Source organism: Apium graveolens, chromosome 10 (genome assembly GCF_009905375.1).
Source record: "Apium graveolens cultivar Ventura chromosome 10, ASM990537v1, whole genome shotgun sequence".
Lineage (NCBI taxonomy): Eukaryota > Viridiplantae > Streptophyta > Magnoliopsida > Apiales > Apiaceae > Apium > Apium graveolens.
The window spans coordinates 207,106,838-207,178,926 of NC_133656.1; the positions used below are offsets into that span (position 1 = coordinate 207,106,838).

General features: G+C 38.7%; 3 protein-coding genes across 3 annotated transcripts; 1 reads left to right on the forward strand and 2 right to left on the reverse strand.

Annotated features, from left to right (window-relative positions):
* Window positions 1-15,673: 15,673 nt before the first annotated feature.
* LOC141691723 (uncharacterized) lies at window positions 15,674-17,453 on the reverse strand. Its single transcript, XM_074496480.1, has 3 exons — window positions 16,796-17,453; window positions 16,341-16,705; window positions 15,674-16,117 (listed from the first exon to the last, which is right to left on the reverse strand). The coding sequence occupies exons 1-3, from the start codon at window positions 17,451-17,453 to the stop codon at window positions 15,674-15,676; spliced, it is 1,467 nt and encodes a 488-aa protein (XP_074352581.1).
* A 28,145-nt stretch (window positions 17,454-45,598) lies between these two features.
* On the forward strand, window positions 45,599-50,565 carry LOC141690122 (uncharacterized). Its single transcript, XM_074494771.1, has 3 exons — window positions 45,599-45,801; window positions 48,146-48,211; window positions 49,240-50,565. Exons 2-3 carry the CDS (start codon window positions 48,187-48,189, stop codon window positions 50,391-50,393), a joined length of 1,179 nt encoding a protein of 392 aa, XP_074350872.1. The 5' UTR covers window positions 45,599-45,801; window positions 48,146-48,186; the 3' UTR covers window positions 50,394-50,565.
* A 1,087-nt stretch (window positions 50,566-51,652) lies between these two features.
* On the reverse strand, window positions 51,653-55,912 carry LOC141690120 (uncharacterized). The gene is made up of 9 exons (XM_074494770.1): window positions 55,769-55,912; window positions 54,072-55,087; window positions 53,628-53,712; window positions 53,237-53,485; window positions 53,052-53,159; window positions 52,674-52,793; window positions 52,346-52,471; window positions 52,066-52,149; window positions 51,653-51,974 (listed from the first exon to the last, which is right to left on the reverse strand). The coding sequence occupies exons 2-9, from the start codon at window positions 55,064-55,066 to the stop codon at window positions 51,849-51,851; spliced, it is 1,893 nt and encodes a 630-aa protein (XP_074350871.1). The 5' UTR covers window positions 55,067-55,087; window positions 55,769-55,912; the 3' UTR covers window positions 51,653-51,848.
* Between the last annotated feature and the right edge of the window lie 16,177 nt (window positions 55,913-72,089).

Sequence of the window (72,089 nt, forward strand, 5' to 3'; positions counted from 1 at the left end):
GATGTATAGGTTAAATCATAAAGCCACACAATATATTCATATATTTTGCTGTCTTTCAAAAATGGTTGTCTTTGTGTTCTTCCACGGCTTTCTTGAACTGCATCATCTCAGATTTTCCTGATTTAGATGCTGCAGTTCAATAAAGCTGTGGGAAGATACAGGCGATGATCAACAAAATGCCCGGATTATAATCATTTCTTCAATCTGATTATCTTTCTTAATCTTTTGCTGTTTGATTTGCAGATCTGGAATATTGCATGCCAGTTGGCCTTTGATACCAAGGTAAATTCATCCTTATACAGTTTTGTTACAAATATCCTGTTTTTAACTACGAGCGAGTTATCTTGTTTTTTTTTGTTGTACAAATATCCTTATACCAATATGTGGATACAATATACTTGACACATTTCCACTTTTGCTCTTTTAACCATTCAATCATTCATTTTTACTCAGTTTTCCATATCAATTTGTTCACATTTTTTTTTTCATTACTGAAGCCAAACAGTTTATATTTGCACATATTTTTTATATTATTAGCTAGAATAATTAACTCTGATTTTGAATTTTTATCAGTATGCACTTAGTATTCGATATCAGTTTCATATGTATAAATTTTGTTCGTGTTCTCAATTTATAATTTTATTAAAATATATGCAGTCAATTAGTATCTGAAATTGATTTCCAAATTCAGAGAAATATTTTTTCAAACATGATTTGCAAAAATGAAGCATATTTATCTGGTTACTGATTATGCAAATGTATATATACTTATGCATTAGTCTCTCTATCTCTCTCTCTCTTTGTTTAGATATGTACTCCTGGAGTCTGTATGCACATACGCACGGATATACAAAGTACATACAGTTTGTGGGATCGCAGTTATGTCACAATTTACTTGATTTGGTGATATATAGCTGAAGCCATCAGTTTCTGAATTCAGGGACACAGTACAGTAGTATTAAACTCAGACGAAGTTAAATTCCGAATGACTACTGTTTGAGCTTATATAAAAATTTTAAAGAACAATGAATGCTTTGTTTGGTAACTATTAGTATGCATCATTTATGTGATAGTTTATTAGAAAGATGGTGTATGAATCAGGAGAATAAGTAATTGTGATTTACAAAATATTTAAAATCTATGAATATAACCGGAAAGAAACACATTGATACATCAGTTCACATATCATTGATACTGTGCACGTTAAAACTGTTGGAACCTGTTGATTTTGCTAGACTTGACTGATAAATGTAACTCCTCTTGCTAGTGTAATCTACACTTTCGAATATTAGGGGTCCAAGTCATACAAGTTCACTTTGTTGCTTTGGAGGATGAATTAGAGATTTCAACTCTGAGCAGCAGCTGTGATATACCTACATTGTCATTTGAACATAACTTACATTTGATTTATCAATCCAAGAGGCTGAAAGAATGAAGTGCTGTTTCAATGAATTTGAACGGCAGATACATTACAAGAAAACCTGATTGCTATAAACGTAATTAGAATATCTTTAGGAAAACACATTTCAAATGACAGTTTCTTACTAGGCTGTCAATTTTATTTGAGTTATGTTGATACTAGATTTATAACTCTGCATTGGCCAAAATTTGGTTGCAGATACAAAAGATAATGGGGTTAAAGTAAAGAAGGCTAAATGAACTTTATTTCAATCCATAAATTACTCAATAAGCACAGTGTAAAATACTTGTGTTTGTTTTGTCGAATCACAACATTCACGATATATGAGACTGATAAGAAGATTCTACTAACAAAAATGTAACATCAAAATTATATCAGTTTCTAATTCTCCGTTACCCAAAACTTTTTTAAAGTGGTCCAAGTAAACTGTTATGTACCCAAAGATCTTTAATTGAGCTTAGTAGACTAGTATACGAAATTGATGATTAAAAGCTTAACCATGTAAATAGTTTCCTAAGCCTGTGCATGCTTACAGTTAACTAAGTTAGCACTGCTAGCTATCTGTAATTAGCCTGTTTCATAAAGCAAGTTACTAATTTCACTTGAACAATAGCTGGATCTGATTTGTCAAGTTCATGCACCGGGCCACTACGTACCATTTTAAGTTCATGTGAATTGTGATTTATTAGCTGTAAGATTCTCCACTTTAGTTATTATTAGTGATTGATAATTGAGTGTACGCAAATTATTAACAGAGTGGGCACTGGCTTCTTTTAGCTATTGTTATTAAAGGATGGGTGCAATTAGTTCTTTAATAATGTTGTTTTGCTTTAGGCGGTCAAGATCTTTATCTTTAGTGATCATGATAGTTTAAAGTTAAACATGAAGGTTTATGACATGATTAACTTAATCAATGAGATCAGTAATCACTCAAAAGAGCTGGCATATGCTTTTGTCCAGATCTGCAATTTGAATAACTTTTAATCTTCTGGATGTAAAAATGTCAATAAATATGAAGCTCAGACACACGATTTGTTTGTTTGCTTGTCTTTGGTCGTCATTCTATATTATCATTTGTTAATACACACTGCATCTACTGCTTTAACAAGAGATTGCTGAAAGTCCGAATTTAACAGAAAAAATGAAGTGAATGACGAAATAGCATTCACCTTTACAGGAGAAAGTAAAATCCAAAGGTTGGGCTACCGGCTACGAGAAATTTGTAATTGAGCTAGTATCTCAAAATTGCATAATTGGGCCTGAATCCTGATCCATGAACCATGATTAAAATAGTTCTTTCTAAGGCCTTCTTATGCGTACGAGTTAGGACACAGCCCAACAATCCTTGTTGGTTGTCATCACTAAGTTCTCCTATAAATCTGTTGGCGGCTCCATAAGAACATCTCTAGTGGTTGGCACATTGGAGTTACTCTAACACGTGATCTTTAGCATTTTTATTAAGTCAAATACTCACACATGCTAATATAATTTTGATTTTAAACATATTTTGCTGATCACAAAGTTCATGATCCTGCTGAACTAAACGATCCCTTAATAATAATGACTACGAGAAGAAGAAAATATTTATGGAAATCAGAAGCAGACGAGCAGTAATATTGTGTTGTAAGTGAACAGTTAAAAAATTATATATGTTAATGAAATAACAGCTCAGTTCTGTTTTTCCACAAATCTGATCTGAACAGCAGTAATTAAACGTGGCCATTTATTCTAAATGCAAGCATTTATTTCCTTTAGAACTGAAAAAACTGATTAGGAATCAGCAGGATACGCCCAAACACAAACATATGCAGTTGTCAACATTGACAGTTGGGATAAGCTATATAGCGTACTAGTACTAGCTTCAAACTTGAGTAATAGTAATATATATGGTACTCCAACCGGACATATACTATACAGTATACATCTCATCATCAAATTCAACCACCAGTACTGGATAGCTAGTGTTGTAACTATCTTAAGCTGCACGGCTTGTGATGTCAATCTCTTATCTGTTTGTGTATTGTGTCTGTGTAAGAGATGGATAGATGGTGAAAATTGGTCCTTTTTTCTCACTAAATGGACAAATCCTGGTTTTTTTCACATCAATGCATGAGATCATATACAAAGGAAAAAACAAAAGGTACAAGCTCAACTATCAACTATTTAAATTTGGTGAAGATCAATGCATCATCTATTATCTATGATCTATCTATCAAATCTGAGAGACTTATTATTCACACATCACATTGTATATTTGTATTAATAGATCATGGACCCGGTTTTCATTACTGTGCAGCAAGGCGGGCCCTGAATTTTTACGGGGCCTAAGTCGAAATCAAATTTTAGAGTCCTAAAACACTACATATTTAATAAATTTATAAACAAAAATTTTAAAATTTCGGGGTCTTTGAGTGTGGGGCCTAGACACAAATCTTATCCGCTTATAGCCAGGCCGTTTCAGGTAGAGCTGAGCATTGGGGAACCAGACCGAACCAAATAGACTGAAAAATCGAATTGTCACTTTTTTTTGGACCGAACCGGACCGAAGTTCTATTATGGACCGGACCGAACCGAACCGAAATAATCCGGTTCGATCCGGTTTTGAACAGAACGGACCGAATTTTTTTCCCAAAAAAAATATTGTTTTAAAAATTAAATCAAAAATTATAAAATCTAAAACTTAATTAGAGTAATGTGATATGTAGAATTCTAAAAGTGCATAAATATAATTACAAATTAAAAATATTATTATAATTTTAAGATTTATGTAAAATGTACATATATAAAATTTATTATAATTTATGATTTGGTGTATTCGGTTTATTCGGTTCGGACCAAAATTATATTTTTTTATTTCAGTCTATTCGATCCGGACCGCATAAACCGAATTTCTGAAAAAATGAGGACCGAACCGAACCGAATTAGCAAGGGTCGATTCGGTTTTTCGGTTACGATTCGGTTTTGTTCGGCCCTAGTTGCAGTTGTGCATTACTTTCGGAAGATTACTAGCTAGTTGTAATTTATTTATGAAATTAGAATATTTACATTTACATTAAATCAGAAAAGAAATAATGTGGATATATATATATATATTTATATATTGGCATAGTGGCTAGCTATTGCCCTCTATTATACACATTCTTTTTATCTTTTATTTACTTTTTGCTTCTGATATGATTTCTGACATTTTTTCTGCACTATGTCTATAGGCCATGGCCATGCATACCACCAAAGTACTGCAGCAAATCAACAGGAAAGATAAATTCGAGGAAAACCACATTTCTACAGCTCAGTTATAATTAATTAAAATAACATACAGCTTTCTTGATTGTACAGTTAAAATTATGGGAGTAGTACTTAAATTAGTTGGCTGATATTGAGCCAAATAGACGTGCATAGCTTATTGCATGATTATGCAATCATTACCAAACGTCAAACAATAATGCAAATCTATATATCAAAAAAGCCACAATTAACAATTCTGGTGAAACATATGATGAGTAGCTATAATGTAGAAACAGTTAATTTGGAGGATCACCTTGGGGGAGGAAGTAAAGAAAAATCTGCAGGCAAATGGAATCCTGAATTGCCATGTCTTCCCACAGTTTTCTTGAACTTCCACATCATGCATGGTCTGAATATATATATTGCAGAGAGAGCGAGAGAGAGGGAGAGAGAGAGAGAGAGAGAGAGAGAGAGAGAGAGGGAGAGAGAGAGAGAGAGAGAGAGAGAGAGATCAAACACACAGAAGTTCAAGAAAGCTGTGGAAAAGCATGGCAGGACTTCTAAATTAACTACAGCTTCACAGAGCATTTGTTTGTCCGTTCAGATCTTACCTGCAAACAGAGAAATTGTATGATGCTGAGAAGAGAAGGACAAGAATGGAGTGCAAATGTGCAATGAATTGAGGGATGAGAGAAGATAGTATTGCATAGCAAGCCCATACAAATTTTTCTCACACAAGGACCACAAACACAGTACCACACTATATACTACAAATCTTCAACTACAACAATATATATAAAATACTAGCTTTATAGATGAGAGGACGCCATGAGGGAAAATTAAGAGATGATGATGGTATTGGTAGCCTGTAGGGTTCACCTCACTCCCATGGAGCATTTTATCCACATATTACCCCCCCTGCTTTTCTTGTGAGTGCGCCAGTGGGTGTGTAACTCTCACTGCCACTTATAGATGATGTCCAACCGGTGGATATATTATTTACATTTTTTTTTCTTTTTAAGATGTCATCATTTAACTTCTTAGCAATCATAACTTCTAAAAAAAATTGTTTCAATAAATTTATAAAACATTTTTAATTGATTTGAATTTTAGAATATAATTAATATGCCTTAAATTATTCTCAATAATATATTTTATTATAAATAAGACTACTATATTAAATATTGTTAAAATACTAAAATATGTCTAATTGCTCTGATTTATCAATTATTTTTTAATCAACACTTAAATTATTTAATTCCAATTACCGATTTACACAATCATAAATTACAAATAATTTATCATTCTAAATTTAAAATATATCTGCAATCAGGTAAGGGGGCATGTGGTGATCATATTCCCCAAAATCACCCCTAAGAGCTTATATTCTTTCATTTTTATGTATATAATTTGATCATATGATTTATATTTTGATCAACTAATAATTAACAATAGGCTCCTACAATATATTCACAAATCTCTAATATTTTTTATTTTCAAATGTAAAATTCATAATATTATTCTTAAAAATCTAGAATGCAACATTTCATTTTCGCAAAAAAAAAAAAAAAAAGTTATCCTAAATTTTGTCCCCTGTTATCTTTTCTGGTTGCATCCTTGTCAGCAACAGGCTAGAGGATTCATATTTCATACCCATATATCAATGGTCATCCCATAAACAAGTTGAACATGCATGTGGATTATCATCCCGAGCGTCCTAAGCGCTAGGTAATCAACATTTCAGATGTCCAAAAATTCTACTTCTCAATCAACAGCATATGGTAATAGTAGAGTATTGTGATAAACCTACATGTTTATGTTCTACTGAGATTCTGATAATTAGATTGAAAAGACTACTTCCATAAGTAAAGAAGAAAATATTTATTATACAATAAACACTAATGGCGACTGTGTGTGTGATTAGGCGAGTGGTGATTTGAAGGAAGATTTGACAGCAATGGGCAAAGCCAGTGCGTGCCAAAAAAAGTGCACGTGTGTAGGTGCTTAAAGACTTGCTATATTTCCTACTATAATCCAAGGCAATGGACATACAAACGTGATTGATATGATAACATAAGCTGTACCATTATTATTTTCCATATCTTTAATTTTTAATCGAATTTTTGTTCTTTTTGGATTTTATAAGGCTTTACATTATTGCGATTTTTTAAAATTTGGCATGTTTCTAATTTCCGGATTTCTAGATCAAATTCCTGTTGTACTAGCACAACATTTAAATAAAGGAAAAGTTGTAAAAGATATTAATTATGTCTCCCAATTATAGACCTTGCTCATAAAACTACTCTTAATTGCAAAAATATTGCACTTCTGCTACAGTGTTATTAAAGCAACCACGTCTTGATGAAACGAAAGTGTTGAGGAACTTAAAAAAAAGTGTCCAGGAAGTGAAGGGACCATTTGGGGTTAGAACTGAGTAGTAATAAGATGTTATCAACAACTTGGAAATATGATAATAACATTTAGAAATAATAAATTAGAACTGAGTAGTAATTTTGTGATTTATTTGCACACACTGAAAATGATTAGGTTTCAGAGGCAGCTGGGATTACCTTGGTGCAATAAAAACAAAGATCTGTCAACAACAGCCAATAATTAGGGCAACAATTGCGAGGAATTGAAGATGATGGAGTGACATTGGATGAGTTTGGACTGGTTCTGCATTTCAAGTGGATGAGCTGTGCAGGGATGGATAATGCTACCATTTCAGTTGGGAAATTCTGTGTCCAACTTTCTAATGTTTGCTGTAGTATTGCCTGGCCAGCCTAGATTATAGTCATTAATTGTGCAGCTAAAGGGAAAAAACAAATAAGTAAATCATATGTGATTATGTGATAGTTTCGACCAATTTTCTGGGCAGTTATGGATTATATGTGTTGGGCTTGCTGAGCAGGCCTAACTCCACATTAGTATGATATTGTCCGCTTTGGGCCGAGCCCGCACGGGTTTGTTTTTGGGCATATCCCAAAAGGCCTCATTCTAATGGAGTTATCTGGCTGCTTATATACTAGCAAACTGCCCCTCCCACAAACGATGTGGGACAACTCCTAACAATCTCCCCATTCACACATCGGGCCCGACACTTGTCGATTCTGCCTCCTTCAGTGTGACCAGGCTCCCCCTCGACCTATACTGAAAGTCTATCTAGCTATCTGCTCCCCCTAGGCCCATACTGGAAGGCCCATCTGCCTTTTCCTTGAGCCCATTCTGGGGCAAGCCCATCTGCCTCTTCCTAGGTCCATTCTGGAGCCCACGTGAGATTGTTATGGACCGTCACAACCAGAAGCTCTGATACCACTTGTTGGACTTGCTAAGCAGGCCTAACTCCATATTAGTATGATATTGTCCGCTCTGGGCCGAGCCCACACGGATTTGTTTTTTGGACACCTCCCAAAAGGCCTCATACTAATTGGAGTTATCTGGCTGCTTATATTCTAGCAAACTGCCCCTCTCACAAATGATGTGGGACAACTCCTAACAATCCCCCCCTTCACATATCGGGCCCGACACCTGCCGACTCTGCCTCCTTCAGTGTGACCAGGCTCCCCTTCGACCCATACTAAAAGTCCATCTGGCTATCTGCTCCCCCTAGGCCCATACTGGAATGCTCGTCTGCCTTTTTCCTTGAGCCAATTCTGGGGCAAGCCCATCTGCCTCTTCCTAGATCACTTCTGGAGCCCATCTGAGATTGTTATGGACCGTTTCAACCATAGCTCTGATACCACTTGTTGAGCTTGCTGAGTAGGCCTCACTCCAAATTAGTATGATATTGTCCGCTTTGGGCCGAGCCCGCACGGGTTTGTTTTTGGGCACCTCCCAAAAGGCCTCATACTAATTGGAGTTATCTGGCTGCTTATATTCTAGCAAACTGCCCCTCCCACAAACGATGTGGGACAACTCCTAACAATCTCCCCCTTCACACATCGGGCCCGACACCTGCCGACTCTGCCTCCTTCAGTGTGACCAGGATCCCCTTCGACCATACTGAAAGTCCATCTGGCTATCTGCCCCCCCTAGACCCATACTGGAAGGCTCGTCTGCCTTTTTCCTTGAGCCCATTCTGGGGCAAGCCCATCTGCCTCTTCCTAGATCACTTCTGGAGCCCATCTGAGATTGTTATGGACCGTTTCAACCATAGCTCTGATACCACTTGTTGAGCTTGCTGAGCAGGCCTAACTCCACATTAGTATGATATTGTCCGCTTTGGGCCGAGCCCGCACGGGTTTGTTTTTGGGCACCTCCCAAAAGGCCTCATACTAATTGGAGTTATCTGGCTGCTTATATTCTAGCAAACTGCCCCTCCCACAAACGATGTGGGACAACTCCTAACAATCTCCCCCTTCACACATCGGGCCCGACACCTGTCGGTTATGCCTCCTGATTGTGTGATCTGGCTCCCCCTTGACCCATACTGGAAGTCCATCTGGCTATCTGCTCCCCCTAGGCCCAAATTGGAAGATCCACCTGCCTTTTACTTGAGCCCATTCTGGGGAAAACCCATCTGCCTCTTCCTAGGTCCATTCTGGAGCCCACGTGAGATTGTTATGGACCGTCTCAACCTGAAGCTCTGATACCACTTGTTGGGCTTGCTGAGCATGCCTAACTCCACATTAGTATGATATTGTCCGCTTTGGGCGGAGCCCGCACGGGTTTGTTTTTGGGCACCTCCCAAAAGGCCTCATTCTAATGGAGTTATCTAGCTGCTTGTATACTAGCAAACTGCCCCTCCCACAAACGATGTGGGACAACTCCTAACAATCTCCCCCTTCACACATCGGGCCCGACACCTGTCGATTCTGCCTCCTTCAGTGTGACCAGGCTCCCCCTCGACCTATACTGAAAGTCTATCTGGCTACTTATATTCTAGCAAACTGCCTCTCCCACAAACGATGTGGGACAACTCCCAACAATATGGAGAACATTTCCTGCTTGGTGCAAGTTCCCCACACAGCACTGCAGACTTTGGCTTGCTTGCACAGGAGGCAGCAGATCAAGAGGTGCGCTTTACAACTAGCAGATCGATTGACCTCACAATTTGCATGACTTTCGTGTTTCTCGTATATATATTTTTTAAATAAATATAATATTTAATGCCACATAGAAAAATGGATACAGAGATTAGGGGGCATATACCCCGCTTAAAAAGCAAAGTAGTACCAAAATAACCAAGAAGACGACTGCGACTAGCTTAACAGAAAAGGCATGTCTAAAACTAAAGCTAAAATATAATAACTCAAGTGTATCATGCATCCTTGCTAGCCTTCTTTGTAAACACAGGGCATGTTTGAGCAGCTTTGCCCCAACTCGCGCCTTGATTTCTCCAAGAAGTCTACTGGTCGAGGTATTAGGTCCTTTTTAAAAAAAAAGAAAATTAAAAAAAAATATTATAGAGTTATATTTTAACGCAGCATTGAAAATCCTACCAAAAAATAATGTATAGAAATCAATAGGACAGTAGGAGTATACATTACCAACAATAATAGTCCCTTCCAAGTCCCAAGAATTTAGTCCAGTTAGTAAGTAATCAGAGTGGACATGCTTCCAGAATAGTCTAAGTGAATGAACAAGTTCTTAATAAATGCTCGTGAGATTCCACTTGAACCATGGGCGGATCCTGAGATCTACTTTTCCGGTATTTAAGTGACTATGTGAGTCATGGGTCCAAATTCAATATTATTTTTCATTTTCACTAGACTTTTTAATATAATTTATATTTATATGTTAAAAATTAGTATTTCAACTACCTTTTTTTTGACAAAATCATACTTGCATTAAATCAAATCATACATAATTACATCTGATAATAAGTTAGGAACAACATCTTCCCAATCCTGTAAGTCTGATGATAACTATGTTTCTTCTCGGGTCTTCTCCTTTCTCACGTATGCTAGAGCCCAGTCCGCATGGCAGCCAGGGTGAGGTTAGCCTGCTAGGTAGGGAATCTGCAAAACAGAACAGGAGGGGGGTTGTTTCCCGCGGCAACTCCGATGTGAGAATAAGAAATGGGGTTTCTTGAAGAAGAAGAAGAAGAAGAGGGAAGAATGAGCTATTCAAAATATGTATAGTGGTGTGTGTATAGATGTGTGGCAGTCAATCATTTTTCAACCCCAAAACCCTCTTTTTGGGGCCTTTTATAGGTCCCAAGATTTTGGGGTTTTGGGGTTTGTACCTCTTCATCCTGGCCTTTGATCATTCTTGGTTGGTGATTGATTGGACGGTTTGGATGGACTGTGTGGTCAGGTATCCTTTCTCCATCAGTGTTGTCTTGGGATCTTTACATATGGACGACTGAGATGCAATTGTTCCATTTTGGGTAATATGAGATAGTTGACTATTTTGTCCTGTGCCACGTGGCACCGGGGACCGCCCCACCTTGGGCCTGGGGTGGTTTTTTTCTGGGCTTTTGCTTCTTTGTTTGGGCTTGATTTACTCATGGCCTATCATTTGCCTCTCACTCACTTATGTGGGTTTTTCGGATGGGGGAGTAGTTTTTTCTTTCGGGGCGTGTGTTATGAGCTGCATGATTCGGAAAAGATCTTGCGTTTTTCTTTGATTTGTGATCTCTAGTCCCGGGGTGTTGTTAGGTACGAGTCCCCGGGGTTGTGTATGAGTGGGTCCTCTGTCTTTTGTGACTTGAAATTTTTTTTCATTTTTTCTTTGATTTGTGGCCCCGAACCCCGGGGTGTTGTACCTAACAAGTCCCCGGGGTTGTGTTTGGTTAGGCCCTTTATCTTTCGTTGGATTTTTTTTTCATTTTTCCTTTGATTTGTGGCCCCAGGCCCCGGGGTTTTGTTAGGTACAAGTCTCTGGGGTTGTGTTTGGGTGGTCCCTCTATCTTTCGTTACTTGGGAAGATTTTTCATTTTTCCTTTGATTTGTGGCCCCTGACCCCGGGATTTTTTAGGTACAAGTCCCCGGGGTTGTGTTTGGGTAGGCCCTCTATCTTGTCACTTGGAAAAAAATTTCATTTTTCCTTTGATTTGTGGCCCCTAACCCCGGGGTGTTGTTAGGTACGAGTCCCCGGGGTTGTGTTTGGTTAGGCCTGGGTGCAGATGCGACAGGTGCGTAGTACTTTGGCACTTTTCCCGGAATGTCAGGCGGCGGTTGAGTTTCCTGTACGAATATATATATACATATATGTATATGTACGAAATGTTGCAGTTTCCCTCCTTTTTTCTCCTCAAAAGCCGTGCCTGTTAAATAATTACAGTGATGTAATCATTAACTGCGGTGGTTATTTTCTGGACGCTCAGGATTGTGCCACGTGTCTTCATCCGACGGACGCGATTGCGTGGCAGTTGAGTGGGTTACTACTCCGTTTGTGCCTATAAATACCCCACATTTGTCATTTCTTTTTTCTTTACGCAATTACAAACACCAAAAACCCTCCACTTTCTTTCTTCAAGGTGCACTTCGAGATTTCTGTTCTTGGAAAATTTTCAATTTCTCCTGCTTTCTTGTAAGTGCTTGAGCCCTTCTTTTCGGTTTTTTGCTTTTTTATGACTGTGTTTGATTTGATGAATATTCGTAGTTTGAATCTTTGAATGCATGTGTATGAAATATGTGAGTCGGTTTGGTTTTGTCGTGTCGAGTTTTGGCGATTTGAATGTAGAATTGATGTTGTTCCTTGTTTAGAGTTTAGGTTTGGGTTGCATAAAAAATAATTTATGTCACATAAAACTAGGTTTGTTATCTATTTTCTGTGTATGTACGAAAAGGGGTGTTGATTTATGCCAAAAATCGGGGTTCGTGTTTGCGTGTTGGTGGTTGTGTATATGCGTATGTATATGTTGTATGATGCATTTTGGTGTTTTGATTTTAAAGTTAACAGTTTCTGAGTAGTTTTTGTATTTCTTTTTATTTTCTTCCCGAAATGGCATAGACTCCGGGATTATATGGTTAGGAGGGGTAGAAGGAAACAATTGGCTAACCTTAAACGTAGACCTGACCGTCCCCATTTCGGGTTTCCCGAACAATCTTCAAGTGACTCTTCCCCGGAACCAGAGAATATGCCTCCTCGTCGCCAAGTTGTAGTGGAGGAGTTGCCTACTTTCCTTTTAAACCCCGGGCATAATTTGGGTAGAAGAGATGGGTCTTGGGTAGATATAGATCACTACTTTGTTCAGACCCGGGAGAATAGTCCCACCCCGTGACTACTATTTTAGGGACCTTTCTACTGCTTATAGGCCCGGGGGAATAGAGCCTTATGATGGGGCTCGCATGGATCAACTTTTTTATAACGCTCCCGAGATGGGTTATGTTCCAGCTCCCCGTCATCCCGACCTTTCGGAGTATACCTTTGAGCAAATAGATGACGTAATGAAAGTTATTTTCCACTTCGGGGATGAGATGGAGTGGAGGTGGCCCGAGCCTCATGAGAGGGTTTATCACCGTCATGTGGGTGGCCGGGTAGCTATTCCCTTAGAGCATCTTCGTAGCATGAGGCCCAGCCTTCACCAATTCACCAAGTCATTATGTCGTGATGTCTAGGGATACCTTTTACTCAGTTGGCCCCGAACTCTGTTAAGTGGGTGTCCTGGTTCCTTGCCTGTTGCCATGTGAAGAAGTATCTTCCTACCTTCAAGCTTTTTTACTATCTCTTTAAGATTAAGAAGTCCACCCTACCTCCCCTTTTTGAGTTTACGTTCAACATAGACGGCTGCGGGTTTCCTGCTGATGCCAAGAGTGCACCCGTCTTTATGTTAAACTCGCTCCAGGGCTGGCACCAAGAGTTCATCTTCGTCCGGGGTGGGGACCTGGAGTTTATGCCTGTGTATAAAACTGTTTTGAAAAATAACAGGTTCCCATCTGAGCGGCTCGGTGGAGATGCCTTGGTAAAGATGTACGATTTTGTGGTGGCTCTTGGTGCCCAGTGTACCCGGGACACCTTTTTAGAAAACCAAACGTTGTTTAATGTTGGTTGTAAGTGCTTTACTTTAGTAAAAAAAAATTTGTACTGTTTCTTGATGTTTATCTTTACCTTGGTGCTTCTTTTTAAAACCGTTGTTCCTTGTGCAGGTCTTCCGTTACTTAACACTTTCCATCACGCTATGTCGCAATAATTCAAGGATTTGGCCGGAAGGTTCAAGAAGATCGGTGGCGTTGTGCAGTTGGACTCGGGAAAAAAGAAAGCTGGTGTAGGTAGTGGCTCTCAGGCCCGGGATGCTGGTTCCTCGGGAAATAGTGTGAGTCAAAGTGCTCTGGTGGTTACTACGCCTATTGTCCCAGAGCCCGAGGAGGTTGAGGTGCTGGAGTTGGATGAAGAGGAGGTTGGAACTTTGAACCCTCACAAGAGGAAGGCTGTGGAGGAAGTTGATGGTGGTTCCGGAACCCTCCAATGTAGGAGGGTTTCTGCTTCGGGCCCTACCGAGGAGGAGAGCCAGAAGTTAGTGGAGGAGGATGCGTTGAAGAACCTCTTAGCCCGGATGACTTTGGATGATCATCGGAATGATCTGTTCGAAAACTATGCCACCCCTGATGACTTCGAGTGCTATGCCAAGGAGGATCTGGATACCTTCCTTGATCATCTTGTTCGGGATGTTTCGGAGGTAAGAGTGTTCCCTTATCATTTTTCTTCCTACCTTTGCATTAGCGCTGAGTTATTTATTTTCAGGCCAACACTCGGATCAGCGGCTGCTCTACCATTCTTCATAATTACCGCATAAGGGAGGCTAAGAATAAGGCCGCGGTGAAGGAGTTGTCTAAAGAGAAGGAAACCTTCACCAAGTATCGGGAGGTGAAGGAGAGAGAGTCCCGTGAGCATAAGAAGGTTATTGCTGAGGCGGTGAAGGCTCGGGAGGCTGCTGAGCAGGTGGTTGGATCCCTCCGGGTGGAGGTGGAGAATTTGAAGAAAGAGCTTGCTGTCAGGCCCCGAGCAGAGGAGGTGCTTGAATCTTTCCGGGGTACCCCAGCTTACTACGAGGAGCTCAACAAAAAGATCTTTGAGAAGGTCAACATCTGCTGGGATATTGCTTCTGCTTATCTGGCTGAGAATCCGGGTGGTGATATGGACGGGTTTATAGAGTTGTACCTCACAGAAGAGCTTCGTCATGAAGAAGCCAAAACCACTGAAGCGGGTACCTCCGGAACCCAGCCGCCTCCGCCTCCTGAAGAGGGTCGCGAGAAGACTCCTCCTCCTCCCGAGAACTGAAGAATGAAGTCCCAGGCTTCGTGCCTTGTAATTTATTTTTCGTAGCTTGCTGTAATTTCAGACTTAGCCCTTGTGGCTTTTAGACTTGTTATTTGGATTTTGTATGACTCTGGTTTGGATTTGTTCCGGGGCTTGGTTTGCCCCGGGAATGCATGTAAATATATTTCCCTTTTCGTATTTGGTTTTGCTTTCCTTCGTCGAAATTTTTCTAAGTACACGTGGTTCGTGTTATGGTCCCCGGGATGGGGTTTAAAATTTTAACTGAATAAAATTTTTGTAAGTACACATGGTTTGTATTATGGTCCTCGGGATGGGGTTTAAAATTTAAACTGAATAAAATTTTGTAAGTACACATGGTTTGTGTTATGGTCCCCGGGATGGGGTTTAAAATTTTAACTGAATAAATTTTTTGTAAGTACACCTGGTTTGTGTTATGGTCCCCGGGATGGGGTTTAAAATTTTAACTGAATAAAATTTTTGTAAGTACACATGGTTTGTGTTATGGTCCCCGGGATGGGGTTTAAAATTTTAACTGAATAAAATTTTGTAAGTACACATGGTTTGTGTTATGGTCCCCGGGATGGGGTTTTAAAATTTTAACTGAATAAAATTTTGTAAGTACACATGGTTTGTGTTATGGTCCCCGGGATGGGGTTTAAAATTTTAACTGAATAAAATTTTTGTAATATGGCGACAATAATCAAATGACAGTAAGGTTATCCTGAGCTATGGGGTGCTCGAAGCGAAGTTTTCATTTAAATCGTAATAAAGCAAAAAATACATTCCGGGGCAAACGATGAAAGTTATATCAAGCTGTTGTAGCCTAAAAGTAGAGGAGATCCCGGAATGTGCGCCCTACCTTTACTGGTAGAATTTTCTTAGGCGGGCTCCGTGCCAAGTATTTGGGACTTCGGTTCCACCGAGATAGCTTAGCTTGTAGGTTCCTGGGCGGAGCACTTCCTTAACCATATAGGAGCCTTCCCAGTTGGGTTGCAGCTTTCCTTGATTGGTTGGGTCCGAGGCCTCGGTGTGCCGGAGTACCAAGTCTCCCGCTTCATATTCTCTGATTTTTATCTTCTTCGTGAAGTAGAGCTTTGTCTTTTCTTTGTAGCTTTCCATCCTTTTTACTGCATTATCTCTTACTTCGTCTAGGAGCTCCAGGTTGGTCTTGAGTCCTTCGATGTTTGAGATCTCGTCAAAGTTGATGACCCTGTGGGAGGGGGACCCGGTTTCGATTGGTATGCGAGCTTCGGTGCCGTATGCAAGTTTGAAGGGGGTTTCATTGGTTCCCGTCCTGGGGTGGTTCTGCAGGACCACAGGACTTTCGGAAGCTCATCAGGCCAAGTTTTATTGGACTCTTCTCGACTTTTCTCCAAACCCCGGAGTATGGTCCTGTTAGTTACTTCGACCTGTCCATTTCCCTGAGGATGCGCAACCGATGCCCTTTTGTGCTTGATTCCGAGCTCTTTCAAATATGCTTCGAAGTCAGACCCGACGAACTGTGGCCCATTGTCGGAGACAAGTATACCGGGATCCCGAACCTCATGACGATTGTATCCATAAATTTGATACAATCTTGTTGATTGATCGTTCTCATGGCTTTAGCTTCTGCCCACTTTGTCATATAATCAATGGCTACCAGGACATAGCGGAGGTCGTCTTTTGCCCGAGGAAAGGGACCCATGATATCTATACCCCAAATGGCAAATGGGATTGGAGACAATACCAATGCTGGCAGGTTAGGGCTTTGTCTGGGAACATTGTTGAACTTCTGGCACTGAGGGCATTTCTTAACGTAGGCGATGGAATGGGCGTGGACTGTGGGCCAATAATATCCTTGCCTGATGACTTTGTAAGCCAAAGCTTTGGCTGCCAGGTGGTCTCCGCAGATGCCTTCATGAACTTTCCGGAGATAATAGTTCACCTCATCCGGATCCACACACTTCAGGGTGGGTGCTAAAAAGGTTCTTCTATATAACTAACCATTTTCCAGGAAGAAACGAGCAGCTTTGTGCTGTAGGTATCTGGCCTTGTTCTGGTCTTCCGGGAGCGTTCTGTCCCTTAAGTAAACTATGTAGGGGGTCATCCAGTTGTCCGGGCTGCCGATGCACAGGACCTCGGATTGCTCCATGCTGGGTGCCTCAAGTTCTTCGAAGTACACTGAACTAGCGATGTCTGAAGTATTCTGCACGAGCTTGGACAGCTCATCTGCCTTGGAGTTCTCCTCTCTATTGATTTGATGTATGGTGATGTCGGGGGTGGTTCCCAGGATGTTCCGCACCATTGCTTGATATTGTGCCAATGTGGGATCTTTCGCAATATATTCTCCATTGGTTTGCTTGACCACAATCTGAGAGTCACTGTAAACGACCATCTTCGAAATGCCAAGAGATTTTGCCAAATTGAGCCCGGAGATGAGTGCCTCATATTCAGCCTGATTGTTCGTTGCCTTGAAGGCAAAATTTATTGCTTGTTGAATGGTGAAGCCCTCCGGGCTGATTAGAATGAGTCCCGCTCTGGACCTTTCGGCTGTAGATGATCCGTCCACGTAGAGCTTCCAGCAATCTGTTCCTGGGTTGGCTTCTTCTTGGGTTAACTCGTGAGAAGCGGGTGGTTGTTGCTCCGTAAAGGTGCATTCCATGACGAATTCTGCTAAGGCCTGGGCCTTTATCGCTGTCCTTGGCACAAATTTGATGTTAATTTGGCTTAATTCGATGGCCTAGTTGACTAGCCTTCCGGAGGCGTCTTACTTGTTGATGATCTTCCTGAGCTGCTGGTCTGTGACCACTCTAATCTCTCGACCTTGGAAGTATTGCCTTAGCTTCCTGCTGGAGTGCACGAGGGCCAAGGCGAACTTTTCCAAGTTTGGGTACTGAGTCTCGGCGTCCTTGAGGATTTGGCTAACATAGTAGATTGGGCTCTGTATTCCTCCTTCCTCCCGGATTAGGGCCGAAGAGACAGCCTTGGGGCCGACGGTAATGTAGAGGGATAAAGGCTCACTGGGCTTGGCTTTTGATAGCACCGGGGGTTCATCAGGTGTCGTTTGACTTCTTAAAAGGTTGTGTGGCATGCTGGGGTCCAATCCACTAACCTCTTGTTCCGGGCACCTTTTAGTAACTCGAAGAAAGGGAGACATCTTTCCGCCAGCTTCGGGATGAACCTGCGCAGGGCCGCCAGGCATCCAGCCAACTTCTGGATATCCTTCTGAGTGTGAGGTATCTTCATTTCTATTATGGCGTTGATTTTCTCCGGGTTTGCTTATATTCCTCTTTCGCTGACCATGAAACCCAGGAATTAGCCTGAAGGTACTCCGAATACACATTTCTCTGGGTTCAACTTCATGTTGTATCTCCTCAGGTTGTCAAAACACTCCTTGAGGTCTTTTATATGATCTGGGATCGTGAGTGACTTAGAGATCATGTCGTCTACATAAGATTCCATATTCCTCCCCAGTTGGCTTTTGAAAATTGTGTTCATCATTTTCTGGTAGGTGGCTCCGGCGTTGATGAGCCCGAAGGGCATCATGATGAAGGCGTAGACTGCCCTATGAGTGATGAAGGCTGTTTTGGTGATATCTTTGGGATTCATGCGGACCTGGTTGTACCTTGAAAAGGTGTCCATAAAGTTGAGTATGGTATGGCCCGAAGTTGCGTCGATTAGTTGATCAATGTTGGGGAGGGGATAGGAATCTTTGGGGCACGCAGCGTTGAGGCTCGTGTAGTCGACACACATTCTCCACTTTCCATTCGGCTTCTTGACTAACACCACATTGGCGAGCCAGTCGGGGTATTTGATTTCGCAGATGATGCTGGCTTTGAGCAACTTCTCTATTTCTTCGTCTATTGCTTGTTGCCGCTCCGGGGCGAAATTTCTTCTTTTCTGTTTGATTGGCCTCTTCCGAGGGTCTACATCCAAACTGTGCATTTCCACGAACTGGTCGATTCCGGGCATATCTTCTGGTGCCCATGCGAACACGTTAGCATATTCTTTAAGCAGCAAGATGAGTTCTTTCTGGAAGGATATTCCCAGGCCTTTTCCAATTTTCAACTTTCGGGTGGGGTTCCCGGGCTCTAGCTCTACCTCTACAGTTTGTGCGACAGGTTCCACCTTGGTTCTTTCTTTTACTTCCATAAATTTCTGTATCCGGGCATCGGCATTGATCACGCCGTACCCCGAATCCTCTATCATGTTGACGTCCAACCTTGGTCTTTTGCTGAGATGTTCACGATGCTTCTTGCGGCTTTGGCCTTTGGGTAAGGCCATTGCCTTTTTTCTGTTCTCCGGGTCAGTTTCGGCCATGACCAGGGCTTGTCCATAGCATTTTCCAGATATGCCCCGGTCCCCTCTGAGTTCTCTGATGCCTCCCGGCGTTGGGAACTTTAGCTTCAAGTGGATTATAGACGGGATGGCCCGGAGTTTGGTGATTGTGGGCCATCCCAGAATCATGTTATAAGAGGATGCATCACTTATCACGTAGAAATTCATGACGTGAGATACCTGCCGGGGTGCGGCACCAAATACCATGGGGAGGTATATTACCCTGCGGATCGGGATCATATTATTGCCGAATCCGTAGAGGGGTCTTCAAGGCATGGATCCATATGAAGGTGTCCCAACTTCATCATGTTAAGTGTATGCTCAAAGACAATGTTAGCTAAAGAACCATTGTCAATCAAAATTCTTTGTACCTCATTGTCAGCAATGTCGAGGGTCACAACCAGGGCTTGGTTGTGCTCGGGATCCAGGCCTTCATAGTCGGTGTTAGAGAAATATATGGGTTCATCTTCAGCAGGCTGGATCATCATGATATCACTGTCCATGTCCGGGCTCCGGGGAGGGGAGCTGGTACCTCCGAAGATCACGTTGACCACGTGCTTGCCGCCGCTAGAGGGCTTATCTTTGTCATTGAGTCTTCTTTGTAGGTACTGGTTCATGTTGCCCTTCTTGATCTGGTCTTCAATGAATATTTTGAAAGAAAAGCAGTTCTCCGTGGTATGGCCGTGATCCTCGTGATATCCGCAATGTTAGTCCCGCGCCCTGTTCTCGGGGGGTGCTAGAAGCGGCTTTGGAGGGTAGTAAAAAGGTTTCCCCTTGATCTCCCTTAAGATGTCAGACCGGGGTCGGTTGAGTGGTGTCCATTCGGGCTCTGGCTTTGGCTCCCTTTTAGGCTTGGGATTTCTTTCAATCCTTTGAGGTCTGGAGTAGTCGTCCCGGGGTGGGGTTCCCCGAGACTGCTGTATATAATTGGTCTGCCTGTCTGCCTTGTGTCTCTTTTCTTTCCTGTAGGTGGAAGGGCGTTCCGGAGACTCATCATCATCCCAGATCCACCTGTTCATCCTCATCGAGGTGAGGAAGTCATTTTCCTTGATAAACTTTGAAGCCATTGCATAAGCCGAAGTAAGGCTTTGGGGCTCCCTATGGATCAGGTCCTTCACGTAGCCCTCACATGAAACCGGGTGGAGATTATGCCGGAAAATATTCACGGATTCCTTCTCCTCAAGGTTGGAGAGCTGGTTGACTGATTCTTGAAACCTTTTGATGAATTCTGGTAGAGTTTCTCTGCTTCTTTGTTGAATGGTTTCCAAATGGCATATCTGGAGCTCGTTCATGCGGTTCGCCCTGAACCTCTTGAGAAATATCTCCCGGAAGTCTTTCCAAGAGTCGATGCTCCTGGAGGAGATTCTGCTGAACCATTTTTATGCTCCTCCCTTTAGTGTTGAGCGAAGAAATGACATTTGGCGAGGTTATTGTAATAATATATGTTTGAGATCTGTTCAAAGTAGTTGAGATGTTCTTCAGGGTCGGCAAGCCCGTCAAAAGAGTTGAAGTTGAAGTGTTTGAGTGTTAGTTCCCTGGGGGTGGATTCTAGCTTTCTGGTGAAGGGCGTGGATACTGCTCTGACTTCCACGTCTCCTTCCACTTTTCTGTTGAGATCCCGGAGAACCCGGGCCATTTGTTCGTGCTTAGATTCCTTCTCCGGTTCTGAATCTGAAGAGACATGAATCCGGCGCGTTTTCTTCTTTAACTTTGCTTCCTCCTCTTGGACCCTCTTTTCAATGTTGGCCTTTGCCTTGGCCTCTTCTTCCTTCCGGATGCGGTCCCGGAGTGTGGCCCTCTTAATCTCGTCCCGGGCGTCCTCTGACGGCCTCTTAGTTCTGCCAATTTGGTCCAAGACTGAGCCTTGAGATTCTTCCGAGTGCTCTTTCCGATCCCCGGGACGGGTTTCAGGAGCCTTGTTCTTTTTCTTTCACGGGTCCATAGCCGCATGAATCTGCTCTGGGGTCATGTTTCCCCAAGGGTTTGTAGAGGTTTCAGCATATTTATGGGCTGCTTTCTCTATAGTTATCATTTGGTCTCCGGGCTGGATCTGAGATGAAGCACGAGTTATGGGGGGCTCTTCTTCTATATCTTCCATCTCGTCGTCCCTGGGCGGGACAACGGTGGGCTGAATAGTTCTGGAGACCGAAGTTTTGCTTTTCCTCGTGGTCATTAGTTTTAGAACAGATTAGGGGTGCACCATGGTGTGTGACTGTTCTGGAAGGAAAAATAAGAAAATTGAGCTGTGAAGAGAGTGAGGGTTTTGTTTTTACCAGAGAGAGGGTTTTCTTGGCTTTTGGAGTTGTGTAATGCAACTGCGGAGGGCACCACACCACCGGAGTTTCGGCCCCTCCTTCTAGCGCCAATGATAACTCTATTTCTTCCCGGGTCTTCTCCTTTCTCATGTATGCTAGAGCCCAGTCCGCGTGGCAGCCAGGGTGAGGTTAGCCTGCTAGGTAGAGGACTCTGCAAAACAGGATCGGAGGGGGGTTGTTTCCCGCGGTAACTCAGGTGTGAGAATAAGAAATTGGCTTTCTTTAAGAAGAAGAAGAAGAAGAAGAAGAAGAAGAAGAAGAAGAAGAAGAAGAAGAAGAAGAAGAAGAAGAAGAAGAAGAAGAAGAAGAAGAAGAAGAAGAAGAAGAAGAAGAAGAAGAAGAAGAAGAAGAAGAAGAAGAAGAAGAAGAAGAAGAAGAAGAAGAAGAAGAAGAAGAAGAAGAAGAAGAAGAAGAAGAAGAAGAAGAAGAAGAAGAAGAAGAAGAGGGAAGAAGGAACTATTCAAAATATGTATAGTGGTGTGTGTATAGATGTGTGGCAGTCAATCATTTTTTAACCCTCTAAAACCCTCTTTTTGGGGCCTTTTATAGGTCCCAAGATTTAGGATTTTTGGGGTTTGTACCTCTTCATCCTGGCCTTTGATCATTCTTGGTTGGTGATTGATTGGACGGTTTGGATGGACTGTGTGGTCAGGTGTCCTTTCTCCATCAGTGTTGTCTTTGGATCTTTACATATGGACGGCTGGGATGCAATTGTTCCATTTTGGGTAACATAAGATAGTTGACTCTTTTGTCATGTGCCACGTGGCACCGGGGACCGACCCACCTTGGGCCTGGGGTGATTTCTTTCTGGGCTTTTGCTTCTTTGTTTGGGCTTGATTTACTCGTGGCATATCACCTAACATAGAACGAGACACTCTTGCTAGCAAATGAGCGACTTCATTCACAGACCTATGCACAAAACGTACTAACATATTTTCAAAGTGCTTAACTAATTCAACACAATCTATGACAATATAGTAAAAATATGATCGTCCTGGAGTACCATTATGTTATGCCCAAAAATTGGTATAAATAATATTCAGGTTGAGATTGATGAAATAGTCAAAGTTGAGAAAGAAACGCCTAAAATTGAGGAAACAGGTAAGATTACCTTTCTATAAAAGGAAAGAAGGCGTGCTCTGTGAGATCAGGACGCGCCCTATGGTGAAAATGACTGATGGAAAGTTGCCGTTGTCTATGTATAAGAGGCGCACCCTCAAACATAATAAGGAGGCACACCCAATTACTGAAGAAGGGGTGAGGGATTCCTTGATTGAATTCTTTCCTATGGTGAGCTTTAGGGCGCGCCCTAAGTGAGAAAGAGCTTGGATGTGACTTTGACATTTTACTTGGACGAATTTTTTGGAAGATTCAAGGAAGATGGAGATTATTATTACTAACCTATTTGATACAGGTTCTCTATTGAAGAACTCCTTCATGTAGCACATCTACACGAAAGGCGGTGTTCGTGGTCAGAGACCTCCAAGGGTATGCCTGATGATTGAAAACCTCCTCCTATAGTCAATGGGTGTCCTCATTGGGGATGTGGGGTGAAATCTGGTGTGTGCTTTGGGAGCTCTGTCTCTGTAGTCAACGGGTGTCCTCGTTGGGAGACTTTGGAGTATCCTGCACTTTGCACCCAAAAGTTTGGGATCACTTGTCCTGCAATCTGGTAGGGGCTCCTTATCGGGGGACAAGGATGCGTCCAACATTTGGGGTGAACCACGGCTATACCTGCGTCCACGTACTAGAGTAACAGCTGGTAGCGGAGGGTTATCCTTGGCCAGGGAGATGCCTTATGCGTGAAGTCTCAAAGCCACGGACGAGCCTTGGGAATTTGTGGTTGGGCCTCATCGGCGGACATTCCTAAAGCTAGTAGAAGAAGGTTTCCAGTGGGTTTTCTACTAGGCCTCGGGATAAGAAATCTAAGCCCCTTAGGTTTCTTGTACCCCAAGAACTACGTGGGCTTGATTCCCTATAAATAGGGATATGTAGGCAAATTATAAGGGGTAAGAAGTGAGAGCGCAAAGGAGCCACCACTAACCCTAAGCAATCTCAGCCCCCAATAATCATTACCACAAAACACTGTTCATCTTTTCCGATGAATATTGTTCATCGGATCCATCGATTACTGTTCATGTTTCTGACGAAGAACCGCCATCATAAATCTTGTTTCCGGCTACGAACCTCAGACTTTATTGCTCCCAAATTCCTCTGTCAACAAATTGGCGCTAGAAGGAGAGGCTAATCAAGATCTGCATCTGAGAGGAAGCATGTCTCAATATCGTGATGGAATTTTTTATGATGGAAGCTCTGAGGAAGAATCTGATCATGACTATGATCATGAACCTTACGTTCCGCCGATGACTAATCGTCCCACTCCGGACGTTGGGGGACAGCCATCTGTGCTCATCAGCAACGCTGACTTGCTAGAACAGTTGTATCGCATGGGCGATGATTTGAACGGCTTCGACTCAAGGTTGAGCACCGTGGAGCGGCGCAAGACCAGAAGAGGCCTTCGTCGCAGCCGTGTTACTCATGCACCTGGAAAAGCACCTATGACTGATAAAGATGCCTCAGTCGGCCATGGCCACATTGGAGGAGGGCGTGTGCCGATAACCTCGCGATGCCTGGACTATTCCAATGATACATCCCCAATCATCGAGCTGGTGGAAGAAGATGCTGATGGTCGAGAAATCCTGCGGACGGATAACCGTGGGGTTGCTCATCCGCACCGGTCTGGACGTAATCTTGAGGAATGCCGACAAGCGGAATTCATGCCGGAGAATCGGCAATGAGGCTTCACAGCTTTAAAGGATCGCTTGGGGATCCGCTTAGGCGATGATGATTTAAGAATATTATTGCTTGAATGGCAAAAAGAAGCTGATCGCGGAGATGTGACGCCCCATGACACAACGCGTGTGCCCCTGAATTCCCATGGAAATCAGGAGCGGTACCGCGATCATGAGATAGCTCCTCCCCGCAGATCGCTGGACCGATATGGTCGAGGATATGGAAACGATCGTTGGAGAAGACCCCAATGGAGGGGAAGAGGCAGAAGCCGAGGTAGGTACTTAGATGGGTATCGTCGGGACAATTACCGTGGCCACATTGATACCCGCTGGTATAATCAAGCGAACAGCGATAACTATGCTGAATATGATGATCACAGAGATGTGGAAAATTATGATCGCGGGACGACTCGAGGCCACGGTCGGGGTCAAGGAGAAAATCAGGGGGGAGATCAAGGTCGGAACACCGAAGTGATTGTGATACCGGGAGATACCCAGAACACGAACCAGCAGCAAGCCCCTCCGGGTGGGAACCAAGTAGAGGTACCTCCACCGCAACCCCAAGGTCCGCAGCCTCAATTACAAACTATCCCAGGTGTGGGGACCTTCTATGTGGGAGATCTGAAAAGGCTACTTAACCATCTGGAAGGCAGAGTGACAGCCACAGCTGAAATCCCTTCCCCGTTCTTGGCGGCTGTAAGAGAGGCATAGTTGCCGGCCGGATATCGCAACACAACTGGCGATCTCCATTTCCACGGAAGCTCAGACCCCGTGGAATTTCTGGGACGATTCAATATAGAGATGGACGTATATCAAGTCTCAGACTTGGCTCGATGTCGGCTCCTGGCAGCGATTTTTAGAGAAAGTGCCCAACAATGGTTTCAAAAGCTTGGGCCGGGAGTAATCACTTCTTGGGATCAAATGAAGACTCTTTTCTTGACCAAGTTCCAAGAGGCTGTGAAATATGTTCCCTCTGTTATAACCCTCACTAACATCAAGCAAAGGGAGGATGAAAGCTTAACGTCGTACTTTAAGAGGTTTAATGCAGAATCTACCAGCGTAAGGGGGGCTTCAGACGAAGCCCTAAAGAGCTTTCTAATCGCAGGACTAAGGGTTGGTTCAGACTTCTGGAAACACTTGAAGGAAAAGACCCAGCTACTCTAGAGCACATCTTTGCTTTGGCAGAATCGTTCAAAGCCATAGAGCAATCTCTGGCGGAAGTACAACCAGTTGCGCACACAAGTCAAAGAAATAAAGCAAGGAAGAGAGACAGATCTCCAAGTCCAAGGTACAGAAGGAGTAGTCGAAGCCCGAATCCGGTGAATACCACGACCACGAGGAGGGAATGGAGTCCTTTCTCAAACTATGATTATAGAACGAGCCGGTATACGCCCTTGGCCGCGTCAATTGAACACATCTTTGAGGTTAACAAAAACAGAGGGTTGTTTAAAAAACCCGAGGCTCTATCATCCTGGAAAAGTAGAGATAAGAAAAAGTATTGCGAATACCATGAGTCGTCCGGGCATAAAACACATGAATGTCGCCAACTAAAGGATGAGATCGAAGCACTTATCAAAGAAGGATACCTTGGTGAATGGGTAGTTAAGGAAGTAAGGAAATACAAGGATGACAAAGTAAAGGAAGAAGAAAGGCGAGCCTCGCGGGGGTCGAACAATGAAACTCTGGAGGAAAATGAATTCGTCAGGGACGGCAGCATCCGAACAATCTACGGGGGAGATCCCAGGATGGAATGCAGCAACCGAGCCTTGGCGAAATATGCTAGGGAAGCCCGGTTCAGGCCTCTCACGGACATCCATAGGGTGGAAACTCGACCACCCAAAGTATTTAAGGGCGAGTCCATGGATTTTACCTTCAGAGAAGCGGATTCCCGATTGGTGCATCACCCCCACAATGATGCGCTGGTTATTTCCATCCAGATTGGAACCAAAAACATCCATAGGGCCTTCGTGGACAATGGAAGCTCGGCAAACATCCTCTACTACAGCACCTATAAGAAGATGGGGCTACCTGATCGGGATATGTCAGGGGAAAATTCGTGGATCTATGGCTTTTCTGGCGCGGGAGTTAGAGTTATGGGATTAATTCGGTTGCCATGTACTTTGGGGGAAAGCCCGTTGTCTGTAACAAAGATGCTCGAGTTTAAGGTCCTGAATCAGGAGTCGTCCCACAACGTGCTGTTGGGATGGCCTTTTTTTCGGGAGATGAGGGTTATTACTTCAATCCACCACCTTACCATCAAGTTTCCAATGCCAAATGGTGTGGGGAGCATAAAGGGCTCACAGTATGACTCTCGGGAGTGCTACAGGAAAGCTATGAGAGGCTTTAGAAAAGACTCCCACACCGAAGATGCATCAGATGATGATCGAGAAAAGAGCATTGAGCAACCGATCGAGGAAATCCGAGTCCATTATTATATCGAGCAAGAAGACGAGCGCCCCTCTGAACTGCCTCCAGCAATGTTATTCTTGGAAGACACACTCAGAATTAAAATGTTGGAAGAAGAGGAATCCTCAAACACCATCATCCAAGCAGATTTCAATTGGGAACGATTGGAAGGAAGATTTGACGTCTTGCAAAGTCTCGGACAGGATGAGCGTAAGGTAGATGCCCCTCTCTCGGAGGGAGCGCCCTTGCCCGTGAAAAATATTAAGGAAGTTGATGCCCCTGCAATGCAGGGTGCGCCTTCTAGAGAAGTTGATGCTTCTCCTAAAGGGGATGCGCCTTCTCTGCGGAACAATGAAAATCATGATTCGCCCGACCTAGATCCACATATACCAATGCCAACGGAGAAGATGGGGCCGGCAGAAGATACAATTAAAATCCCTGTCGATGAAAAAGATCCAAGTAAAGTATTGAGAATTGGATCTCAGTTGGTACCAAGGTTGAAAGAGGGTCTTTCGATATTTATCTTAGCAAACCTTGATGTATTTGCATGGGACCATTCTGACATGGTAGGAATCGACCCAGAGGTAATATGCCACCGCTTGAATATCGATTGGCTAGCAAATCCGGTGTTGGTAAGAAAACCTAATGGTTAATGGAGAACATGTGTGGATTTCACCGATATGAATAAAGTGTGCCCAAATGATAGATATCCCTTACCGAGAATTGATCGGTTGGTCGACGCCACGGCAGGGCATGCCTTGCTCAGCTTCATGGATGCATACTCCAGATATAATCAAATTCCCATTTATGGGCCTGACCAATAGCACACCTCATTTATCACCGATAGAAGACTCTATTGCTATATTGGAATGTCATTTGGCTTGATCAATGCAGGAGCTACCTATCAAAGATTGGTAAACAAAATATTCAAGAGGCAGATCGGAAAGACAATGGAAGTATACGTAGATGACATGCTTGTAAAGTCTAAGAATGCGGTATATCACATCGCAGACTTAGCAGAGATGTTCCATATTCTGAGAAAATATAGAATGAAGCTGAACCCTCAAAAGTGTGTATTCAGTGTCGAGTCGGGAAAATTTTTAGGATTCATGGTTAACCACCAAGGAATTGAGGCCAACCCGGCAAAAATCAGGGCTCTGTTGGACATGAAATCTTCCACCAGCGTCAAGCAAGTGCAGAGCCTAACATGAAGGGTTGCAGCCCTAAATCGATTTATCTCAAAATCATCGGATAGGTGCAAAGAATTCTTCAAGGCAATCAAAGGAATGGGGAAGGATTTTGTGTGGACCCCAGATTGTGAAGAGGCTTTTCTGAAAATCAAAGAGCGGTTGGGAAATCCTCCAATGTTGGCCAAGCCGGAAGACGGAGAGACATTAATTCTTTACTTGGCAGTATCTGAATACTCTATCAGCGCGGTGTTGGTGAAGGAGGAAGCAAGCCACCAGTGGCCCGTGTACTATGTGAGTAAAAGGTTGCTGGATGCAGAAACCAGATATACCAGCATGGAAAAACTGGTGTACGCTCTTATTCTTGCGACATGAAAGCTAAGACCATATTTTCAGGCTCACCGAATAGAAGTTTGCACTGCTTATCCGCTCGGGTATATTCTACACAAACCTGAATCGTCGGGAAGAATGTTAAAATGGGTGGTAGAGCTAGGACAATTCGATTTGAAATATTGTCCTCGCACGGCAATCAAGGGACAGGCATTGGCTGATTTCATACTTGAGTTTTATTCTAAAATAGATGACAAGTCCATAGTGTTGGCGGAACCTTCCTCGCGAGGAAATTCTCCTGGTGGTAAAAGGGAGGAACTCCCACACCCTTGGTGGATCTTACATGTCGATGGGGCCATAAATAACAGTGGATCAGGTTCCGGGATTCTCTTGGTCACTCCGGAGGGGCACCGTTTGATGAGTGCTATCCATTTCAAATTTTATGTCACTAACAATGACGCTGAGTATGAAGCTTTGATCAACGGTCTGAAATTAGCTCTGGAGGTGGGAGTTGTGAATCTGATAGTTCGGAGTGACTCTGAATTAGTTGTGAACCAAGTCAACGGAGGTTTCCAGGCCCGGGGACCACGTACGGAGTTATACATGAGATGTGCGCAACGCCTATTGGAAAGATTTGGAAATGTCAGGCTAGAAAGTGTTCTGCGAGAAGAAAATAGTAATGCGGATGCTTTGGCCAAGATGGGATCACAGATGGACAGCGTCCAACTTGGACAAATCCCTTTGGGAATCCAGGAAATCCCGAGTATTCCAGAGGTAGAGGTGTTCCAGACACAAGAAATTCCGTGAGAAAGCTGGATGACCCCCATTCATAACTATATTCAAACAGGATCTGTACCAGAAGACAAACTATAGGCTCGACGCCTTCGATACCAGGCTGCCAAGTATGTTGAATATGATGGGGTATTATATAAGAGAGGATTCAACCAACCATTATTACGCTGCGTGGACCTAGAAGAAGGAAACTACATCCACAGAGAAGTACATGAAGGGATTTGTGGCAATCACTCGGGGGGTGGCTCGTTGGCATTGAAAGTCCTCAAACAAGGATATTACTGGCCAACTATGAAAGAAGTCGCCTTAAAGTTTGTCCGGGCCTGCGATCGTTGCCAGCGATTCGCCAACTATTCCACTGCCCCGACATCTTCTGTTACCTCATTAGCAAGTCCCTGGCCTTTCGCCATGTGGGGAATTGATCTCATTGGAGAGTTGCCCAAAGCAAATGGGGGTGTAAAATACACCGTGGTGTCCGTAGACTACTTTACCAAATGGGTGGAGGCTATGCCACTGGCCATGATCACAACAAAGAAGATAAGGGACTTTGTTTTCAATTCTGTAGTATGCAGGTTCGGTATCCCATACAAACTCATCTCGGATAATGGGAAGCAGTTTGATAGTAAAGAGCTAAGGAAGCTTTGTGAGGACTTGAACATCAAAAAGGATTTTACCGCAGTTTATCACCCGCAAAGCAATGGTCAGATGAAAGCTATAAACCAAATCATAAAACATACTTTGAAGGCAAAGTTGGAAGAAAAGAAGGGAGATTGGCCAGAGGAGATGCCCATGGTCCTCTGGTCTTACAATACAACTCCTAGATCAACTATAGGAGAAACCCCATTTCTGTTGACTTATGGGTATGAGGCCATGGTTCCCGTGGAGGTAGGAGCCGGATCCCTCCGGAGAGACTTGTTTGTTAAGGAAGATGCGGAAGTTAACCAGAGGCTCCACTTGGATTTGTTAGATGAAGCCCGAACAAACTCTCAATTAAAGTTTGCTGCATATCAGCAGAGAATCGCAAGGTATTTTAATAAAAAGGTAAAATTCGTGTCATTCAAGGTTGGGGATCTTGTGTTGCGAAAGGTTATGCCTAACACCAAGATAGCTCAGCACGGGGTGCTTGGAGCTAATTGGGAGGGACCGTACAAGGTCAAAGCTATACTCTGGAAGGGAACCTATCACTTGGAAGATCTGGATGGCAAACCTATTCCTCGAGCATGGAATGCGGAGCATTTACGGAAGTATTATCAGTAGGGTGTGGCTTTGTCCCCCTCATTTCCATGATTAAATCCTATATAATAGACTAGTAGCAAATAAAATTCCTCCTAGCCTAGGGGGTAGTACATATGACTACGAACCTTGGAACTAGCAGAAGGAAGAAAATATTTAAATAATTTCCCCACAGAGCATAGTAGCCATGGGACTGGTGTAATTTGTACACTAGAGCGCATTATCAATAAAGGAAAGAAGTTACTTCAAATTGCTTTATCTGCTTGGCATGTAAAAATTTCATCTAGAAAAAATTTGAGGCGCGCCCTATGATAAGGCGCGCCCAATTAAGGAATTACTAATCCATAATCAGGGTACCATGGTACGCGTTCATAAAAGGGCACACATATATAAAAAATATATATGAAACATCAGATTAATAACGCAGAAGTAAAAGTGTACGACTGATCGAATAAATTAAGGAAAAGTCATTCAGATTAAGGCGCGACATTGGTTTGGCACTTAAATAAATTACTGCAAAAGAATCACTGATAAGAAAGGGGTACTTGACACTTGCATGTTAAAAAGAAACAGGGCGCACCCTCATTTCAAAATGCTCTGTTAAAAGAATTCTATAGATATAAGGACAATTTTAAATCTTGAAAAAAGGATAAACATTCTCTAAATACTAAAGGGCGTGCCCATAACAGTTTATCTTATATGATAAAGGCGCGCTATTATGGAAGGACGCCACTCATATTTCTGTATGACGCAAGTGTGTGATGGTTTGAAAGGGAATCAAAACAATATAAAATTAGGGCGCGCCCTATATGGTTGATGCACCTTAACAGATTTTTATATGCACGCAACAAAAGATGGAATCATGTAAACCCATACGATATGTCATAATGCAAAAATTAAAGAGTAGCAAAATATAAGTCGTACAACTTTGCACAGCATCAAAAGAAGGCTGGCTCCTTAGAAGTATTTGAAACTTAAGTACGAATACAGATTAAAACATAAATCAGGGCGCGCCCTGAGATTCGTCTGTTGGGGGAATGGTTTGAAGAGGAACAGTAGGATCAGCTACAGGCGCGTCCTTAGAGGTTTCCTCCCTTGGCGCGCCCTCATCATCTTCCTCTAACCCAAGCTCTATTCTCCTCGCCTTGATCTCTGCAGCATGCTCCCTTTTAAACTCCACCATCTCAGCAACAGTTTCTTCCCCAAACTTCACAAAAGTATAATCAGGGTCATTGGCCACAAAACCAATCCTGTAGAAGTGGAAACCGTTGGCAAATGCTTCATCAGTAATTTCCCTCTTCTCGTCTGGCCACCCCATCTTCAGCTGCTCCTCAAGGTACTCAATCCTCAAGTTGGCTCCTCCAAGCTCAGTGTGGAGAGAGGTAGCCTTTTTATTGGCAATCTCCAATTGGGAAGTCAGATTGGCCACCTCATCCTTGAGGAAGGAGATCTCAGAGTTTTTGGCTTTGATATCTTTGGCATGAAGAAAATCTTTATCCTTAAGGGTGTTCTTCAATATGTTATTATCACCCTGCAGTCTCTCAAGGCGCGCCTTCTCTTTAAGAAGTTTGTCCACCACTTGGGTGGAGTGAATGAATAGCTGGCAGGATGCCTTAATGGAAGCACGGGTGGCCTCTTCCAAGTTCATGGCTTCCCATTGTCCCACTTCTTCATCTGTAACATGAAGGGAACCCATGGGCCCAAGGGAATTCAAGGCAGCAGGTGAAACTGAAGGCGCGCCTTCTGTTCTGGGCCTCTTTGGCGTGCCCTGTTTCTCTGTGAGATCTATAACAGGCCTTTTCAGGACAGGAGTAGTTTGGAGAACAGGAGTAGGAGTAGGAATGGATGCCTGTGCTGTAGAAGCATCCCTCTTTGGTTTGGGCTTAGGTTGGTCACCAGAGCGCGCCCCGAATGACTTAGGAATTCTTGGAGGAGCCATTTCTGCATAAAACATAGAACATTAGTTAAACTTGACAATCAGGCGTGCTGAACAAAGCAGTAAATAAAGGCAATTGATAAAGATAGCATTGATAAAGATGTATAAAGTGCTAAGCCTCGAGTAAAAAGGCGCGCCCTAAGTAACAGAAAGTTTATCAAATAATATTAACAGGAATTTCTGTCAATAATCTAGTATGCCAATACAAAAGCTAACAGGAAGGAAGCTAGAACGCGCCAATTATGGAAGGCGCACCTTTAGACTTTGTAATGATTGAACCTGAAGGGGCTTGGCCTTGAAAAGAGCTGTCTTCTGCCTCATCTTCTTCTTCTCCAGCCTCTTCTTCACTATCTAGGTCAATGACATGAGAAACAAGGACACCTTTCCTAAATTTTACGAATTTACACTTTGTTCCTACTTGGTCAGAAAGGATTCCGACTCGCATCAAATTGGTCCTAGTAACTAAAGTCTTCAAGTTCCACCTTTCAGCAACCATTTTGAGAAGGGTTTCAGCTCACCTTTTAGGCTCGCCCTTAAGTGGTTTGGACACTGGTCTATCTGAAAAGAATAAGGTTGTGAAAAAAGAGAAGAGGAAAATAGAAATAATACAGGGAAAAGAGAATGAGAGGGCGCGCCCTTACTTGGTGACATGTTGAATCTTATTCTTAGTCTGGGAACATCATACAAGTAAAAGAAGTTTTCCTTCCAGCCTTTTTCATGGCTGAGCTTGCTAGAGGAGAAACCTTTCTTATTATGTTGCTTGTCTACAACCAAGTAGTAGTATATGTGGTCAGATTTTCTCAAGTTAAAAAAATAGCTAACTTCGGCCATCGAGGAAAACCCAGGTCCGTATAGAGAATGAACAGAGCCAAAATAAATTTGTAGCTGTTGGGAGAGAGTTGGAGTGGAGCCACATCATAAAGTTTTATCACTTCCCTAAGATAGGGATGTAAGGGCGCGCCTATACCCAAAGATACCAACTTAGGGCTGGTTACCATCCTAGGGATCCTGAAGTTTCTCCCGTAGTTGAAAATATGGGGGCGCGTCATGCTTAAAAGGCGCGCCCATATGCCTTCCATGTCATAAAATTCCATGAGCCATTCTAACTGCTCATCGGAACAAGCTGAGGGCAGGCCCACGCAGAAAAGCTTCCCATGTTCCTTCCTAAAGCGTTTCTTCACAGCTTCATTGCATGGTTCGAATTCATTCCAGTCAAAGTCTAATTCACTGTTAGAAACTTCCCAGTGCTGGAAGGGGATTGGAGAAGGTTCGGGAGAGGTGAAAAACTGAAAAGAGTCCTCATCAAAAAAATTCAATTCATCACGAAGGGGCGACATGTTCCCTTCAGGCGCGCCCTCATAAATGGGAGAAGTAGGCGCGTCCTGTGATTTTTGTGGAGATGGGCTTGGAGAAATAGCCCTATATGAGACTTTGGATGGCCCTGCATCTACATTGATGCCCATTTAAACACCTCTATATTTGTCAGCATTCAAGCTCTCGAACCAGTCATCATCATCTAATTATGTGCTAATAGGGGCTGGGGATCTTTCTTTTTGGATTAGCTTTTGCTTCCCATGTCTACGAGACAAAGGAACATTGTCCGTGGAAAAACTGTTTGAAGAATCTGCCATCAGGGTACCTTTTCTGGAATATTAAACAAGGCGCACCACCCGGTTCAAAAATTCAGGGGTATGATGGGTGTTTGGAGGCTAAGGGTCGAAATAGGTGCTTGGAGGCGAGTAGATTCCCAAATTGGTAAGGAAATCCTTGAACGGGTGAAAAGGAGAGGACGCGCCCTCGTTTTCCAGCTGTCAAGAAAATCAAGAAAGTTTGAAGGCACGTCCAGTTCAAAAATTAAGAAGAGGGAAAACTAAAGAGCAATGAAAGGCGTGTATTGAAAAGATATCATGCCCCAAATAAAGGGATGGCTTAAAATTATCCTATCATAACAAAAGACGGGCCTCATCATGAGAAGGCGCGCCACAAAGAAAATCCTAGTCTATTTAAAAGAATATGTCTTTAACTAAAATAAGGCGCACCCTGTTAAAGGACAAGGCGCATCCAAAGGTACATCTCTAACTAAAGCCTGACTCCATTTGTTGAGAGAAGTCTATGAAGGCGCGCCATAAGTTACTGGCGGACTCTAAAAATAGATATGGTTATGTACAGATTATAACTGATGATTTTCTAAGGCATAAAGATACTAACGATTGAAATTCTCAAAAATACAAATTTGAAATTGATTACCCTATGATTTTGGATCTGGAGGGGCTAACACAGATATATACACTTATACATACACAGATACATACAAAAACATGTATATTCAAGAAATGGAAGATGGACAGTTTTGTGACATGCATAGGGATTTAATAGATGAAACTCAGAAATATGAAGAGTCGGGTGTACCTTTTTGATTGGAGAGAGAGATGAATCGAAAAAAATAAAGAAACAGTGGAGGATTGAGGCCGATTCTGAGCAAAATATCTTCCCGCCGGTGTGGTAAGTTTTTGAAGAAGAGTAAAATAAGAGAGAATGAGTAAAGGTAAAAAGAAAATATGTGACTGATATTTATAGCTGAAAATGACAAATGTCAAATCAATCATGTCAATCACGATTCCCGAAGAATAAGGGAAACCGTTTTGAATCATTTCAAATTCTAGGACGCGCCCTCTTGAAGGCGCGCCTCATATGATTATCACAGTAACTAGAAATTCTGAATGTAAAATTTGGAACTTTAAAAAGGCATGCCCTGTTGAGGGCGCACCCAGTAAAAGTATTGGAAAGTTTGTTTATACATATTTTGATAAAGATGAGAAAAATTCCAATCCCATTTTCAATGACATATGGAATTTGGGGGTAGTTGTTATGCCCAAAAATTGGTATAAACAATATTCAGGTTGAGATTGATGAAATAGTCAAAGTTGAGAAAGAAACGCCTAAAATTGAGGAAACAGGTAAGATTACCTTTTTATAAAAGGAAAGAAGGCTCGCTCTCTGAGATCAGGACGTGCCCTATGGTGAATATGACTGATGGAAAGTTATCACTATCTATGTATAAGAGGCGCGCCCTCAAACATAATAAGGAGGCGCGCCCAATTACTGAAGAAGGGGTGAGGGATTCCTTGATTGAATTCTTTCTTATGGTGAGCTTTAGGGCGCGCCCTAAGTGAGAAAGTGCTTGGATGGGACTTTGACATGTTACTTGGACGAATTCTTTGGAAGATTCAAGGAAGATGGAGATTATTATTACTAACTTATTTGATGCAGGTACTCTATTGAAGAACTCCTTCTTGTAGCACATCTACAGGAAAGGCGGTGTCTGTGGTCAGAGACCTCCATGGGTATGCCTGATGATTGAAGACCTCCTCCTGTAGTCAATGGGTGTCCTCATTGGGGATGTGGGTAAAATATGGTGTGTGCTTTGGGAGCTCTGTCTCTGTAGTCAACGGGTGTCCTCGTTGGGAGACTTTGGAGTATCCTGCACTTTGCACCCAAAAGCTTGGGATCACTTGTCCTATAATTTGGTAGGGGCTCCTTATCGGGGGACAAAGATGCGTCCAACATTTGGAGTGAACCACGGCTATACCTGCATCCACGGACTAGAGAAACAGCTGATAGCGGAGGGTTATCCTTGGCCAGGGAGATGCCTTATCCGTAAAGTCTCGAAGCCGCGGATGAGCCTTGGGCCTTTGTGGTTGGGCCTCATCGGAGGACATTCCTAAATCTAGTAGAAGACGGTTTCCAGTGGGTTTTCTATTGGGCCTCGGGATAAGAAATCTAAGTCCGTTAGGTTTCTTGTTCCCCAGGAACTACGTGGCCTTGATTCCCTATAAATAGGGATACGTAGGCAAATTGTAAGGGGTAATAAGCGAGAGCACAAAGGAGCCACCACTAACCCTAAGCAATCTCAACCCCCAATAATCATCACCACAAAATGCTGTTCATCTTTTCTGACGAATACTGTTCATCGGATCAATCGATTACTGTTCACGTTTCTAATGAAGAACCGCCAAAACAGATCTTGTTTCCGCCTACGAACCTCAGACTTTGTTGCTCCCAAATTCCTCTGTCAACATATTACATGCCTCTGCCAATAGTTTGGAGTTCGTCTCAATAACGCAGCGTGCAAATCCGAATCTTTTCGCCCATGATAGTACTTCCTTGAGATTTAAAGCTTTCGTTTCCCCAGGACTCCATGAACCTATCATTTGCTTACTCATTGCCTTCAGAAAACTCCCATGCTCATCCCGGATTATCCCTCCAATACCAATGGTTTCTGTATCTCCAAATATTGCTACATCAATGTTGATTTTCACCCAACTTTGTTGTGGAGCCTGTCATCTTCTTGTACTTAAGTTTATTATTATTGTAGCTCTGGTGCACTCCAATTGAGCTGCCTTCCAGTCCGCCAATAAGTTTACTGTAGCACTCGTCATACCAAACACAGATGTCTCAATTCGATTTCATACCCAATTGTTACGTCGGCTCCAAATGCTCCAACAGAAAAGCGCCAGTGAAGCACATTATTTCTTCGTTCCAATTGTAAACTACCTTTTAAAATAATACAGAATGGACTCCCATTGTCTTGTTTGAATCCAGTTTGCCATACCTATTGATGCCCATACACTCTGTGCAAAGCTACACTCAAAGAGGACGTGCTTCGCATCTTCATTCTCCACCCGACACCAACAACATTTACTATGAATATCCACCCTTTTTTCAATCAACACCATAGCTGTAGGTAAACACTTTTTACAGGTCCTTCATAAGAAAAATCGAACCTTGTCCGGTAACTTTAAATTTCATAAAAAAAAATCAAAATGCTGCATGAGGTGTATTATATTCGCCAACTAGCTGTCTGTAACAACTTTTAACAGTGAACTCACCTTCTGCATCAAATAGCCACATTCATGTATCCCTCCTATCTGTTGATGCTAGAGGTATTTTTTGATCAACTGAATATCCCTTTCATTGAAGAGCTTATTTAGGATATTATCCTCCCAGATTTTTTCCAGAATATTCATTAAATCGCTCACCTTTATATTTGGAAAATTAGTAGGGATGCTTGTTGAAATGTAGCCATATTCAACACACGGTATCCAAGGGATTTTCTAAACGAACATCTCCATTCATGTGCCAATACTTCTTCTACAACCTTTTTTACCATATCTTGAGCTGCAACAATACTTCTTCACATAATGTGTACCAAATCGCTAGCTTTTTCGGACTAACCTGTGGTGGGTTGTTGGGTCCGGTACGCATTCAGTTGTGGGCTTGGGTGTTATAAATGGTATCAGAGCTCTGCCCGGCCGAAAGTGCAGAGGCACTACCCGGGTTCCGTATGTATGTTTATGAGATCGACGAGGGCGTCGATCCTATAAGAGAAGGTATTTATAACATCCCACATCGATAAGAATAAGAGTCTTTGTGTCCTTTATAGATACAAGTCAACAACTAATGTGTACCAAATCGCTAGCTTTTTCGGACTGATGTGTGGTGGGTTGTTAGGTCTGGCACGCATTCGGTCCAAAACACTCTAGTTACCGAATGTGTATTGTACCCAACAACCCACCACAGATTAGTCTGAAAAAGCTAGTGAGTTGGTACACATTTGTTATTTGCTTGTATCTATAAAGGTCCTAAACACTCTTATTCTTATCGATGTGGGATGTTACAAACACCCCCTCTTATTGGATCGACGTCCTCGTCGATCTCACAAACAAACGCATACGGAACCCGGGCAGTGACTATGCACTTCCGGCCGGGTAGAGCTCTGATACCATTTATAACACCCAAGCCCACAACCGAATGTGTATCGGACCCAACAACCCCCCATAGGTCAGTCCGAAAAAGCTAGTGATTTGGTACACATTAGTTATTGACTTGTATCTATAAAGGTCTCAAACACTCTTATTCTTATCGATGTGAGATGTTACATCATGCTACTTATTTTAAATATTTTATTCTAATTGTGATTTGTTTTTTCAATTATATTTTAAGGGTTTATATCCCTACATAAACAAATTATGATGGAACAATTTCCATCTTATTATTATTTTATCAAAAATTCTTAAAAGTTTTCTTAGAGTTATTGTGACGCCCTCAATCTCGGGGTTAGGAAATGAGGACCCACATACCATTAAACTAATACAATAACAGCATATATAATAAACCCCGATAATAATAACAAGATCTAAACAGGATTAAGTATGAGACAAGATTACAACTACCAACCAGAATAAATATATTACAACCCAAAATATACTTAAATTCAAATTTATTTGATTCCGACATGGAATCGACAGATAAACCAAAGTATCTAACCCATCTTATACAAGTCCTCCAACTAACACGCTTGCTCACACACACAGCAACTACATGCTCTGGCATCTAGAAACCTACAACCCGGTTGGGACCGCCAGGAACACTCTTGCGAGCGGTGCGCCTAAGTCTGGCCATTTTCTTGCTTAACTGTCATGGTTAGATCAAAACAAATAAATGAGCAAAGAATCTCAACAGGTAATTATATAGACAGTTCTATAATGCAATATTAATATCAATATCCGAGGCATTCTACAATCATTTTCTAGGTGGCAGTTTTACATTATTGGATAGGTAAAGGTTGTGAAAAGGTTTTGAGCTTTCAAGATTCAAGGCTCAAGATTGGGAGAAAGCCGACATTCATCACAAATCAATAGCAGGACTCTGAAAGAGTTTCTCAATTGAAAGAAGCAATTATTCAAGCTTCGAGATTCAATAACTAATTAAAGTGACAGGGTTCACAAGTTTCACATCATAAACGAAGATACAAATCATTTCATTTCATTTAAAAGAAGCAAACTGCTTTAATGATTATATTTATTTCTTCTTTTATAAAATATAAAGAAACACTTGACTTTAATATCCATCTATTAAATATAATACGGGTGATCAGCCCGTACCGACCTCCATCTGGTCGTTATGGTACCTATGGCATTATTTCAGCCTTATATTGGACTAGACCCCTAGCCTCTTATGTGAATGGACTAGTCTCACTAGTCTCTTACATCTTTATCCAATCCATTAGGAATTTGTTTAGAAAACCTTTGTGATGGAAGTAGGAAAAGTTGGCTAAATTCATTTTAACATTACCAGGAATGTTAAATCATTTGGACTCATTCAAGTCGAAAATCATTTTTAAGATCAATTCAAGATTTCAAGGAAAGTGAATGAATAGAAAGTAAATAGGGGTCAATACTAAGGATCTTGATCAAATGATAAACATGGTGCCCGTTTGGGAAATCTTAAAATAAGTAACTTATGACTTAAAATGATTAAGTGCGAAATAAGTTATAAGTTAATAAATAGTTATAAGTTCTATAAGTGTTTGGATAAATTTACTTATAAGTCAGAAGTTTTTTTACTTAAATGAATTAAAACAAATAATTATTAAATACAATTATCTTAGTTCATGAATCTTAAATTAGTAAATATTTAAAAATTTATATTTTAAAATCAAAACTTTAGAAAAAAGTGAAAAAATGAAAATAAGTTGGAAAAAAGTACGTCACTGCCAACTTTCAACTTATCAGCTTATAAGTTGTAAATTCAGCTTATAAGTTGGGTCGACAAACACTCGTCGATAAGCTGTTACGGGCTTATAAGCCATAAGTGGCTTATAAGTATATTTCCAAACAGGCCCATGGTATACTAGTTCAGAATCAGAATAGTTCCAAAGATCAGTACATAACAAGGTATACGGGTTATCGAAGAATCCATGTTAATCAAAACATTACGTAAGGAGGTTCATAAAGGTTCTCTTAGGTTTACGAGATCAAAAGATAATAAAGTAATAGAGGAAGGTAATAAATGTTCGGATCAATAGGATTATTATAAAGGATCAACAGGGATTGATAAGAAGTTGTTATAAAGAATAATCTCAGGGTTTCTCAGAAATCAATAACAAGCTTATCATCAACATTATAAGGAATCACTACTTTATCATGGCATTGATAATATCCTCTCTATAATAAAATCATAAGAGAAGGCAGAGTTACTTGCCTTAAATTGCTTTCCTGCTTAACGGGTATTGAGCTACTGCCACCTAAGATAGCCTTTCCTTTACTAGCCTGAATGCCTCCGTTATCCGAATCTACAATCCAAAACAGAACCCCTAATTAGCAATGTACTCAACACTCGACGTTTCTCATAACGTCTAACGATTACCCCATATCGCGATAATACTTAAAGTATATACTCAAGTATAATCACAAATACTCTCACATAGCACATAGTATACTATACCTTTATACTCAAAACTCTATACTTTAATTATAGTTGCAAATTGTATAGCTCGATATTGAAACAACTTATTCCTTTCTTTATAATCCCAAAATTCGAACCAAACCAAATAATACATCAAGTAATTTCCTAATAACTCAACATGCATCCACTTAATCTTACATGCGACTATCAAATATCAACATACAAGGTTAATTTTACAAATTAAACCTATCTTAAATCAATTTCTAACAAGTACAATCCTTGAAACCCTTTCCTTTTGAATAAAACCGAACAAAAAACATAATTTTGAAGCAAAATCTAACATGCATATATCCTATTGCACAATTTCTCTAAAACCGAATCAAAACACCAACTTATTCATATCCAACTACACGTATCAATTTCACATGCATTCGAATCCAACATTTAATTTCTAAATTAACCAATAATCAAATAAATCATCGATACACTTATAAAATTAGCATGCAATCACTAAAAATCGACTTGCATGCTCTAATTCATAAATCCCATCTAATTTCATCCCAAAACTAAGAGACAAACTCTAATCAATCAAGTTCATCACAAAAACCGAACCAAAAATCATATAAATCAAGAGTTACATTCGAATTTTTCAAATAACATGACATGCATCAATTAAAAACAAATAGTTTTGCAGGGATTATAGAACTCAGGCTTTGCATCACTGTTCACCACAACTCACCGGAGTTCATCGCCGGTAGCGGCGGTTTCCAGTGGTTCCCTCAATCTCGAGGGTTTCCATACGTGAAAACCACCGATTTCAATTAAAAACCAACACGATTTCATTCTTCTTCATCAAAACTGAATACACCATCAAATTTGAGCTTAAATCTCGAATACATCTTTAAGGGTTTCGAATTTCATCAACATGAAATCGACATGCAATACTAGAACAAGAATCTAGAAGTGAAAATAAACTCGGTCATGGTATTAGATTAAGAATCAAGCAAGAACCGAAAGAGCAAGGAGGATAGAGAGATTACTGAGAGTGAGAGAGAAAAGAGAGAGTTCGAGAATGAGAGAGATAGAGCCGGGTGGATGAGAATAAAGAAAAAGGGGGTGAGGAAGTATATATATATATATATATATATATATATATATATATATATATATAATCCAGGGGCAATTTGGTAAATAGCAAAAATCCACTTCCTTTTCTCCCATTTTTCTATTTATAAAATATGTGTAATATAATAATTTACCCACATTCTATTCAAAATTGAATAAACTTTTGATTATTATCCACTAAAACATAAAATTAGCTTTTCACTAATATTTTTAAATAAATTTTTGAACAAATAATTAATTTGTTAGAGATTTTATAAATAAATCCAAATAATAGAATTTAAACTCTATAAAATCATTTTAAAATCTCAATTCCTCAAAATAATGTCAACTATTATTTTAAAAAGTCCCTTGGACTATTTTGAAAGAAACAAAGCAAATTTCATACCTTGATCACATTTCTATAATTTTATAAAAATGTTTTACGATCAATAAAATCCTTATAAATTCTTTTAATGCATTTAAAAATATCATTAATCATAAATTCGAACACGCGCACCTCAAATATTATGCAGACACACAAGATCATCACATATATTTCACATTATCACTTTTAAATATTTTCATCCCTTTTAATACGGGATCCGTTCAACTTGACGGCCCAACGACATAGCTCAATCCCTTAGCTGACTCATCAAACGGGAACGAGTTTCTTTACGTTGCCAGTTACTATTATACAACAACGATAATTAACCACAAAATCATTTAACCTTTTATTTATTCATATAAATTTAAAATTATAATTTATTTACTCAATCATGTCGCGAAATTTCCCAGTCGTTGTAAATAGAAAAATGGGAGAAAGGGAAGTGGATTTTTGCTATTTACCAAATTGCCCCTGGATTATATATATATATATTTCCCCACCCCCTTTTTCTTTCTTCTCTTCCACCCGGCTCTATCTCTCTCATTCTCGGACTCTCTTTGTTCTCTCTCACTCTCGGTAATCTCTCTCTCCTCTTTGCTCTCTCGGTTCTTGCTTGATTCTTAATCTAATACCATGGTCGAGTTTCTTTTCACTTCTAGATTCTTGTTCTAGTATTGCAAGTCGATTTCGAGTTGATGAAATTCGAAACCCTTAAAGTTCTATTCGAGTTTTAAGCTCGAATTTGATGGTGTATTCAATTTTGATGAAAAAGCATGAAACTGTGTTGGTTTCTAATTGAAATCGGTGGTTTTCACGTATGGAAACCCTCGAGATTAAGGAACCACCGGAAACCGCCACCACCGGCGATGAACTCCGGTGAGCTGGTAGTGAACAGTGATGCAAAGCCTGAGTTCTATAATCCCTGCAAAATTATTTGTTTTTAATTAATGCATGTCATGTTATTTAAAAAATTCGAATGTAACTCTCAGTTTAAATGATTTTTGGTTCGGTTTTTGTGATGAACTTGATTGATTAGAGTTTGTCTCTTAGTTTTGGGATGAAATTAGATGGGATTTATGAATTAGAGCATGCATGTCGATTTTTAGTGATTACATGCTAATTTTATAAGTGTGTCGATGATTTATTTGATTATTGGTTAATTTAGAAATCAAATGTTGGATTCGAATGCATGTGAAATTGATATGTGTAGTTGGATACGAATAGGTTGGTGTTTTGATTTGGTATTAGAGAAATTTTGCAATAGGATATATGCATGTTAGATTTTGCTTCAAAATTGTGTTTTGGTTCGGTTTTATTCAAAAGGAAAGGGTTTCAAGGATTGTTCTTGTTAGAAATTGATTTAAGATAGGTTTAATTTGTAAAATTAACCTTATATGTTGATATTTGATAGTTGCATGTAAGATTAAGTTGATGCATGTTGAGTTATTAGGAAATTACTTGATGTATTATTTGGTTTGGTTCGAATTTTGGGATTAAAAAGAAAGGAATGAGTTGTTTCGATATCGAGCTATATAATTTGCAACTATAAATAAAGTATAGAGTTTTGAGTATAAAGGTATAGTATACTATTTGCTATGTGAGAGTATTTGTGATTATACTTAAGTATATACTTTAAGTGTTATCGCGATATGGGGTAATCGTTAGACGTTCAGAGAAATGTCGAGTGTTTAGTACATTGCTAATTAGGGGTTCTGTTTTGGATTGTAGATTCGGATAGTAAGGGCATTCAGGCTAGTAAAGGAAAGGCTATCTTAGGTGGCAGTAGCTCAATACCCGTTAAACAGGAAAGCAATTTAAGTCAAGTAATTCTGCTTTCTCTTATGATTTGATTATAGAGAGGATATTATCAATGCCATGATAAAGCAGTGATTCCTTATAATGTTGATGATAAGCCAGTTATTGATTTCCGAGAAACCCTGATATTATTCTTTGTAACAACTTCTTATCAATCCATGTTGATCCTTTATAATAACCCTATTGATCCTGACATTTATTACCTTACTCTATTACTTTATTATCTTTTGATCTCGTGAACGTAAGAGAACTTTTATGAACCTCCTTACGTAATGTTTTAATTAACCTGGATTCTTCGATAACCCGTATACCTTGTTATGTACTGATCTTTGGAACTATTCTGATTCTGAACTAGTATACCCTGTTTATCATTTGATCAAGATCCTTAGTATTGACCCCTGTTTACTTTCGATTTGTTCACTTTTCTTGAAATCTTGAATTGATCTTAAGAATGATTTTCGACTTAAATGAGTCCAAATGATTTCACATTCGTGGTAATATTAAAATGGACTTAGCCAACTTTTCCTACTTCCAACACAAAGATTTTTCAAACGAATTCCTGATGGATTGGATAAAGATGTAAGAGACTGGTGGGACTAGTCCAGTCACATAAGAGGCTAGCGGGGCTAGTCCAATATAAGGCTGAAATAATGCCACAGGTACCATAACGACCAGATGGAGGTCGGTACGGGCTGATCACCCGTATTATATTTTATAGATGGATATTTCAATCAAGGGTTCCTTTATGTTTTATAAAAGAATAAATAAATATAATACTTAAAGCAGTTTGCTTCTTTTAAATGAAATGAAATGATTTGTATCTTCGTTTAAGATGTGAAACTTGTGAGCCCTGTCAATTTAATTAGTTGTTGAATCTCGAAGCTTGAATAATTGCTTCTTTCAATTAAGAAACTCTTTCAGAGTCCTGCTATTGATTTGTGATGAATGTCGGCTTTCTCCCAATCTTGAGCCTTGAATCTTGAAAGCCGGAATTCTTTTCACAACCTTTACCTATCCAATAATAGAAAATTGTCACCTAGAGAATGATTGTAAAATGCCTCAGATATTGATATTGCATTATAGAACTGTCTATATAGTTATTTGCTAAGATTCTTTGCTCATATATTTGCTTTGATCTAACCATGACAGTTAAGTAAGAAGATGGTCAGACTTAGGCGCACCGCTCGCAAGAGCGTTTCTGGCGGTCCCTATCGGGTTGTAGGTTTCCAGATGCCAGAACAGGTAGTTGTTGTGTGTGTGAGCAAGCGTGTTAGTTGGAGGACTTGTATAAGCTTGTTCAGATATTTTGGGTTATATGTCGGTTCCATGTCGGAATCGAATAATTTGAATTTAAGTATATTTTGGGTTGTAATATATTTATTCTGGTTGGTAGTTGTAATTTTGTCTCATACTTAATCATGTTTAGATCCTGTTATTATTATCGGGGTTTATTATATCTGCTATTATTGTATTAATTTAATGGTATATGGGTCCTCATTTCTAACCCGAAGACTGAGGGCGTCACAGTATCTTTTCGAATCCGTACTTGTGGATTTTTTTATTCGTTCTTAGGAATTAACATGTTTGTTGATACTAATCTTCCGTTATGTGTCACGCCAATATATCTTGTAAGAAAAATATAAATAACCAAATGAATTCGAATTTTTGTTAAGAAAAATATTACAAGTTAAAATTAACGTGAATATTATCCACAATATAGTATAAAATACATTTGAGATAAATATACGATATTCACTCATTATCATACCATAGTATATCGGTCACTTACTCTGAATTTTGAGAATTCATATTTAAATATGATGATAAAATTTATTAATAATAGACTAATAATAATAATAATAATATATGTGCAATAATTGTAGATTTGTAATAATGGACAATAAAGAATCTGGCCCCTAAATTTCCCGAAGTTAATGGTGTTACCTAGTCCTACTACAGTACTCCACCACTAATCTTTCTTATATCCTCCTCTCTTTCTCTCTTGCTGTATGTATATCCATTTAATATTTGTAAGTATATTCATCAATACACACACATATAAAGCGCTACTTACTTCAAATTTGCCTGTAATCAGCTCTCATCTCCTTCCTAATCCCTGCAACATGGAAGGTATGCAATGTCACTACTTCTATTTTCAGCTTTTTTTTCTTGTGATTTGTAAATAAAATATTGCGATATGGTATATACAGATCCAGCTAGCAGCTCAGGTCTAGTATTTCACATTAAATTACAATTCGTAATTGTCATTAAATGTTATTGAAGTTGTCAGATTAGATTTGCTGAATGGGATTTGATTATTCACTTAGATGTTTGCTGAATTTTTTCAGAAATGAAGTAGATATACTCCATTTATAGCAAGAATTGATAGTAAAAGAAAGTTATAACTACATACTGATGCTCGATCTGCAAATAGAAAGAGCTTAAGTGAGCTCTAAGTCCAAATTAACTTATTTTGTATCTTTGTTGAATACTACGCTGAGTACGTGTTATTAAGTGTTATTAACTTATGAATTAAAACTAACTTATGATTTAAACTTTATTAAGAAGTACTAAGTAGAGATGGACCAATTCAGTTAGGGAAAGGTTAGTATTTGGTTAGACAAGAATTAATATTATTGTACATTATCATTTAAGGGTCTTGTTTCCCAGCACCCGGATGCCAGATAAGCCTTATCTAACACATTTTTCCAGAACCATTGGATCTTTATATCGAGGGCTCAGATTGAAGTCTTTTTCTTACCAATCCGCTATAATTTTCCGCGGATCGGAAGTCCTCCCTTCAGCGGAAATTTTCCACGGAAAGGAAAAGTTCCAATCCGCGGAAAATTATAGCGGATCGTTAAAAAAATGCTTCAATCCGGGCCCTTAAAATATAGATCCAACGCCCCTGGAGCGTGTTTTATATAAATGGTCCCTAACACGCGATTGTCACGGACCAGGACCCGTCAATTATTTTTAAATATATAATAAGGGAAATAAATTATTTTTAATCTATAATTAAAGTATCTTTTAAGTAGACAGTAAGCAGCCTGCCCTCGAAAACTAATGATTTGACACAATAAGAGGACCAGTAAGCTCGCTACTTTTGTAATTATTTCAATGCGAGGACAAAGAGCATTGGTATTTATGACGCAAATATAGTATTTTTATTAGCTTGTTGAGTACAAGCAGAACATATTTTCGTCAAATCGAGAGCTCTAGGCAGGTTAGCTAGTGGCTGGTCGTAATATGTCAACTAGGTCTGCATTCAATTCCGACAAGAAATCGGCATGATTATGCCGATACTTGCAACATTCCTGAGACCCTTAACTGTCAAACATGTCAATGAGAAAGTTGTGGAAAAAAAATTCACTTTTTTCATTGAGGATGCTCCTAAGCATGCCAAACAGATTCAAATATTGTCAATCTGAAGAAGACCGAAATAGGCATATGCAGGTTGACATAAGTATTCAACAACCAACCTTATATGTGAGGATTACATCACTTCATTTTACTCAAAGTTACAAATCCTAACAATATACAAGTTGCACCACTGAAGATCGTAATAAAGAAATTGCCAATCATTATTTCAATAAATAACTCAGGTAGATGTGTTTTTCATAATTTTTGTTTTTATTAGTGAAACTCAAGTGAGCATATCTTGATGTAAGTCTATTTCCGTCAAAGCTTATACGCTTTGTGGAAACGAGCCAATACACCTGTATTCTGAACTACCGTTATATCCTACTTTGCAATCAGGTGAGCTACTGTATTATATGTTCGCTAATATGCGAAATATCATATAACTCAAATTAAAAGCTATTTTTTCTTAAGTTTTCATATATCAGATGATCAGAGGAGAAACCTACACACTTATTTTTTGTTGCTCGCATGACAAAACAATCACAACAAGACCAGCTTTAAAACCATGCATAAGATGGGCATCTGTTTTTTTTACGGACCCAGAGGGAGGGCATAACCAAGAGGCATTTGATGTCGTAGGGTAGCATCACCACTGGGGATGGCAAAGACCTTCTAGTAACTGCAATAGTCCTCCCCGTATATTAAAAAAAACCTGTTAATACATACATATGTCTGCGAGTTGATATCTGGCACGGAAAAAAATAGATCTGTTTGTTGTTATCGTAGGACTGTGTTTGTTGGCCACATTAACTTCACATATACGTTATTATTGTAAAATTTGTTCCAATAACAGCTAAATCATTGGGGTGGTTGTCCTCGTATAATGTTTATGCTATTTCTTTAATAATGGATGGCTTCGCAAGTTGCAACTATTATATTTTTTTCTGATTTACATGAAACTATATTAAACCGGATAATACTCAAATAATATGAATCTTCTGTCTGCAGAATATTTATTATTCTTCTTTGATAATATTTAGTGAATTTTTGTCTCGAAGTGCTGACCATTTGTAACATATTGCTTACTGTTATTAATTGCAATTTCTACCAGGGTACGGCACATGTTGTGCTTGAGAAGGATTAGCATGGTTGATGAGAAGGTCTCATACTAAAGAAGGTTAGTCGAACTGAATGTCCACGCTATTTTCAGTTATAAGAAGAGGCCTGAAAGAAATAATCAAGAAAGATGTCTGTTAAGAATTAATTAAGACAGTAAAGGGTGATATCGATATGTAGTCTTCTCCCTCTATGTAAAATGGTGCAAATCTCTTCACCTGCTTATTCTAATTCCCGGACTACCATATGCAAGGGTCTATAGGGTTGACAGTAGGGAAATCACATTAGCAGCCTCTGGTTGGTAGAGCCACACTATTGTAAACCTGATTGATAACTGACAGTTTTTTATATTTAAAACTGGGATTTGTTGATGTATAAAATACCAGATAAACCTTTTTTTATGAGAAGCCTTATTCGATTCTTCTTTTGAATGTAATCTCACTTTTTAACATTATGAGCGTATTTTATCATGATTGATAACTCGTGCAGCTACTCCGACTAAGTCATAGCCCTTGTCTGTCGGTTTTGGTGGGGGAATGGGGTTCCTGCAAAACAATGTCTGTCTGGTGATGGTGGCCGTCGGACACCTCCAACAAGATAACCAGTAATGGTTAAGATAAGTAGCTCAGAAAAGAAAAAGTGCAGCAGAATATATGGATTATAGGTGCCCCACGACCACCACCACATGCTAGCATTGTCTTTTAGAACCCCTTTCAACCAGCAAAGCCACTGGAGAAGATTTGTAGGAGTAACTGCAGGAGTTGTCAGTGGTCATCAAAATAATGTACGATATCCGTACAACTCGTATTATATCGAGTGTCAGGTTCATTTGTATGTGCTAGATATTTTTACTTGGTTCCAATGCTGATTGTCAGCAACCCTTGTTAAACTGGTGACGATCTGGCTGCCTAGCTTAATAATTAATTTTAAATGTCGACTAGTTTGTCTTTGGGTGTTGCTCTAACTATATATATTTGTGGTCTGGTTGGCCTCTATCATTATTCCTATTGAAAGTGCAAATAAAGAATTGAAGAAAAGGAGATTACATCTGCCTTTTGCAATCTTAACCCTGCTCGTGATATTTTGCAGGCCAGCTTAAGAAGAGAATCAGTACAGGGAATTGCGATGTTACTTGTCTTCCTCAACAGACTCTCCTTCAAAGCATGGGCATGAGATCTCACCGCCTTATCTTCAGACTAGCTGTACCTAAATTTGTTTGCGTAGTACTTTTAGTACTCGTCCCAGCTAGTTTTATTGGAATTTTAATCAATGGTCAGAAGATCTCCTATCTATTTCGCCCACTTTGGGATAAGCCCCCTCGCTCGTTTGAGCATCTACCACATTATTATGCAGAAAATGTTTCAATGGGCAGCCTTTGTCGTCTTCATGGCTGGAACCTTCGTTCTGAACCACGTCGTGTTTTTGATGCCATCATATTCAGCAATGAACTGGATATTCTTGAACTGCGTTGGCGTGAACTGCATCCCTATATTACTAAATTTGTTATCTTAGAAGCCAACACCACCTTCACTGGAATCCCTAAGCCTCTATTCTTTGGTTCAAACCGTGATCGATTTTCATTTGCCGAGGATAAAATTGTCCATGGTGTGTATCCTGGGCGGACTGGGTCACGTGAAAACCCATTTGCAAGGGAGTCAGAACAACGTAGAGCTATGAACGGTTTAATTAGATACGCAGGCATCTCCTACGATGATCTACTCATTATGTCAGATGCTGACGAGATTCCAAGCCCCCACACTGTGAAGCTGCTACAGTGGTGTGATGGGATACCTGATGTATTGCATCTTGAGTTGAGAAACTACATGTATTCTTTCGAGTTTCCTGTTGATTATAATAGCTGGCGTGCAACGGTCCATGTATATGGACCATGGACGCTATATCAACATGCCAGGCAGACTGATGTAATCTTCTCTGACGCTGGCTGGCATTGTAGCTTTTGCTTTAAAAGGTTGGAAGAGTTTGTATTCAAAATGACTGCTTACAGTCATGCTGACCGGGTAAAAAAGAAGGACTTTCTTAATCATTCTAGAATTCAGAAACTAATCTGCCAAGGAGATGATCTTTTTGATATGCTTCCCGAGGAGTATAGTTTTAAGGAATTGATTAAGAAGATGGGATCAATCCCACGTTCAGCTTCAGCAGTACATCTTCCAGCCTATCTGATAGCAAATGCAGAGAAGTTTAAATTCCTTCTACCTGGAGGCTGTTTACGCCCGACATAGTGAAGCTCTAAGATATCTGTATAAATACTTAAAGATAGATACTCAAGTATATTTTTCTCCTAGAAGTTCACACGCAAAGACAGATTCCAGGGTTGCCATTTGTTGTGCTCCCTTCCCACTGTGTAGGAGCTTTTAAGAATGAAAATAGACACAGCAATTTTTGTAAAGTTTACTCAGATAGAAACACAAAGTATTTGTCTTAATTTAGCCAAAAAATTAGTATAATTTTATGCTTGCTTTGTTCTCTGCCTGTTGGTCTGGTGGTATTAGCGGTGGACTTTGACACTTATGTTGGCACGTGGTGCATATACAAGAGATCACTTTAGAATCTTTTTAATGCAGGCTTGAATTATTCTTAATCAACCTGTCATACAAGAAATGTTAAAGCCCTCTACTGCTGAATTTTAATTTGAGTTACGATACTAAACTGCACTACTTCATTCACCTGCAGAAGCTTCAGTTGAAATAACTGAGGCCTACAACGATGTATAACATTGCGGCCTACAAGTATATATGTCATTATAGTGTACTGATTTAGCTTAGAACCATCCATTTCTGATTGCTGAATTAACCCTTGTTTTAAGTTTTCTGACTGACATGTGCTTGAACTTCTGGCTATGAAGGAGAAAGAATGAGTGATCTTGCCTGAAGCTTTAGAATGAGCTATTTCCCTTGTAAGGGCATCTCTACATGGATTCAGTTTTGTGGACTATTTGACGGAATACTTTTTGTCTGCTCGAGTTAAATATTCGTGTTATATAAATCATGAGCTTTGATGGAGACCCCCGCCAAAGTTTGGAAGAGCAACACCATGGTAATCTTGGATCATAAACTTGAGTACATTAAATTCTTCTTCTGCCTAAGCGCGACAATTAGCATCGATCATCACATACTTTGTACATTTAGTAAAGCTGCTCTTGCTGCTCGCTGTAGCTAATCTTATATGCATCATGTACACTGTATACAACCACATTGTTCACCCAAATCAGAAAATTGTTCAGTTTAAATAAAACCCATAGCTACAACCACCATATTTAGCTATTCTTTAACGTGCAACAGCAATATATATTATTAACTATCTACAAGTTCGAAGCTTTTCAGAGTGATACATTATAAAATTTGTTATAAGATTCTAATATGTATTTTTCTGGTTCTTGCAACTTTTTAAAGCTTATTCCTTCAAAAACATGACCTGCTTGCTGCTAAAATAAAGTTGCAGTACATTATCTAATAAAATTACTAGCCAGTAAATGATTCACTTGTGTCCGCAAATAAAATATTTATATTCTAGTAATGTTATTGCCACAAAGGACTGACACAACCAAGCATCCAACTTTGGAGCAACAAGATCTCGCAGAGTATGAAAATTCATAAGGTACTAGCATAGAAGACATCAAGACAACATTCATTGGAAATTCTTTTGAAAATATAAAACGACAGGAATAGATGAAACTATCATTTGAGGAGCGCCTTGATGATAGACTTCACATTCAGCTTCTTCAAGTCGGTATAGGACTGTCCACATCCAACAAACATAACAGGCGACCCGGATATATAAACCATTGACAATGCAGCACCAACCTGCATCACAAACATCAAACCCAGGTCTAAAGTTAATAAGCATTCCCTTAAACAAATTCATTTGCATTAATAAATTAAGGGTTATATTTACTTTATCATCTATGGTATCAAACTTCGTGAGCAAGATTCCATCTATCAGTCTGGGATTAGGAGATGGCGAAAGATCAGCTAGTTTCTGCAGCCAATTAACAAAAGAGTTATAAAACTGTAATCAAACATGTTGCCAGAGAAATGTCTTGGGTGTTAGTATGACATATTGTAGGAAAAGAAAGCAGAAGTCCTAATTCTAATGTTTAAAACTTTTAATAAATCACAAAAATTTTAATTTAGCAAATTAATCAGACAAAAATGCTAGCTTTGAATCAACAAACCTGGTTGAACTTTGATAGCTGATCCACAGCATCATTCCCAACAAGTGCCTCACCAACAAAAAGGACCAGATCTGGGCTATTTACATAGACCAGTTTTGACAAAGCTCGCATCAACGGTTCATTGTCCTGTATATATGTGATATCATGAGGATCAACAAATAAACTATAAATTTAACTTAAGATGATGGTATTTGCAATCTCTCCCTACAAGATACAGTGTTAAGTGCAGAGTGTAAACCATTTCTGTTTTCAGACATTTCCTACAGTCAAAGCAATTAATAATACGCGCAAACTCATTGCCAAATGTTTAACAATATCTACTGTATACCTGCATTCTCCCAGCTGTATCAACAAGAACGACATCAGAACCGTTTCGACTGGCCTCCTGAATTGCTTCTTTCGCTACAATTGCAGGATCTTTTTCATACCCTTTCTCAAATATAGGGATCTGATATCAAAAAATTAGCAAAAGACATTGGATGGTAAAACTTGCACAACAGTTGCTAACATATGATGTTTATAATAGAGGCTGTAAAAAAGAAGCTCAATATGACCAAAGGGCTCTTGCTCTAGCGGTATTTCTCTCACTCCCTCTAGGTAAGTTGAGGGTTCATGCCTTGTCAAAGGCAAAGTGAGAGTGGTGTGTGTGTGTTCAAACTATAACATAAAAGAGAAAGTAAGAAACTCATTTACAAACTAAGTATACCTGGAGCCTACGAGCATGGGTGCGTAGCTGCTCAACAGCTCCAGAACGAAATGTATCGCATGCAGCCATCATAACATTGATGTTATGCTGCTGAAGCCAATAAGCAACCTGTCAAAAGGGAGCCACAAGGTCAGATACATTTCTAAGCTTTATGCAGAATAGCTTCTAAATCAAATGACTATCACCTTGGCAAGATTTGTAGATTTTCCCACTCCATTAACTCCAACAAAGACAACAACATATGGCTTGCTTTGCTCCTTGGCAGCATGGACATCCCTTAAGATGTCAATGGAACGCCTAGGAGTTAAAATGCGAACAAGGGCCTCTTCCATTGCTGCCTGTACTGTCGATGATATCCTTGTAAATGATCCTAGTTTTTTACCCTCAAGGCTTGCTGCTACTGATTCACATAGCTTCTCGGCTATCTCCTCAGCCTATGGCACCGCATCATTTAAAACAAAATTAATATATATATATTATAGAACAGAATAAAATATCCAAGGAAGTTAAAGGAAGGATTACAAACTAACACGAAAGCTGAACATCAAAAAGTAGAGGGCACAGTGAAAAACATACCACATTCTTGGTCATAAGTTTGTCCTTCAAAGCTTTCAGTGCTGGTTCTAGGTCCGCCTTCTCCAAATTTGCTTTCCCCGCAATACTGAAGACAAAGATTAATTAACTGATGCAGGCATCCAAAGAATATAATTATTTTAGAAATAAAAAATGAATATTAGAGGAGTGCAATCATGTATCATAACCTTAAGTCACTGACAAGTAGAATTTGATTTGAAATATATATAAGCTTATCACGCCATTGGGGTTGGTAAATAAAGAAACACATATAAATTAAAAAAAATTATATGCCCCAACGTTATATAAACATTTTAAAAATATGATTCCCATCACACAATCCACTAAGTCCTAATTTTAAATGTTCATTCGATGTTAGAAGGATGCATGTATGTAAGAAAATGAAAGAAAAATAAAAGCAATCAAGGAATGAGGAAATTTGCTTACCTCTGGAACATTGAAGAGAACCAACCCTTCTTTTTTGTATCTGGCTTTTTATCCATCTTGCCATCCTCGTTGTCCTCATCCTCACTATCATCAGAATCGCTGTCGCTGCTAAGTATCTCCTCTTTGTCCATCATACTCTCACCTTCATTGGCTGCTACAACCACAATATTTTCATCTCCATTCACTGGATCTGTAAAATCCAACTTGGACTCCACCGGTGCCTCGTCCCAGACTCTATTCTTTTTTGTTATCTTTTTCTTTGGTTCCACTTTGGGAACCTTGTTAACAACAGCATTAGTTTTCTTTGAACCTTGAGCTCTTAATTTTTGTAGCTTATTTACATCAAAAGCCCCATTATTGGAACTCTCATTTTCTTTACCATTGGTACTACCCTTTGCAGTGGATTTCCCGTAGCCATCACGGTTACCATTAGCAAGACCATTACCATTTTCTGATTTACGACCTTTTGATTTTTCACCATCTCCACCATCACTTCCCGAATCACTGCTGCTTTTTTTATTATCACCTCCTGTAAGACCTATCTTCTGCACTTTTCCTTGCTTCTTACTTAGATTGTTGTTACTCACTGGTTTCGCCACTTGATTTGATTTCTTCATATCTTCTACACGAGCTTCCGCCTCCTTCCTGAGCTGCCTGAATTTCTCATCAAAATCATTATACACCATCTTTTTAGAATCATAAATCTCCGAGAACTCTCGCTTAACCATAGCTAATAGATCATCCACGTACAAAAGATGGAAAATCTTCTGATACACCGCAACAAAGACAAGGTTGAGTTCGTTATGGAATGTCCACTTAAGAGTGTATGCAGCACCAGGTGCATCATAGTTGTACGATGCAGCACCGGATCTTTCCTCTAGTAGGCAGGACCTGATCAATGTGTCAATGGGTGATCCTTTGAGCGCATTTCCGAGCTCATTACAAGTCCAGAGAATCAGTCCTCCTCTAGTGAAAATTAGTAACTGCTCTAACATGGCTAAAAACTAGATCCCTACCTGCAACAAAACACCACATAAACCAATAAGGACTGATACTATAAACCCTTGAAACAGCTATGCAATTTGTTTACATTTCCAAATAAACAGTGTAGGCAATGATTACATCAATAAACCTTGTTCATAGACCAAACATATCAGTCTCAAATTAAAATGAATTTGTTTTGATCGATAATTACAACTAATAATACAAAATCCCGATAAATCCGACATCGCCTACCAGATAACGAAACTCCCTAACTCATAATCAACCTAGAATTACAATACTGGCATGATAATACAGAAGCTTGATAGTTCAGATACCGCCTAACAGATTCCGAAACTATCTGATTAGGAACTAATCTACAAATACAATCATCACAGATGATATCCTCAGATATGAATTACAAATCCGATCTCAAACAAAATGAAAATTGAAAAAATGAATCTAATCATAACAACAAAACACAAATTTAATACAAACAAACATATATGTTCTAATAAACAAACCTATAAAATGAAAGACGATATAATCAAACAATCGTATCAGCAGATTATACAATTACATAAATCGACATATATATCAATCAATTACAAAAATAAAACAGGTATTAGATCTGAATCGCAAAGCATCGACACCAGAAATTCGAGAAACGGTCTAAATAAACTGAAAATTGATGCAATCGCATTAAAAAAAATTACCTGTTTATTTTGATTTTGTTGGAGTTGAGAATATGTGTATAATTATTAGTATGTGTTTGTATATATATATAAGAGACGCGAGAGGACAAAACAGAAAAAAGGAATGAAAGGGGAAAGTGAACACGGAAACCAGATTTTACTGGTGTCAAAATATGCGTGTTGTTGGTCAACGAAAGATGACCAAATTTATTCAACTTGATAATATTTTTATTTTGCGATATCATTATATTTAGTCACTGTTATAGAAATCGGCCGATTTTTTAAAAATCGCCGATAAATTGCTCAAAAATCGGTCAAAAATATTTATCCGATTTGACCAATTTCCGATAAATCGCCGATTAATCATCCGATTTTTCAAAAATCGTCCGATAAATCGTAAATCGGTATCTCAACCGAATAGTTCCGATTTCCGAAATCTGTAACACTGTATTTAGTTCAAAAATCTATTTTCTTAATTCATAAAATCTGCAATTAGTCACATCATATTTATTAAAATATTTATTATTTTGGAATTTTTATTGATATATAATTTGGTAAAAAAAATAGATGCCTAGTTTGTATTTTTGAAAATTTGTTAACAATTGTCTCCGAAGCTAATTGAAACTAGTCGAAAAAATGATAACAAGAATTTGACGAAATTAATGAAGTTATTTCAAAATTAAATAAAATCAGTTTTAATTTATGATGTAAAAAAATGAATAACGAAGAACATATTTATTTATATTATCCGTAATAATCGGAATGTGTTATAATTAAATTCTTCACTTCATTTTGTTTATTAATTAATTTGGGTTATCTCTTCAATCATGATCGTTAAATTTTTTTAATATTGTTATAATCAATTGTTAAAAAAAATATCACCAAGTTTTCAAGTTCTAATTACATCAATCATAAATATAAATTTTCAAGTTGCAATTACGTAAATAACAAATATTTATATCATTAAACTACAAACTAGTCACACTATTGCCCCGCTTCGCTAAGCATAAAAATGGAATAAAATAATAACGTCCAAATAAGGTTATATTATCATTTGATCATCTATATATCTATATAAATTAGAATCCCGGGAGTCCTACATGGCGCTGTCAAAAATATCTATTTTGCTTTTGTTGTTTTCTCAAGCCTTCGCCGTTTTATTCATCAAGATTTATCATACCCGTCCGTATGGTGTCATTTCTGCTTCCGTTACTGGGAACATCAACGGGCAATCATTTATATTAACTTAGTCTTTTTATCTTCTTTCTTCCAATTCCGTACCATACGTGTACATAATTATTTAGCCCACAGTTTTCTTTCTACCAACGACGGTATATACATCTATATCTATATATTTATACATATTGATCCTGACCTCTTTGGACTCGATTACTCTATATTATACGGTAATGTTAGGGAGTACGGCTGAGTTGCATCATTGGTGTCCAGTTCCAATTAAGATTTCATCGAATTTCGTAGTTGTGTTTTTGGTAAGTTCATATTTCTTGCATCTATTTTTCACACACCTGATGTATGAGGTCTCAAGTGCACCTCACATGTTCGATAAAAGTTCAGAAAATAAAATATAATTTCTTATGTTTTGATATGGATAGGTGCTTATTATTTCTTCCCGGCATTGACAGAGTAACATATGGTTCTAAACTACATTCTAAGTTTTACTTACTTTTATATTTCTAATTGGGCCAACAGTGGCACCGATTTCTTTTGGATGCTCATATTATTTGTTTTACAAATGCTAAAAGATTCAATTTATTTGTTCAAATTTTTCAATTAAATTTCTAGAAGTTAGTGATGTAAAAGCTTCAAATTCTTTAACCAATGATCAGTTTGACTATTCAATTATTTGTTCAGGTTTTTCAATGATATCTAGGAGTCAGTGATGCAGAAGCTTCAAAGTCTTTAACCACAAATTATTTTGGAGTTTAAGAAACTTCGACTATCATGGCCTTTTTCGAGAAGAGTATTAAATTTGTGTAGTTCTCTTTAGATAAAATTGGTAGGAGATTTTCTTGTTATAAGGCTAATATCTCTTTAATGGCAGTTTGTTTTTGGTAATGTGGATTGATGATGGTCAGAGTCTCTACTTATTTGCATCACCGTGGCTATGACAAGAAGGTTTCATGGTATCACAACGAGGCACTACAATTTGGTTTAGAATTTTTGTACGCTCTACCGTTTTTTACTTTTTTTTAAAAAAATAGTACTTCCCCTGATGTAAAAGGATTGTAAGATGCTAGCTAAAAGATTTGCAGGAATATAGTTATTTAAAAGGATGATTAACTACAATTGATCGTGATTGTATATAGATTAACAATATCAAGTGTGCTGGAGATATAACACTTCATTCAGCACGCCGGTATAACACTTCATTCAGCACTGCATCTCTTTTCTTATAGTTTTTCATATATAGATGTGTAAGCCATAAATCCATATAATTTTCTTTTAATTTGACAATCAATATATTGAAAATTGATTATAATTTGTTGTACTTGATCAATTCATATGATTTTAAAGAGTTTATATGAATTTTTCTGGCTATGTTGTCGACTAGAATGCTATGTGTGTAATGGTTAGGCAATAAGGATGTAATGCATCCCACATAGAACATGCATAAGTATAAAATGTCAATAGCTAAATTTTTATTCTCTTTTTCATGTATTTTTTTGATTTAGTATCATTCTTGAGTGTATTTTTCGTGCTTCCGGGAGTTTAAAAGTATAAGAGGATTCACCAAAATTCTGAATCTTCCTAAGAATCAGTGGGTTGATTGAGTGATTGTCACTCTCAATCCTATTCTAAAATTTAATTACACTGCTAAAAAAATAAAGCCTCATACCAAGTGCTTTAGAAATGTACAATGTGCTAATATATGGTCTTCAAAGATGTGGCCAAGTTGGCGAGAAAGAAACTTACATGAAGAAAAAGAAGAGGCTCTAGCCTGATACAAAATTTTAACATTGACTTCCTGAATAAGAAATAGTATGCACCATTCTCTTTGCTAGGATTTGCTACCATACTCCTACGGGATTTAAATAGACATTGTAGATTGCCTAAGTGCGACAATACATGATAAGAATATATGACAGGTCATCACGAACAAGTTTCATTTCATAATGAGAGTAAGAGCCCACCCGAATGACCAAAAAGAAAATGGATTGTTAAAAAAGGTAGCAAAAGTCCATTATTGACAAGAAAGCTGAGGCCATGCATGGTTCGAACTTGGAAGACAACTCTGATGAAAATGATTTGTCATTTAAGCATATGATTTCATATTTTAATGTAAAAAATGTGTAATTAGTATCAATTTTCTTTATTATTTCGAAGAAAAGTTCTTTGCTTTTGATCATCAGGGGGAACTAATGTTGTATATGCTATAGATCTCGAAGTCGGCCAAGCTTGATTGAACAACCTGGACCAGGATAACTCAAACTGTGTATTTTATCTTGATGGAGGTATTCTTTTTTAGTATGTAGATTAATTTTTTGTCCTAAATTTAAACATGAAAAAATTAGTTACATCTTTTTCTGTCACAACTCATTATTTATAATAGTTTTTCTTATTGATATCTTTTTTCTTACCGTAAAGAAACAGAGGTTGGATAAATTGCTAGGATAAGATGGTGATGGTTTTGGTAAATAATCTATCACTATTGTTGTTTTACAATTATTTATATTCATTATTTTGTTCATATCAGCAAAGAAAGGAATATAATATGTAGAATGTGTGAAATATTTCGTATCCAAACACCTTTAAATTGTCTTCCTAAATCTAATAATAGTAATGTGGTATTTCTTCTTACCAGTGCTACTTTTGTTATTTTAGTTTATCCGATAATTGTATGCCCACGAAATTCACTGATGCATTGTTTAGATCTTCTAGAAAATTATTTAGCTAAATACTTCTTTTCATTGCTAATAAGCCATGCGGATAATATAATAGAAGTATTCAGCTAAATACTTTCTTTTGTTGCTAATAATTTATACATATATTTTAATTATAGATAGGAGGAACTGTGATTTAGTTATTAACGTTAAAGCACACAAAATCAAGGACCTTGCATGTTTCAACTCTTGCTTATCTTATAAAGTGTCTTTAACGATCAAGTTACAACTTTGATTAGGTACTGGGAGAAGACAAGTAAGAACCTGGAACCAGATTTCGAGTTATTATATATGTATATAAGTTTTGGGTTTGAATAAATTTTTATTGCACCTCTTTTTTATAAGGAGTCGTTAAAGATATTGTATTTGCAAGTTGTTCCCGTGAACTGGTAGTGGTGGTTCCCGAGCCAAATTGGTGGTTTGAGTAATTTAATTACAAGTCATGATGGTTAAACTTAATTACATTACCTTATAATGATTCATGTTCCAGCTTAAAGTTTATCTAATATATGCATCATGTTCCTTTTGATATTTTTGATGTTTTAGGTTATTTGTTGCTAATTAACCAAAAAAATGAGGATATGACACATGAGCAAAAGGAAGAAGTGATCAACTTGTGACTGCTGAGGAATGAGTATGTGGAGGTCCTGTGATTTAGGAAAATAGAGAATTTCCAGAGCAAGTTCGCAAAGGTTAATATGTACATATTATGTGGTATTAATTTCAAGACAGAAAACATGAACACAAATTTTTTCAATCGGGCCTACCAATGACATTGTTCAGTTGTATGGTCACCATATATACGCTTATTTTAATTATATTTTTTGATAATTGTCTTACCACAATCCACTATTTTAAATATAATTTGATCATTACAATTCATCATTTTCATAGAACTGATAGTATGATTCAAGCAGCGGCAAGCAATTGTTGGTTATGCGTCTTTTCTATAGTTGAAGTGAATAGTTTATTTTCTTATTGGAGTATATCTACACACTTTATGCAAGTACAAAATTAAGGGGTTCCCGTGTGTTCATATTTGAAAGTCATGAATGGTACTCATACCAAATAATAAAATAATCTAGCATCTCTAAATTAGGCATTGTTCTGTTTTTGGTTTAATTTAGTTTCAAGCCTTTTGAGTGCACTTGACTAAATTGCTATTATAGTCGAGAGAACATGATTGGCCCTTAATGTATTCTCTTAGACACAACTGACATAGAGTAATCTAACTGTAATCTCTATTATATTAGGAATACACCAAGGATGACCATTTGTAGTGGTCCAGGCATTGAACACACTAATCTCTCCATTAAAAATAAATATATTTTGTGTATCTACCAACTATTGTTGTCTTATAAATTTATATTATTAGTAAAATGACATTTTAACTAATTTTATGTCTTTGTAGGATCATGTAGAAGATGGTAGATTATCTTTACATTTAGTGTGATGCAAGCATGTCATGTTAGACTCTGTATTTTGTGTATTATTCAAGCTTAGATGGAAAGAACTATCCCAGATTATACTGAGTAGGTTTCAAAGCTTTTATTGCAGTTGATATGGAGAAAGAGTTGTACATAACTCGCAAGTGATTAAACGGTTCAAAAAAAGTACACCAGTAATGAAGGAGATATATAAGAAAGAAAATAGAACTGAACGGTTACAACCTCTATTTTATTTTATTTTTTGTTATTTTAGGTAGAGAAATGACCAAATGAGTTGATGGCCACTATGCTACCACTATGTCCCTCTGACTTTGTAGTTGATCATCTTAAATCCTTTTAATTTCTCGATTGAAAATTTTCATTTTTATGTGTTTGGATTCATTAGTTTGATTAGTTTGACAATCTTAATTTGATTAATTTATAAAACTACAAATATTTTATTAATTCTATTTTTAGTTTAGTTGTTCTTAGTTTTCTTAAAAGAGCTTTCAGAAATATTTTAATTTTTTATTGTACATTTCATTTATTTTTGGAAATTTCATGTTTGTGTATAAGAAAAATCTATAATTACAAATATTTAAATGTATAATATTTCACAAAGGTCTTTAAATTTATATTTTAAGAAGAGATTAAATAACCGTGTGAAGCGCGGTTTTTTCACCTAGTTTACAAATGAGGTAATAAAAAATTCCAATATAGAAGAATTAACACATTATTTATATAACTTATGGAAGCAAAATAAGCTAGTATCAAGTCGAAAGAATATAAAATCCTTTATATGATAGTAGTCCAATTTTTTAATAACCTTCCTAAAATCTGCTAAACTTTCAGCTCTCTCGCTAAGAACATAAATTTACATTTCATTATTTTACATACTCTAACATATTGTTCTATAAAAATCTAATGAAGTACTAATTAATTGGCAAATAGCATAATATAATATATGAATTATAGTAAACTATTATACTCACCAAATAAATAAGATAGTAATTTCTCAACAAAATTATAAACATGAGCCCACAAAGGTTGGCTCAATTGGTTAAATAGTGGATAACTATCTTTTTTGTTACAGGTTCGAATTTCACGGGAGAAGAATTTATAATTATGTCTCCTAACTCAGAGCATGTCGCTTAAATGCAGTTTATATTATTTCACGTTATTTGCAGATGATAAGTAAATTTTACATCTACTTGGAACGCTTCATTACAAGCTTAAGTTGGTGTTTTGTACTCAAGTTGTTGGTATTTTTGATATATTTTGTGTTATTGCATTTCAGGCATCAGTTAAATGAAAAAAGGAGTTTTTCAAGGAAATATGCTGAAAAGAGCTAAGAATTGGAAGCCTAGGCCACTCTCAAGTTGAATATAATCTAGTTAGATTCGCGTGGGCAGTTGAATCGCCTAATTCTGACGAGTAGAACTCAAGATACGGCCAAAAGAAGAATCAACAGAAAAATCCAAAAACCTTGCGCGGCCGCCCCCAAAACCAGCGCGCCCGCGCCGACTTTCTTCCAAAAACAAGCGTGCCCGCGCTGATTTTAGCACGGCCGCCCCACCCTTTTTGCCCCAGAATCCTACTTTTAGTAGAAATTGACGATTTTGAGGGTCCAGGTCCACCAGGGGCTTATATATACCAATAAAAAGACGTTTTTAACAACAAGGAGACCAGGGAGAGCAATAAGAAGACCTAGAGAGCACAAAACAACTACAGAGAAGAAGACTTTTATATTCTTCATTATAGTTATAATTCAGATGCTTGTTTTCGATTTGTCATTAAACTCTAGTACACTTATATTGTTTATTATCATGTTTTCATTGGAACCCATGGTGACGATGAGTTCGATTATGAACTAATCATTATCGTGGGGTTCTAACGGATTTACTTATGGATTTCTATAGTTAATTTGTTTCAATATCTTGGTGTGTAGTGATTGATTAATATCCTATTATTGGTTGTGCTTATTCATCTTATGTGCGTAGCTAACATATAAGATAGCGTGTTAATCTTTATTGAAGCAAAAGTGAATATAGAGGTTTAGAACTTGCCATGCTAGCATAGGTTCATATATTTACTATGCATGATTCGTAGATAATTTTAACCATCTTACTTGCCTTATGTAATCATGATAGATAACTTATTCATTAAACCTGTATGTTGTCAAATTATATAGACATATATGGTCTCAACATAACTGGTGTCTATTCAGCTTCTATCTCTTTTGTGAATGTCTGGTAGTAGGGTATTCGTACAATGAAAGTTGGTGTTAGATATATTTGATAATGTCATGGCTAATATGTTTTATGTTTAGCTTTCAGATCTTACTTGAACAGGATAAATCAGTACTTAACTGTTGATCAGTACTTATACTGGAAGTCAGGACTTAAGGATATCAGTACTTATGTTATCAGGAGATAATCATCAGAAGATAGATATCAGAACTTAAGTGCTGAAGGACGATCAGATAAGGACAGTAGCTGATTAAAGGAAAGAAGATCAAGATAAACATAAGAAGAGATATGCATGAAGAAGGAATTCTGTAAAGAATGGAATACTTGGAAGAAAAGATATCTGATTAATATATTTTAGGAAGCAGAATTATATTCCATATCAATTAGCGATTATCTTGTAACTGTGTAGTATATAAACACAGACAAAGGGTTTACACTATAAGTGTTATCATTATTCGAGAAGATTATTCATTGTAACCCTAGCAGCTCTCGTGATATTTTTAATCACTGAGAGGTAACAGTTCCATACTGTAACAGAGTTTATTATTTCAATAAAGTTTGTTTTCTGTTACTTAAGTTCTTAAAGTTCGATTTGAGTGTACTATACACTGTATTCACCCCCTCTACAGTGTGTGTGTAACCTAACAAGTGGTATCAGAGCATATCTGTTAACACACATATAGTTAAAGATCCAAACACAATCATGTCGGACACAGAAACTCCAACTAAGCCTACCAAAACTGAGGAACCACCAAAGACACAAATTCAGAGTCGGTATGAGACCATCAGAGTTCCCATACTGAGACCATCTGAATATCCCATATGGAAGGTAAGGATGACCATGTTCCTGGAAGCAACAGATCCAGAATACCTTGATAGAATCAAGGAAGGCCCTCACAAACCAACCAAGCTCGCTGTTGCAGTTGCAGGTGAAGCAGCAAAGACCGTACCAAAGGAGAAGAGTGATTATACTGCTGAAGATATAGCATCAATTGCTAAGGATGCCAAGGTACGACACTTACTGCATAGTGCCATTGATAATGTAATGTCAAACAGGGTAATCAACTGCAAGACTGCTAAGGAGATATGGGATGCTCTGGAAATAAGGTGTCAGGGAACGGAGACAATTAAGAAGAACAGGAAGACAATACTCACTCAAGAGTATGAACACTTTGACTCAAAGACTAATGAGTCATTGAATGATTTATATGATAGATTTGTCAAACTTTTGAATGATTTGTCATTGATTAATAAAGAGTATGATCTTGAAGATTGAAACCTTAAGTTCCTGTTAGCTCTTCCTGAATGCTGGGATTTGAAGGCAACGACAATAAGAGACAACTATAATCTTGATGAAACAACTCTTGACGAAATCTATGGTATGCTCAAGACTCATGAGCTTGAGATGGAACAAAGAAGCAAGAGGAAAGGAGGAAAGTCAAGGACAGCTGCTCTTAAGGCTGAAGAAGAATCCCCCAAAGCAGCTTCCTCAAAGAAAGACAAGGGTAAAGCTCTTTTCATAAAGTCTGATACTGAGTCATCAAGTTCTGAGAGTGATGATGACTCAGATTCTGAAAGCTTGCCTGAGACTGATGCTGATGAGGAGATGATGAAGCTGTGTGCTCTTATGGTGAAAGGAATCACAAAGATTGCATACAGGAAGTTCAGGAAGGGAAAGAAGTTTTCCAGGAAAGGCATAAGTTCTGATAAGAAGAATTTCAGAAGATCTGAAGGCAAAGGAGGAAAGTCTGACAGAGGAGATTACACCAATGTTAAATGCTATAACTGTGGTGAGAAAAACCACATATCTCCTGATTGCAAGAAGGTAAAGGGTGACAAAGGCAAGGCTCTTGTCACAAAGCAGAAAAGCTAGACAGACACCCCAGACTCTGAAAGTGAGGAGAACTATGCATTGATGGCAAATGCTGATAAATCAAGTGCTGAGAGCAGTTCTGAAGCTGCTGAAACAAAGGTACCTCAAACTACTTATGCTTTTCATACTGATGATATTAATGAGTTGAGAAGATATCTTAAAACCATGTTTGTTAGTTATAGAGATCAAACTTTAACATGTGAGAGATTAACTTCTGAAAATCTTGCAGTTAAGAAAAGAAATGATTTCTTAGAAAAAGAGTTAGTCATGTTCCATCAAACTCAGAAGGATAGAGATGATGCCTTTTATGTTAGAGATGAAGTGCTAAAAATGAATGAATCTCTAAAAACTGAGTTAGAAAAGGAAAGAGAGATTATCAGGACTTGGACTAACTCTGGCAAAACAACTCAAAATTTGCTAAGTAGTGGAAACTGGAAAGAGGGCTTAGGTTATGGAGAAGATAAGAATGATAAAGGAACTGAAGAAATTAAGCCTGTTGATAAGCAAAAGCCAAAGTTAAAACCTGTTAAAGTTTATAACTGTAAAGTCTGAAAATGAGAAATCAGAAGTTACAAAGGAATTAACTTCTGAAAAACTAAAACAGGAAAAGACAGCTGAAGTGAACATAGGCTTAATGACAAAGAAGCAGCTTAAGCATAAGCTGAAAGATGTTAAGAATGCAAACAAGGTAAAATCACCTAGGAAAAATAGGAATGGAAAGGAAGGTGTGAATAAAAGCAATAATTATAAATCTGTTCCTGATGCTTCTAGGAAAACATGTCATAACTGTGGAAGTTCTAACCATCTGGCTTCTTTTTGCAGGAAGAATAAGAATATTAACTCCTTACCTTCAAAATCAGGAGTTAAGAGTCAGTCTGTTAGATACAAACCACAAAATCCTTATTTTCATTGTGGTAGTTTATGGCATTCTATTTATACTTGTAAGGAATATCATAGCATGTACTATGATTATTATCAAATAAAACCTTCTTTGAAGAAAGTTTTCATTGTTCCTTCTAGTGTAAATTCTGATTCAAAGTCTGATAGTGTAAGTTCTGATAAGAAAAATGTTAACATAAACTCTGATGCTAAATCCGCTGCAAATGTTAACAAACTTAAAAAGGCCAAAGGATCCAAGCAAGTCTGGGTCCTTAAAACTAATAATTAGTGGTCTTTGTGATTGCAGGGCAACAGGAAAAATATTCTAGTTCTGGACAGTGGATGTTCAGGACATATGACTGGAAATAAGGCCCTGCTATCAGACTTTGTGGAGAAAGCTGGCCCAAGTGTTTCTTATGGAGATGGCAACATTGGAAAAACATTGGGATATGACAATATCAATCTTGGAAATGTCATAATTAAAGAAGTAGCTCTGGTCTCAGGACTTAAACAAAACCTACTGAGTATAAGTCAAATCTGTGACAGAGGTTATCATGTTGATTTCTTTGAAGAACACTGTGAAATTGTGAGTAAATCTAAAGACAAAGTTGTTCTGAAAGGATACAGGCGTGGTAACATTTATGAAGCTAAGCTTTCAACAAGTACTGATGGTTCTGCAATCTGTCTGATGAGTAGAGCATCAATTGAAGAAAGCCGGAATTGGCACAAGAAACTCTCTCATTTAAATTTCAACAATATAAATGAACTGGTCAAGAAAGATCTTGTGAGAGGATTGCCAAAAACAGTATTTGCTCCTGATGGTCTTTGTGATTCTTGTCAGAAAGCCAAACAAAGAATATCTTCATTCAAGAGCAAGACTGAATCATCAATTCTTGAGCCTTATCATCTACTACATGTTGATCTATTTGGTCCAGTAAATGTCATGTCTATTGCAAAGAAGAAGTATGCGTTGGTCATAGTGGATGAGTTCACCAGATACACATGGGTGTATTTCTTGCACACAAAAAGTGAAACTGCATCTATCTTGATTGATCATGTCAAACAGCTGGATAAAATGGTCAAAGATTCTGTGAAAATTTTAAGGAGTGATAATGGCACTGAGTTCAAGAATTTGATAATGGAAGAGTTCTGCAAAAACCATGGAATAAAGCAGGAATTTTCTGCTCCTGGAACTCCACAGCAGAATGGAGTTGTTGAAAGAAAGAATAGGACTCTCATTGAAGCTGCACGTACAATGCTTGAAGAAGCGAAGCTTCCAACCTATTTCTGGGCTGAAGCTGTGCAGACTGCTTGTTTTACTCAAAATGCAACACTCATTAACAAGCATGGAAAAACACCATATGAGATAGTGAAGAAAAAGAAGCCAAATCTGAAATACTTTCATGTATTTGGATGCAAGTATTTTGTTCTCAAGACTCATCATGAACAACTATCAAAGTTTGATCTAAAAGCTGATGAAGGAATCTTTGTTGGATATCCACTTTCCACAAAAGCCTTTAGAGTCTATAATTTGAGAATAAAAGTGGTCATGGAATCTATCAATGTCTCTTTTGATAACAAGAAGATTACTGGTCTTGAAGATTTCATTGACCATGATCAGCTGAGATTTGAAAATGAAGACTCAAATTCTGATATTGAAAATCCTGACAGTCTAAGTCCTGATACTGTAAACTCTGATGGATTAAACTCTGATGTTATTGAAACTGTGGTAACTACGTCAAAGAAAGATGCCCTTATGCAGGGGGAGCATACTCAAGATCCTACCTCATCTCAAGAAACATCAGAACATGCATCTGGATCTTCAAGTTCTGATTCATCAAGTTCTGATAAGCCAAGTTCTGATAGTGCTGAAAATCTAAATACTGAAGAATCCAACTCAGAGAGCATAGTTTCAGGGGGAGCATCAGAAAATGAAAATGAAGATAGCATGGATCATGGGGGAGCATCCAGTTCTAGAGACAACCTTCCATCTGCAAGGAAGTGGACAAAATCATATACACCTGATTTGATAATTGGAAATCCTGATGCAGGTGTCAGAACTAGAACAGGTACTTCAAATGAATGTCTCTACAATTCTTTTCTCTCTCAGACTGAGCCAAAGAAAGTTGAAGAAGCTCTTCAAGATGCTGATTGGGTGCAAGCAATGCAGGAAGAGTTAAATGAATTTGAAAGAAACAAAGTCTGGACCCTAGTGCCAAGACCAAAGAATAGATCTGTTGTTGGTACAAAATGGGTATTCAGAAACAAAACTGACAGTGATGGCATAATTACAAGGAATAAGGCAAGACTGGTTGCAAAAGGATATTCTCAACAGGAAGGAATTGATTATGATGAAACATTTTCACCAGTTGCTAGGTTAGAAGCCATAAGGATATTTTTGGCTTATGCTGCTCACAAAAAGTTTACTGTCTTTCAAATGGATGTGAAAAGTGCTTTTCTCAATGGAGAATTGGAGGAGGAGGTATATGTTGAACAACCTCCAGGCTTTGTAGATACCAAACATCCAGATTATGTCTACAGGCTTGATAAAGCACTTTATGGACTTAAGCAAGCTCCTAGAGCATGGTATGAGACTTTAGCTCAGTTTCTTCTGGAAAGTGGATTCAACAGAGGAACAATAGACAAAACACTTTTCTATCTCAACCATGGAAATGACCTACTTCTTGTCCAGATTTATGTTGATGATATCATCTTTGGATCTACAAATGAAAGACTTTGCAAGAAGTTTGCCAAACTGATGCAGTCAAGATATCAGATGAGTATGATGGGGAAACTTAGCTACTTTCTGGGCCTTCAAGTCAAGCAGAATGAAGAAGGCACTTTCATTTGTCAATCTAAGTACACCAGAAACTTGCTGAAGAAATTTGGAATGCAAGATTGTTCAAGTGCATCCACTCCCATGGCCACTGCAACAAAACTGGATAAGAATACTGGTAAATCAGTAGATATTACTGACTACAGAGGTATGATTGGCTCTCTACTCTATCTAACTGCTAGTAGACCTGATATCATGTATGCTACCCGTCTTTGTGCAAGATTTCAAGCAGATCCAAGAGAACCTCACTTAACAGCTGTGAAAAGAATCTTTAAATATCTTAAAGGAACAGCTGATCTGGGATTGTGGTATCCTAGAGAATCAGACTTTAAACTTATAGGTTACTCAGATACAGATTTTGCAGGCTGCAAAATTGACAGGAAAAGCACAAGTGGAAGCTGCCAATTTCTTGGAGGCAGATTGGTTTCTTGGTTCAGCAAGAAACAAAAGTCAATTTCCATATCAACAGCAGAAGCAGAGTATATTGCTGCAGGAAGCTGTTGTGCACAGATTCTTTGGATGAAGAATCAGTTACTGGATTATGGGTTAACATATTTCAAAATCCCTATTTACTGTGATAATCAAAGTGCTATTGCTATGACAGGTAATCCAGTTCAACACTCTATGACAAAGCACATCAGCATCAGGTACCACTTCATCAGGGAACATGTGGATGAAGGTACAGTGGAATTGCATTTTGTTCCCACATATCAACAACTAGCAGATATCTTCACAAAACCACTGTGTGAAGCTACTTTCACAAGATTGGTAAATGAACTTGGAATGGTTTCAGGTTCTTTCTCTAAATCTGCTTAGTCTTGTTCTGTGTTATCAGACTTTATGCTCAGTATTTACAGAATTAATCTCATTGTGTATTCTGTGCTTAATTGATAAATGTTTTTAAGTACTGACTGTTGTCTGATATATATTTCAGTGGAAATCTTATGACACTAGCAAATTCTGATAATTGAGCTTAGTTAAGTTTACTTTGTATATCCTATTACTAAGTCACAAATTAGAATAATGCTACTCATCTGTTAAGTTCTGATACTAGTAAAACTGCTGAATGTACTAAGTGCTGATAAACCTCACTTATCAAAAGAAAAATCAAAAAGATCAAAGAATAAAATCAGGTACTCCTTTGAGATCTAGAGTAAAAATGTGGAAGGGACGACCCAAGTGCATTGCTGGTATTAAGTAAATATGCATTAGAAAAGAAAAATATTTTCTTGGTGACTTTTCACACTCTATGATTACTGGAGAAATACTCTGATAATAGCATAAATTCTGATAAGCAGTCGTGACTCACTTACACTGAGAAGCCACTGTAAAATCGAATTTCAAAAGATGCATAAAATTAGCACAAAACAATTGAGGTGGACTCAAGCATGAACTCATTCATCAGTAGGTTTCAGGACAATGACAGCTCTTTAGCAAAATTTTAGTTATGCCTTATTTCTAAGATGTACTGAAGTGAATCAGACTTTACTCTTTGTCTGTTATTTAGCTTAATGCACACACTAATCACTCCATCTGAATGATGAAAATTACTGTGGAGGTCTCTGTTATTCTAGATAAACAGTCATTGTGTCACTTTGCATAAATTCTGAGGACAAGCTCTGGTTTCATATTCTGATGATTAAGTTCTGAAGAGTATAACTCAGACCTTGTATGAGGACTTACTAAGATGGGCATTCCTTCTTCGAGTTAAGAAATTATGTTCTGATGACTGTTAAGTTCTGGTATAGGTCTAAGTTCTGATTTCTCAGTCTAATCCTTTACTTGGCTTATTTGTGAATAAAATTTGGTAACAGTCTCAGTTCGAACTAGAATATGTTGAAGTGGAAGATTAATAGTCACTATGGTTAGGGTTAATGGTATTTGTACCTGAACAGTCCAATGTTACTTGTTTCTTGTGCGCTTTAAACCATGTTTCCTCTTTCCAATGAATGTTATTCTTTTTCAAAGTCTAGGGAGACGAGGTAGAATTAATTCTACCTGTCAGCATTCAATACTTTTACGTCTCCTAGCATTCTCTTACCTTTATAAGCAGCCACTTCACATCAGCCTTTCCATCAAATTCTGCTCACACACTTATCTTCATACTTTTTCTTTCAAAAACACAATGGTCAGATACAACATGTTTTTGAACTACCAAAACTTCAATATGGAGCTAAGATGTGCCGACTGGCAGCAGGAATGGCATGTCACAGCCATTCCTGAGGAGATATGGGACTCTGTCCCACAGGAGGTACTGACCCACCTCCTGTTCTTCTATATGGATTACCATCGCCATTTGGAGCGATTGGAGGAGGAAAGACTGGCAGCTCTCCGCCAGCAAGAGCGAATCATCAGACTCGCCATTCTGTTTATCGAGAGTAGGAAGAAGAAGAAATGATTTAATCTTATCTTCTTCCTGTTTTTCTTCATCATCAGTGTAATAACCCCAATTTTTGGGAAATTTTTGAAACCCTTATGAATAGTGTTTTTGCTGAATGAGAAAACTTTTCATGCCACACTATGTAGGGGTTCTGATATGGATATTCTGAGATTTTATTAGTACTTTATATGGGATATAAGTGTATGTAAAGATCGTCAGAATCCAAATCCGAACACTTTGATTTTTCCCGGAAATACACTAGATACGAAAAGATTTGAGAAAAAGGTAACAGGATAAAAAGGATTTAAATTAAAGGATTATAGGAGAGGATCATAAAAGGAATATAATACATTGAGAAAGGTTAAGGGAACCTAAGTAATAAGATCCCGGTATGATCCTTCAAACGATAAACGAAAACGAAAGTTAAGCGAACCGTATAACAGATCAGTGGTCATTAGGCAAACAATTAGGAAGTTAATCAAAGGGATTAGAGAGGATGATGTCACCCAACCAATGAGAAGAGGACAAGGAGGGGAGGATGACATCATGAGGATGACACAAGCATGACATGGGAAGGAAGGAGATGTGGTGGCTTTTTAACCACACAAAATCAAGGGCAACTAGGTAATTTACTAAAACAAACACAAAAATCAAACCAACCAAGCCAAGCAAATCATTTTTCATCAAAATCAAAAAGAAACCAAGGCATTGTTCTTCATGATCTCGGCCAAAACAGAACCAGAACACTAAAACTGCTGTATCTCCTTCATTTCTCACTCAAATATTGTGTTCTATA

Excerpts from the sequence above, each read along its gene's own strand:
- LOC141690120 (XM_074494770.1), bottom strand. The coding sequence starts at position 55,066 with ATGTTAGAGCAGTTACTAATTTTCACTAGAGGAGGACTGATTCTCTGG. Across the intron at positions 53,486-53,627 it reads AACTTATGACCAAGAATGTG|GCTGAGGAGATAGCCGAGAA; the intron begins GTATGTTTTTCA and ends GCGGTGCCATAG. Across the intron at positions 52,472-52,673 it reads ATACAGCTGGGAGAATGCAG|GACAATGAACCGTTGATGCG; the intron begins GTATACAGTAGA and ends ACATATATACAG.
- LOC141691723 (XM_074496480.1), bottom strand. The coding sequence starts at position 17,453 with ATGGAATGCACCTTTACGGAGCAACAACCACCCGCTTCTCACGAGTTA. Across the intron at positions 16,706-16,795 it reads TCGTTTCTTCCTGGAAAATG|GCATCTGCGGAGACCACCTG; the intron begins GTTAGTTATATA and ends AAGTTCATGAAG. Across the intron at positions 16,118-16,340 it reads TCATGAGGTTCGGGATCCCG|AACCACCCCAGGACGGGAAC; the intron begins GTATACTTGTCT and ends GTGGTCCTGCAG.
- LOC141690122 (XM_074494771.1), top strand. The coding sequence starts at position 48,187 with ATGAGAAGGTCTCATACTAAAGAAG. Across the intron at positions 48,212-49,239 it reads AAGGTCTCATACTAAAGAAG|GCCAGCTTAAGAAGAGAATC; the intron begins GTTAGTCGAACT and ends GATATTTTGCAG.